A 72,089-nucleotide genomic window follows, 5' to 3' on the forward strand; every position below is an offset into this window, starting at 1 on the left:
TTATTATTATTATTTTTGTTACACCAAAATATATTGAACTCTAATCTAATCTAGCTAACTTTTCCTTGCTCCAAATTGGCAAATTCACAATTGGTTAGACTTTCATGGAAATATAAGAATATTAGCTATCTACAATGTACCACCATAACGGGGCTTAGGCAATGATAAAGAGTTAAGGCCCCGTTTGGGATTGCTTCGCTTTTAAAAAAAAATAAGTTTTTGTTCAAAATTTTAGATTTTATTGTGTTTGGTAAATAAATAAAAAAACATATTTAATTGAAAGTTATAGGTCACTGGCAGCAGATTTTAGAAGCAGCCTAGAGGTTGCTAGCTTTTAGAAGCTGTTGTGGATCAAAACACACTCTGCAGTTGTTTTATGTACTTACAGCACTTTTAAAAATATTATTTACCAAACACTAAATTGTTGCAATTCACAGCTGATTATTCTCACAACGTAGCAGCAGCATTGTTTTTTAAAAGTCACATCAATCTCAAACTAGCCCTAAAACCCCTTCCATCTGTTCATTAATATATTAGTAGTGAGCAACCACGTACTCCATTATCAATGGTACGGAAGTAGAGGACAATCTAGAACGATGATATATATTAGATGTAAGCTAACACTATATGGCGCTCCTTAAAAGTTACAACTACAAGAACTCGATCGATCTTATATTCATCGATCTTACCATAATATCTAGAACCTCATTAATCAAACGTCACTCCCTTAATTAACAGCAAACCAATAGCTACGAATGTGGGACACCATTATTCTAAGATCAGCACAGTATCAAAACCCTAATATATATCCAAGATTCCAAAAGAGCCGTTGAAATATTATTACAGTCGTGAGCTTGTAATTAGGGTTTCTGCCTAATTTGACCAGTTATAGTCTTCGATTATTTCACCAAATCGAAGACAGAATATTTTCCTGTCTCTATCAAAAGCGAGATAGAAGACTTTCTACGTACAGAGTGGAGTAGTAGTCTACTGCCATCGATCTACTGCATTCGTGCGCCCGCAGTGTAAAACCCCTCAAAGTTTCGAATAGTTTGACGTAAACTTTGATATTTCTAAAGATTTTCTTGGTCATAGTATTGAATCTAAATCTAAACGTTTACGCAGGATGATATTTGTTACATTATTATATATATCCTTCTGGAAATCCAAGGGTGTGGTGTGTTGGTCGAACGGCCTAGTCTGGAATCTTCAGGTCTAGCGTTCGAATCCCAGCTCCATCCCGTGGCCAGCAGATTTGAGGGACCTTTTGGGTTCGTGCATCTGCGGTGCAGTGGATTAGTCTGGCTTTGCCTGGCTTTCGCCGCAATGTCGGTGCAGGTGTCCTGGCGCTGGAATACTACTGCATGGGTGTGTGAGTTACTAACTGCTAACTACCCGATAAAAAAAAAAAAAAAAAAAAAAAAAGGCATGTAGGGAAGTAGTGTGACCCATATATATGTTGATGTTTTAGTTCATAATTGATAAGAAGGCCGACACATGAGGCCAGTCTAGAACTATTGATAAGCTGTGGGTGGGACAGTAGTCTGATTATTAAGATTACTGCAGCACGTTCAAAGATTTTATGAAAAATATTAGGGCTAAAAAACAACTCTTTGACCGGAAAATTAGTGTTAGGAGAAAATCTAGAAATGGAGAATATTAGAATATAGGAAGCTAAGGACATGTACGGTTAGACTTGAATATTGTTTCGGTTCCCTTTCAAGTTTCAAAGTCATGTCTCACCAATAATTAATTCAAACTTACAGGTCATATATAATCATGTTTTAAGAGAAAAGAAAATAACTGAATATAAGATACGAACAAATGAAAATTAGTTATTCTCAATCTATTATGCTTGTTCCACTTTAGTGTTATTTTTGGATAATATGTCAAGTTTTGAAGATTTGTAATTATTTGACATGGTATGATATACACACACACTTGTTAAAACTATTGATCTGGATTCGATCCGGATTCGTTGTTAATAGATGGGTTTGGATTTTATAATTCGATCCATTAATTCATTAACCATCCATGACGTTATTTGTTAGCTATTCAAATCCATTAATATGTTACCTAATGGATTGTGCTAAGAATCGTCCTTCAGAGTTTCAACTAGCTCATATATTTATGTGTTTCCTATAATGGAAAGAACTAAAAAAATAAATTTATTCACTGTCTCGTATTTATATGCTTGGTCCGCTTTGATGTTATGTTTGAATAATATGTCAAGTTTGAAGATTCATAATTTTCTGACATGAATTATATTAATATATATTGTGTTCGAACCACTATTTCACGTACAATTAATAATTTGAGATTGCATGCAACTATTTATATAATGAACATATATCAGTTCAAATCTCAGACAATTTACTTTTAGTAGTATTTTGTATATAATTGTGTACGTGGCTTTTGATAACCAATTACTTATATCATAAGTCATAACCTGTGATATTATAATGAAACCACAAGGGTGATGACTTAGTCTCCGTTAATTTTCGACCATACAAGAAGAAGAAGAAGAAGAAGAAGAAAAATCGAATTAATTAGTAATAGAACACAGAATTATCTGATCACTTGAAACCTCACAATTTTTCAGGTTGAATTTGGTAGGAAACAAACAAACATGAGAAGACTCGATGGGAGTGAGTCTGAGACCATTGAAGCCAAGGCACGTGGACAAGGCGAAGCTAGCTTCCCAAGTTGGTAATGAAGTTTCCAAGCTGATCAATGTGAACTAGCTTGTAGGGTACGTTATTGTTGGCGCCATAATGTCTTCTTCTTCTTGGCTCCTCTGATTTTTATGTTTGTCGGGTATGGTAGCAGGTGGCTGGGTCGTTCAGTGCGACTCACTACTGACTGTACGTACGGCACTACGGAAGCAGATGAAAGAAGAAGAAGAAGAAGGACTTGAGACTAATTAATTTCATATTGATCAATCAATCAAATAGACGACTACATATATAAGTAAAGTCATACTCTGCCAAATTGTCTCAGAGGTCGATCCCCACCATACCTACAATTGTTGATTTTCTTCTCTGTTTGGTTACTCCCGATTAATATTCTTCTCTGTTTGGTTACTCCCGATTAATATTCTTTGTTATCTACATATATGCCCAATTTAAAGAAATTGCTATTATAATATTCATTTAGTCATACATGTGTTTTGATCGAGTACTTTCTTTGTTTTTATTGTTGACTAGGGAGTTTGACTAACTGCAAAGTGAAGTTGAACAATTAAGTACTTTATTAAAAAAAAAAATGGAATTGAACAATAGTTAGAGAAATTATACAAAAATATTGGCATAGAACTTGCAATATATATTGTTCATCTGGTCGCAAGGAAATTGTGATTACTCATTTTTGAAATTATTTTCAAAGGTTAATATTACAATATGTACAATACATTTATTTAAATGTTGGTAAAGTAATTTGGGTTCACGTCCAAAATTAATTGGGAATTGATGGAATGACCCAAACCCTTATAAACCCACTAGCAAGGTCCCATTTTTCTCATGTGGGATATATATACTTTCAACACGCCCTCACACGTGTGGCGAATTTTCAAGTCATACACGTGGACAACTTTTGGTGACGTAGAGCCCGTGAGGCATGCATACGTGGGATAACCCGCTCTAATACCATGATAAAATAATATGGGGTTCACATCAAAACTAATTGGCAATGGATGGAGTGACCCAAACCCTTATAAACTCACTAGCAATGTCTCATTTTTCCCATGTAGGATGTATATATTCTCAACAAATGTAGCTCTTGAAACTAAATTTAAGGGGGTGAGTGTTCACGAATTTTTTGGTGTCCATGTGACTGCTATTGCAAGTTGTGTGTGTGTGTGTGTTCAACTATTCAAGCTTAGACTTCATATATTAGCAAAAAAAAAAAAAAAAAATACTCAGACTTCATGTAGGTTTCAGTTTGAAACTCTTAATATATAGGGGATTGTTCTCTATCATTGTGAATGTTGACATTGTAGTAGAAACTCATGTAGGAATGGCCGAATAGCTTACAATGTGGGATTTGGTGGTGCACTCTTTGATTGTAAATGTCGACATCGAAATATATCGTGGTGCTAATTCCTTCAATCTCGGCTTCACTTAAAAAAAAACAGAGACACTTCAAGCACTTATAAAAAGAGAATTTCATTAATTAGACGGTAAGCTAGCTAGTTGGTTTTTACCATTGTTTTATGTTGGCAGACATTAGCATTGCAACTAATTACATTAATTATAAACGTTTTTTTTTTATCCTTGGATGGCCTTTGTGAGCTGGGTGCATGAAAGGACTTATACCAATAACAATGAGAGTATGAGACAATGGCATGGCTCTACAATTCCAATTAGGTATTTAAATATTTTCTTGATAACTTCAATTCCCGTACTGTTTGGATTGTATCAAATCGTCTTAGTTTGATATTGATCGACTAAAGATGAAGATTAGATATATATCACATATGTGTCTGATTTTATTGGCTCCATCCATCCTAGAGATCATGAATCTGTCGCATTAATTTGTGTCCGGCCTTTGTTAATTTGTAGTATTTATTACAATATAGTTATAGAACTTTTCAAAAACTTCAAGATCATTTTAACATTACTGATCTAATAAAAACAAAAGAAGTTTGGATGCTCAAAGAAGGAAATCAACAAATTTCTCTGACTTTTATTTATTTAAGATGGTGCTCATATCTATCTCATCAAACAAGAATGATTAAAAATCGTGTAATATGTAAATGATTCAGTCTCTGCATTTATGTCAACGTATGAATCTTTACCTCTTTCTATTCGAAACCAACCACACACCCCCCCCCCCCCCCCACAAAAAAAAAAAAAAAAAAAAAAAAACACACACACACACAAATGAAGAACCCTTACAGTCTAACATAGATAAACATGAAGCTTCGAGAGGGTAGCTTGTTACCTTAGTCCAAGCACTTTCTTACTATGTATCTTGCAAGAAAGGAACTCTTGTAGCTTTCAACTACAACCTAACCAACTATGAAAAACGTCATTGTTAACTAAACATATACATGGTGCCATAGTGGAACTGTGGAAGAGCGGCATCTGGAATATAATTCAATCGGGACTTCAATTTCTCTAAAGTGGTTAATATTAGCCTTCCTCCACCCTTTATAGGATCCTCAACATTCAGCATCCTAGAAAGATTATTACTAGAATCGGTAATATTCCTAACACTGGCCTCTCATTATTCCATTAGAAACTAATCCTACACGAACAAACTGACCTTGTAGCACAAGTAAACTGGAGCATAAAAGACATGGTACTGTAGGTAGATGCTTTGAATTTCAAAAGGTAATTAATTCGATTCAAATTTAGGTAGCTACTTGTGAAAAGAAAGCCTTATTAACACTGACCCTGAAATCTAGAGGATCAATCAAGGACAGTCGGTCATTACGTGAGTCACAATCACCGGAAGAGAAAGCCCATGAAGCTTGTTGGGTCGTAAGGAACTTTCTCCCAAGTTTCGTCTTCATTAAATGTCGCCGGAAGCTTCATGCAGCTGTGTGCGTAGAATAGTATGTGTTCCTTCTGTTCATGCCAGCTAGGGTTTGCAGAAGTTTCTGCATTGATAAATAATGCAGACACGCTAGCTATTTCCACGCGGCGTGGGCGCGGTGACGATGATGATGATAGTGCTGAGCTGCCTGTGACCGATTAATATCAGAAGTTTTATTTTTCTTCTTCTTTAATTTGCTTTTTTTTTTTGCTTCGTTGAAAAATATTATTCACGACTTTATCAACCTGGCATAGCTGGTTCGTTTACAGTTCAACGTCCAACACATAAAAAAACAATCATTTGAGTTTTGGAGCTAGAAACTGGAAAAATGATATTTATGATTCTGCATGCGGTGCTAGACAACATGGGTTCCGGGATATCTCAATAATTTAATGGGTTTGTACAGTTGGTTAGTTGAATTAAAGAACATGGGTTAGTTAATAAATTAAAGGATTATATACTTTATCAAATAGGGGGAGGATTTAGTGCACCGACGTGTACATGCACCGATATAAATGGATGGTTAGATTATATTAAATACACTCTTAGGTTATTAATAAAAATATTAATTATAAATATAAATGGTTGAGATCATCTTATAAATGTTGGGTCATTTGCACCGTCGGTGCATAGAATAATTTTCATACCAAACAAGGCGCCGGGATTTGATTATTGGGTATGTTGAACTAAGGGGAGGATTCAGTGCACTGACGTGCACTTGTACCGACATAAATGGATTGGTAGATTAATTTCCGCATATACTACAATTTTATTAGAAAGCAAATTGTACCGACATAAATAACCATTCATTCTCCGCATATGCTCCAATTTTATTAGAAAGCAAATTTGTATATTTAATTAGAGTCGAACTTTCATTTGTACAAATCTCGTCTGTTAACTCTAATGCAATACTTTTTGTTTTTTTGTCAAAATAAGTTAGGTAATTATTTCAAGGTGGCGTACTAAACTTAATTAAGGAGTCTTGAGTTTCTCCCTCGTTTAAAATCCATCAAGTACCACGGCATCCATTATTTATTTTAGAGGCAAGGAGTCCGTAATGTTCAAAGTTCTTTATTGACCTTGTATTCTCAGCATAGTCTAAATATTCATGTGCTGAACTACACCTTATGAATATGCGGATATTTGGTAGAGGAAAAAAGGGTTTATGTTGAACGAACTTGGGTATATTACAACTACAACTCTATATAAATGATCCTTTATATCTGAAATACACTATTGCTAGCTAGCTAGCATATTAGTTGAACTTAGAAATGTGTACATGTTGCATGGATCAGAATCTCTAGCCGCCCTATGTACAATTCATATATGGTCCATACATAGACGTTGCACTTCTTGAAACCATGTGTTAAATTGGTACGAATAATAAGTAGGACATAGCTAGCTAGGTTGACCACAAAAAGGTACAAGCTTTATATGAATTAACACAAGCAAAATGTGCCATATCAGTGTGAACATTTTGATTAGCTTTTTTATCGATAGCTTTAGCTAAAAAGATAGTCCTTGATTAATTCTTATGTTGATAATGTTGTCACAGAGATTATGGCTACTGTTATTCCAATTCAATCTGTTCATACGTAGTGGGTTAGTCTATGTGATAGTTAGTGACAGTAAATTAATTAGTGTTTATCATAATTAAACGTTTATATAGACTTGATCATTATGTCTACGGTTAATATATAATTACAATTTAATTTTTGATACCAGTCTTTTGTTTTGTTTTGATATAAAAGTTTAAAGAATACAAAATAAGAATCAAACTCTAAAAATCATCAATTACGTGCATGCTTTACATTTGGGAATAAAACACACTTGATCGAAGTGCTCCTATAAAATGTTAATGTACGTGGCAGTGGCAATCCCACTAGCTAGGTTGTAAGTTTTAGAAGCTTTGGCTAAATTCACAAACTTCGAATGAAACATATTTCCCTAATTTTTGGGTTTTCTTGTCTATTGGTGTACATCCAACATTCTAACCTAACAAAGTGTCACGTATTACATAGAAATTGGCAAGGGATTACTCATCCACTTGGAGCTGGGAACTAGGCACACCTTAATTCTAGTGCAACTTTGTGCATGCACATGAACGTAACGTTATACGGTAAAGTTTCTATTACTTCAAAAATATTTGGTTTCTCTAATGTTGTGAAAGCAACATGTTTCCACTATAAAATCTCAATTCCAAAGCATTGTTATATCTATATCAAATATGGGATTGAAACTCAGCAGAAATTATATTAGTAACAATTTTGATTTCACTAGATCTTTTGATCAAACAGTTTCATATGAATATTAAAGTATCGGTTTTATCAAAATATTTAAATATTAGCTACTAGCTGTCAGTAATTGTACAAAGCAGTACCATGTTATCAAATAGGTTACGGAACATAATTATGTTATTAAATAGCAAGTAACACTCAATTTAAAGTATTTACCGTACATTCGAAGTGCCAAATTCCAATCAATACATAAAGTTACTTAGTTATATAATGATTCTATCTAACTAGCAATATGACAGTGCACCATGTCACGATGCACCAGAAAAAAGAAAAGCATATATTACCATCAAAAACTTCTGGGCAACATACCCAACATTCCATGATGTGGACAAAGCTTTTGAAACGAAAATGTGAGCTTTCTTTGTGGAGGATTCGTACCCATTTTTTATGCAACCAACTTGCGTTTTGATTCCTCCCCGAAAAAATCGTACCCCCTTTTTAAAAGTTAAAAAAGACGAACACCAAAATCGTCACTTTTTTTTTATCTCGTGTCTCAAAAGAGTAGAGCTGAGGCCCCCCACACGCCGTGCAGGGCTGTGTGGGGGATGTTAATTGATTGAGACACATGCAGTAGGCGCGTGGGGAAAAGTGGGAGGTGAGGGAGAGTGGAGTAAGGTGGAAAGTGCCACGTCAGGAAAAGAAGCAGAGGACAAAAACCTTAATAAAAGTTAAAAGGAGTCACGGCAGTGTACTGTAACGGACTACGGAAAAAAAGGTCATCCGTCCGGAAACCGTTAATTGCGCTGCACCTTTGTCCGTTTTCTTTTATCCTTTTCTTTTCTAAAGCCAATTTTACTTTCACTGTGTTACTAGTACTGTCTTTGACCTCAGATCTCAATTTTTTCTGTTTTTCTTCTAAAACATGTGAAATGACACAAAGCAAAGGTTTAAATTTCAAGTCTAACTCACATGCATTGTCGCATTGTCACATTGTCGCGTAATTAAAATATAACTGAAACATGAATAAATGAATAATGCTAATTTGAATACCACCCATATTATATTTTATGTGACATAACCACGTAAATTAATGAAATATCTCATATATATTGAGTTTTGTGCTATAGTAGCGATCATATAAAATATAATGCAGGTGATACCTAGAAAGAAGGTTCACCTAACATTACTCCTGAAACATATGGCCAAAAAGCAATCCCTATTACATTCTAAGTAGCAACTAGTATGTATCATCATCATCCTTTCAACTTTTGTTTTTTGCCTTATCATGGAATGTATATTTTATTATCAAAATATCATAGAAGGTATATCTTTGCAAGTTAACTCGACGAAATCAAATTAAGTTTCTTTATCTAGTTAATGATAGATAAAAACATTATTTTGATAATAATTAGATAATTATTATTATTTTTTTAACAACCTAGAGAATTGGATTTAGACTACGAGGTCAGAAAGACCTCCGAAATTGCAACCGTTCTCGTCCGGCGGCTCCCGGACATCGGGGCAAGCTTCCTGCCACACTGCCATCATGGGTTTGCTGCCGGACGGGAGATTTACTACCCTTGGGATTGTCGGCGGGATTTTGCTCGGGTTTCGTCAGAAAGTTCAGCTGGGATGGTGCGAAGGGCGATCGTGCTTCATCGGTCTGGTCGTCGGCTCATGTTGCTGGTTTCTTGGATCGTTGGTGGCCATGGATCTCGATCGAGGGCGTGGGCGGTTGAAGGGCTTGGACAGAGATGGGTCTTCTGTGCTGATGCAAGGTGCATACGCGTTGGCTCAGCACGACTTTGGATCGTCGGGACAAGAGGGCGTGGCAAGGGGGAGCGTGGCGACGCAGGTCATGCGACGTGGGTCGGGTGGAACTAGGCCGGACTGGTGCTGTACGACGGCGTGGTGGAAGGGACAAGGTGGACTGGCCCGAACCAATGATGGGCTTGGTGCAATCCTTGATGGACTCCCCTATTGGGGCGGAACTGTTTGGGCTAGGGTTCTGCCTTAGGCCAGTGCTATTTTGGGCTAGGGCTTAGGCTCTTGGCCCAAACCTATGTTTTTAGCTTTTTGTCTAATTACAATAAGTTCCCTTGTATTAGGAACCTAACGAGTGTTTTGTTTAGGTTTGTCTATTTGCTATGTTTTTTCCATAGCTTATAGGCTCGCTGTTATGCGAGCGATTAGTTCAAATATAGTTGGTCTATCCTATGTACCACTGTGGCTCCTCCACGAATCCTTGCTCTGACCATTGTTATGTGTCAGCAGGTGGGTATGTAATGACCTTCTTGACATGCGACATTATTATCAATGGAATCCCATTATTTCAAAAATTAGATAATTATTATTTATTTGATAACAGTGAAATGACTATACAGTTTTTTATTATTGCAATTGAAAACGAATCGGTTCGATCATTGAACTACAAGTTAATTGAAAATAAAATGAGAAAATTAATATTATTAGTATTCAAACAACTTTTTGGGTTTACTATTATTCTTTCACTTACCTTAGTTCGTGGGCAAATAGATAGAAGACTCTGTCTTAAGGTGGCTCTTGTAGAAACTTCCAATGACAGATCAACTTACATGTATATATATATATAGTTTAATCAATTTGAATGCATTACAACAAGTTTATTTGACCAAATTAAAATTTTGGAACATTGCTATACATGTTGAATATATTTCTATTATCGATTACAAAGTTCATACTTGTGAAGTCGCTACCATTTTTATGTTATTTTGATTGAAAAGTCACTACTAGATGTTGCTTCATGACATGGGCTGGTTCTATCTTCACTTGAATTCTTATATTGGAAATGTTGTTCTCCACTTACTCATCGATAATTTAAGATAATAACCCTCCCAATGAAGTGGAAGAAGTCATAGTTAAATTCATACTCATTGGAAGAAGTCATAGTTAAATTCATACTGATCAGATTGTAGCATAAGAAATTCTACTGGTTTTTTTTTTTCCTTTTTTCTTTTCGAAAGGGGTTTCGAACCCAACGTAGCTAGGAGGCTCACCTCCATACCCGGTTCCATTTTTTTATTAATAGTAGAATTTTGCATCGGAGGGGACATAAAACCTGAACCCCTAGCTACATGAAAACAGTGACAATAATCCTGATAGAGAATATCCTGAATAGCAGCAGGAGTCTCATCTAACCAAACATCATCAATAGCAAAAACACTAGCAAGGTGTGCAAGCATATCTGCAACACCATTTGCTTCACGGTAGGTATGTTGAATTCTAACTGATTGAAAAGCATACGAATATATACTCTTTACAATCATCTAAAATTCTACTTACCTCCGAAATATTTTTCTTCTCACTATTAAGTGCAGTAATCAGAAGGGTTGAATCGCTCTCAACATCTCCGGTCTTTTTTTTGTAACTAGTGTAGTGTTAGAGATATTTACCTTAGTATCTGAAATCTTATAGTCTTATTAGCTTGGAGTGAAAAATAAAACACATCATTGATCATGCAGAGATACATCGTGTTAACAACAACGATAACAAACTGTACCAACTATTTGTTAGTTTATAGGTAATTCTTGCACACTATGAAATAATTAAGGTCTCGAAATCGAAACTCCGACAACTTAAATATAAAGAGAGGAAAAAACACTAAACTTTTACCCTCCTCCTCCTCGAAGCGCTTAGAACTTCTTTGCACCAAAAACAATAAAACCCTAATTTTAGTCTACAACAAGAAGTTATATTAACTCTATTGTCAGGTTTTTGAATGATCAGTTTTTAGTGTTTTAGTGTTCATTTGATGTGCCCATCAATTAACAAAGTTTATAATGTTAAAACAAACTAAGGAATGCTCGGAATAAAAACATATCCTAATCCTTAAAGCATTAATACTAGTCACCAAAAAATACTTTTCTTTTTACTATGTGACCAAAAAATACTTTTCTTTTTACTATGTGAAACATTTGATTCGAATTTATACCTTATTCACTATTATGGAGAAAAATATTTACCTTTCAAAGTTATAAAGCTGATGGGAGTAAAAAAATCCTGATTAGCTTAGGAAGAAACAAAGAAGATCTTGACACAATTAAACAATATTTGAATTTCCTTAATGAGAGGATTGCTTCTCATAAATGGGAGTAAATGGTGCTAACGTTATCTTCCCATTAAAAATTTCAGCCATTTTCTCTCCTACTTTTGTTTCCCTTCTCATCTTCTCTCACAAATGTCGAACATGCCATAAAATCATCTCTCGTGATGTTTGAAATTTTGTTGTAATGTTGTGGCTTCAATTAAATAAACTAAAACGCATCGAGCTTTCGCTTTATTATTGCCGGAATCCAGGCAAGGTTTGAAAGGCTTGTTTCATAGCATGAATCTGAAGCAGGGAGCAGGCACACAGTTTCTACAAGTTACAACACTATTTTTCTACACAATTCCAAAACAGAAGGGAAACTGTCGTTACTCTTTGGCCTGCTCCATCGAAATTTAAAATTAGATACGTTCATGACTTTCTCGTTTCAACTATATTATTTTAAAAGAATTGCCATAATTCATGGCTTGGTAATAATTAATCAAGAACAAGAAGTCAAGAACGAAGTAAATTAAAATTTAACCAAACTTGCTTGGCACTAGGAATGTGGGAAATGGGTAGCATAGGTATTTACAACTCATCAATTTACTTCTATCCTCTCTCTTTCTCTTCCTCTTTATAAGGATTTGCAAGATTAATCATATTTAGCATACAAGTATGGTGTTAGGTTTAGTTTGAAGTGAAAACCTAAATGCGAAGTATGGCTTTTAAAAAATTTGTCTTCCAGAAATTACGATGATTCTTTCATCCTTTTATGTGTTATGTGAAAAGCGAATTTATGTGCTAACGATTTAGAGTTTTCATTATACGATAATGTCGTTATGTGTTTACTTTTGTAGTTGACCTGATTTTGAATAATTCACTTGTCATAATAATCATTTGGTCCGAGAAACAACCGTAAACTCCATATCTATTGTTATCTAACGCTTGGATTTGTGTTCCACTCACAAAAATCATGGATCGTCAACAAATTAAATATTGCCATGAAATCGATCTCATGTGCCGATATTTTACATAAATAATGTGAGATCGACAAATTATAGTGGGTTCCACATTCATTATTTAGTAAACGATCGGAATTAATTTGTACTGACTGTTAGAACCGTTATTTAGCTAACAGATCAAACTTTGTCATATCGTCGATTTGTGGCCACCTCTCACATGAATATTGAGAGATAGATAAGCAATAGTTGGCCCACATTTCGTATGTCGAAAGTGGCGCCTTGCACTAGATTTACGGAAACTCTTTTTGACCAACAAAAAGAATGTTGCTACATAAGCAACCGCATTGACAGTAATTTAAATTTTTTTCCTTTTCAGTACTAATTATTGAAAAATAACATATCGCTATAAAAATCATTATTTATCAATTGAAATCGCATTATAAAAAAACCTATAACATGATTTTAACCAAGGTGTTAAATTTCCACAATTCCCGACCCTTGACCACGCCCAAAACCTATATTTCCAAGCGGAGTAATTGCTCACAAAAGTAGGTAAAAATGTACGAAATGCAAAATAAAATGGAAAGAAAATCAATGCTACACAAGGTCACAAAAAAAAAAAAAAAAAAAAAAAATCAATACCAGACGTACCGTCTCACCTACCAACTACAGTAGCGTCCTCTTCGGTACGGAAATACACACCACCCGGAAAAGAAATGGAAACACAAATCATAATAATTAAAGTTTTTACCGTCAAAGATTAAAGAAAAGGGAAAACAATGAAAAAAAGATTTACACATTAGTTTAAAGAAAAAAATGAAAAGAAAATAAAGAAGGGTCAGTCTCAGTTATTGTACCTGCCAAGTACGCCCAATTGTACCTCTCAACTCTCTCTCTCATCATCACCTTTCCATGTCCTCTCCTCCTCCGGTCCTCCCCCTCCTTCCTTTTCTTTAATTCCCTCTCCTGCCCTTTATATATTCCCCTCTCCCTCCCACACACCCCTCACACCCACTACTCCATCATCACCTCTCACTTTCTCTCTCTAAAAACCAAAGCGCCTCTCTCTTCTCTCTCTGCAAACACCATGAAGCAATTGATCCGACGTCTCTCCCGCGTCGCCGACTCGTCGCAGTACTGCCTCCTCCGCAGCTCGGATTCCACCGCCGCGTCCGGTGCCTCCTCGAATTCCCGGCCTCGCCGGAGCGAGTCGTTCAGAGTCCTGAAGCTCCGGCGACGCAGGAGCAACCCGGAGACCGGAGTCCCCGAGGGACACGTGCCGGTGTACGTCGGCGACGAGATGGAGCGGTTCGTCGTCTCCGCCGAGCTCCTCAACCACCCGGTGTTCGTCGAGCTTCTGAACAAGTCGGCGCAGGAGTACGGCTACGAGCAGCGTGGCGTGCTCCGGATTCCCTGCCACGTGGTGGTGTTCGAGCGCGTCCTCGAGACGCTCCGGCTCGGACGCGCCGCGCCGTCGAGTGACATCAACGACCTCCTCGGCTCGCTCTCAGAGGATCGTCACTTTATCTACGCCAATTAGCGGCGGGTAGGATTACCACCTCTCTCTCTCTCTCTCTCTTCGCCGGTTTAGATCTCGGTGGGGGAGGGGGTTTTTGGTAATTCTAAGGAGATGTCTTGGCCTTTTCTGTAAATACAGGTCTCCCATAGAGGAGAGGGAGCCGTTTAGGACCAGAGTCTTTTAGCTTTTAATTTTGTTGTAAAGGGGTAAAAAAGGAAAATACAAAGCTAGAGTGGTAGTACCTACTAGTAGTGTTGTTGTTGCTCTCTGTGGAAAGAAACTGAAAGAGTCTATTGGCAAAAATCGGATAATATTTTGTTCTCTTTTTTGTCCCCATTTTGCGTTTGTTAATTTCCGGCTTGTTTCTAGAAAATGCAGGGGTGAAATCGGAAATGTAACCAATTCAGGATTCTGTCGATGCCAATTTCAATTTTCCGTTTTTTTTTTTATTCGGAATTTTCCATTTTCCGTTGGGTTATTGCATTTTCCGGGCGACGAAACCGGGCATGAAATTGGTCAGAATTACGGAAGAGGGACTGTATTTAATTTCGGAGGTTGTAACGTCCGAAACGGATCTGAAATGTGTCTCACACAATACGACCGGTTGGACTGTGTGTCAGTAGTGTAAATTTCGTGTTTCTGCGGTGGCGTTTTTGGTTGCAGAGTTTCTGGTGAGGGTAGTGTGGTCAAATCGCATAGGATGGTGGTGGTTTTAGGTGGCTGATGAGATTGGGATATGCCGTTGTGACGGTGACGGTGGCGGTAACTTGGCCATAACATGACCCCATGAAGGTTAATCAGTGTTTCCTTAATCAAGGGTGAAATTCAGTCCAAGTTGGGAGTTTGAAATTTTTACAATAGAAAAAGTAACTATTGATCTTAGTCACAATTCCGTACAACAAAATTCTTTACAGTACTATCTAGTTATGATTAAATAATGTAATACTCTTTTATTCAAATAAATAATAATTTAACTGAATAACTGTACGAGCCGTTTTGTTAGACTATAATGTTTATTTCCCTCAACTATCATATATTCATTTGCAAAACAAGGTTCTTCTGAATTACTAAGAGTCATTTGCGTCTAAACAATATTCAACCATCAAAAGAGAATTCAAACCTAGTTCCAACGCTAGAAATTTTCATTGCAGGAAAAGAGATATCACATACTTCTTGATAGGCTAGATGAGCTCTCTTGTGAGCAAACTCTTGTGCCTCTATTTTGAGAAAACAAAGCGACTTGATACTTGATAGTTCTCCTGTCACATTTTAGCTTAAACAAAGTCACATGAGGAGGAAGAGACCGGCACATATGACATATGAGGCTCACAAACCATTTAGACCACAAATTTTATAAGCCATATGACAGCATTGTTTTCGTAGGTAGAACACTAATTAATTAGTAATTCAGTGATATCTTTCTGTGTCTTATTTTTTAATAGGATTTGATATATTATTAGATATCAAAGCCATGAAAACAGACCAGACTTTCTATGTCTTATCTTTCTGTGCCTTATATAAAAGGAAAAACTAAATAAGTCTCCATTTTCTTTTCCATAAAATAAAATTGATAAAGTAGCAGGTGACTATGCACTGCACATGTAGTACAAGCATCAAACTTGCCTAGTATATGGGAGAAGATACACATAATTGGGCTGTTAATCCACCTAAACCAAATGAACAATGATTCAAATAAACTGTCAACACACAATCATATTATCAACCTACCAACCTAAAGATAAGCCTAAATTCTTGAATCATGGTGTGCATGCCTCACCCACCTAAAGTAATAACACAATGATTAATCCCATTAAACATAAATAGCCACCTAATATTGCATAGTAGCACTCGATCATGCTGTACGGTCTTACTATCATTTCTGCCTATAAAAGAGTATGATTCAAGCACTTCGTGACTCTGATTTCATAATACTGAAATTATCTATATATGAACTGGTCTTTAGTAGTATCGATTTTTTATTTTATTTTTTTGGGTCATATTCGTAGTATCGATTACACTAGAGAGAAAAGTAGCTATAGTCTTTGTCTCGGGTATTAGTTGAGACGTAGGTTGACCTTTTGTGAGGAAATTTCGAACTGGAAAAGCTTGCCATTCAAGAATACACCAACCAAAACTTGTCAAAGATTTGCTTTGGTACGCTTTCTAAACCCTTGTCGAGGGTTTCTTGGTAGGTGGCTTTCATCATTATTCATTATTCTCCGGAACAATTTCAAATTTTATCTTCAGGAAAACAACTCTTTATTATGTAGGCTTAATTTGTAAGTTTACATCTTTATTGCTATGAAATACAAAAGTGTCTTGGGGGGGGGGGGGCATTGCTAGGCTACAAAGATTGGTGACATTTATCGGAGCTTAAATTCCAACTGCGGTGTTTGATATAGTGAAATGCACCATTTCTCTTTGAGTGTGTTTGGATGTGAGAAAAAATGATGGAATCTAATTGAAATTGAGGATTTCATAATTCCTACAACCTAATTCCCTCGTTTGGCCTTATTAGATTGAAAATTTTAAATTTCTCTATAGAAAAAAACGAAGGAACTCATTATTTAAATTTCCTACTTCAATTTCCACCAAAATAGATGTCATTTACGAATTCATTTGTAGTATTCAATTTTTATTTCCAAAACAAGATTTTTTTCTATTTTATTTTTTTATTTGTTTTAAACTTTCATAATTTATTACACATTTCAAATCCTAAATAGATACAACCAAACAATAGAAATTGCAATTAATGAAATTTTAGATTGATGGAGTTAAAGATTCTATCATTTATAAATTCCTACAGATTTCATAATTTTCTCATCCAAACGCACCGAAACGTATTTAGGGAATTATGTATGAATGGGTTGGGGGATTCTTCTATAGGTGAATCAATGGCTTTTTTTTTTTGGTGTGGTTTGCGAGGACTTTTTGTCCGTTGAGTAATTATAATGTAGTTTAGAACCATAGTTTGATGGTGCATTTAGATGCAATACAAACAAGAATATTATACCTACTAATAGAGCACAAAAGAAAACAATGAATAAGAAAAATGTGGACTTTTCATATTCATTCAGACCACAATTACGTAATATATAGTCACTATCTAATAATTTCTACTTAGCACATAAATTGCGAAGTTAATTTATTACACAATATATTTTATTCAGTAGTCATAATAGGATTAGTTTATTTATACAATGTATTTAGGGAGTGATGTATGAATGGGTTGTGGGATTCCTCTATGGGTGAATCAAGGGCCTATCTTTGTGTTTGCAAAGGAATTTTTGTTCGTGCAGTAATTAGAATGTAGTATCGAACCATAATTACGTGATAGTACGTACATTTAGATGCAACACAAATAAGAATATTATATCTACTAATAAAGTATTAAAAAAAAAAAAAAACTGATGAATCTTTTATATTCATTCAGACCACAATTATGTAACAGTCAGAACCTATCTAATAATTTCTCGTGTGTGATTCTTTCAGCGTATAGTACGTGTGTTGAGCTCTCTTACTTAGCACACAAATTACGAAGTTAATTTGATACACATTTTATTTTATTTAGTAGTCATAATATGATTAGTTGAGTGAGTATGATCAAACTTTGGTCCCAAATTTTTTGAAGGGAAAGAATAACGTACATGTTCAATTTCAACCAGAAGTTCGCATATAGTTACAAAATGATAAAGAGGTTACTTTAAGAGGAGCTAAAAAAAGAAATGCATTAACAAGAAATGCAGGGGGCGCCGGTTACTAAATTAAGAGGAGGCAGATTATGTCCTAAGCACCAAATACAGCAAACGAATAGAATCGAGCCAAAGACTTTGGTCCACTTCTACTCCTTCCATTATGTTCTTCTTTTTGTATATATCTAGTGCTTCTCCTCTCTCTTAAGACATGTCAACAAACATGGATGATCTTGTTCGGTTTTATTAACATGTGTAAAGATAAAGAGAAATACTTTGTTATGTGTTCGGCACATACGTGCACTACTTTGTTAAAAGCTTTACTAGTTTCCTTTCTTGAAATGAATACAACTCAGCTGTGCCCTTGATTGATATGATTTTCCGTGCTTAGTAATTAATGTGGGTGAAAATTGAATTACTGAGAAAATGGAGAAGGCAAGAAAATATTAATTTTTACACATTTGAAGTAATTAATTTGGACTATCGCTCTTCTTAATATATAATAATTTGGTCCGGATTAATGGACACATTATTTGACATAATTTTTTACACTCATTTTGAGCCTTTAGATATAAAAGCATTTAATGGTTCTGATTAATTGTCTTTAATGACATGGCATTAAATTTCTTCTCAACAAAAATTAAAATAATATTAGATTAAATTTTCTTTTATAAGGAAAAAAAATCTGAGATTAGAAAAAGAAAAAATCGAGAAGAGAAGAACAAGACTCGTCTTCTAGCTAATCCAATTTAGTCTTCGTTGTTGGATTCATTGACATACCAGTTTAGTGTATTCAGAGTAAGTATGCACAGTACTAGTCAGTTGTTGTTTTACTCGATTGTAAGCCCGTGTTTGGGTGTTGTAATTGCGGCAATGTTGTAATTGCAGTTTTAATTAATGATATTTCACCTGATTAAAAAAAAAAAAAAAAAAAAAACTCGTCTTCTAGAAAAGCATGAATGGAAGATTGATGAAATTTTGATTAAAAAATTTTTGTTTGCATAAAAAAGGAGAACAGATGGAGACTCTTGGTATGTCACCGCTATGTCAAAGCAAATGGAGTAGCCAATCGTGCACTCTTTGCTAATTGGTGCATGTTAGAATACATAGATTTTGTGGAGACTCTTGGTATTATTTCGAGATGTTCTCTTGATGCTTATTGTAATATGGGGTTCAGGCTTTATGTCCCCCCCTTGTATTCTGCAGTTTCATTAATCAAGGCTTGAGGGCAGCCGCACCAGCCCCATTTCAAAAAAGAAAAGAAAAAAGGAGAACAGATAATCCAATCCTCCATGGAGGAAGTTTGACATTGGCCTTAAAGTCAATAACACCAAAACAACGTAGAGATGGGGAAATCAAGGTCACCAAAATTTCTATTCGTACTTACAGATCAAAGACCAATTATGAAACCATAATAGGGGTTGATATATCCATCCAATTAGAGTTGTAGATTATTATTTATTTTATGATTTAGGTTTTCAAATTGGGGTTAACAATTTTTTTTTTTTTTTAATACAACGAATGGAAGAGTTCATGATGAGTTTCTTGTTTTGATATTTGACAAAGCACTTGGTATTGGTGAGGGAGTCTTAGGGTTTGGGTTTTCTTCAGTTCGTAATGCGCACTTGAAAGGGTTATATAGCTGGTAAGAAAAGAAGATAATTTTCCAGAAGGGAGAATATCACAAATGGTTACTTAAGTTTTACCTATTCGACATTTTGGTCACTCATCTTTTAAATATATCACTTTGGTCACTCAACTTTAACTCTGTTATTCACTTTAGTCACTTCGTTAATTTTTTTCATTAAAAAAAAATTATTTGTCACAATATTAATGATATTTTCACCTATCCAATTGGAAAAATTGAGAAATTTGTATTAGAATGATTGAGAGAAGTGATTAAAGTGAGATAAAATGCCTCTTGGGTGACTAAAGTGATTGACAAAGTAATAGTTGAGTGACCAAAGTGATATATTTGAAAATTGAGTGACCAAAGTGTCGAATGAGTCATAGTTGAGTGATCATTTGTGAAATTCTCCATTTCCAGAAAAGAAGAAATGCATGCTAGGCTTTCTAATTACATGGACTCTTCATTGTTACCAGTTTCTTGTCTGCTTGGTTGCTAAGGGAAAAGGAGATAAAAGATTTGAATGTAGATATATGCAGATCGATACTATATATGGAGTTCTTATTCTTAGTTCTTGTTCAATTTTGATTGGGTAATATTTGTTCTAATCCCATCTCTTCTCTTTTAGTTCTTATTCATCAGAAAATTTAATTTAATTTAAATCATAATTTAATCTCATCAATCTTCCATTCATGCTTTACCAGGAGATGAGTTAACGTTCTTGTTCTTCTCTTCATCATCTTCTGCTTTTTTTTTTCTTCCTAATATAATCTTAGTTTTTCCCGATCTTCTGTTTTTTAATTATAGTTTTTATTTTATTTTTTCCTTACAAAAGAAAATTGAATGTAATATTATTTTAATTTTTGTTGGGAAGAAATTTAATCCCATGTCATTAAAGATAATTAATCAGAACCATCAAATGCTTCTATATCTAAGGGCTCAAAATGAGTGTAAAATATTGTGTCAAATAGTGTGTCAATTGATCCAAACCCGTAATGGTAATTTTATATGATATAAATTTATCGCACTTTAAAATGTAGTACCATTTGGTCTAGTGGCATAGTCTCCCTTTCGTAAGTGAGAGGTTGTAAGTTCGACTCACGAAAGACTGGTTGTAGCATTTGAGTTGTTTATAAAATAAAATAAAATAAAATAAAATAAAAAGAATTATAATATAAACGTCAATAAGGACAAACGTACAACTATAGTGTGATTGAAGTAGTTTGTAAAAGAATTATCATTCAAAAAAGTAATTCAAGTCAAGTGAGTAACAATAATACTATATGGAAGACCGATAAAGAGTATTTCAGGTTTTTAGTATCTTAATTTTGTCATTTTAGCGTATGAATTATAAAATAGAGAGTGTGAATTTCGCTCTCTAATCCAAATGTCAAACATAACATTGCTTTGAATGGTTCGTGATCGAGGTGATCATGTCGGGGAGCCCATTAGGGTTTTTTGCCACAAATATATGGTATGCGCAAATCAGATTCTAATGACTCGGTGATATTTAATGACATATGAGTAAGCTAAGGTGGTCTCGAACAAGAAATCATGGAAAATGAGTGGTGGCAGAATATATTGATTAAAGACCCCACAATTAGATTGAACATTACTTTCTCAAGTCTCATATACATACAAATTAAACTAGATGTAGCATGTGAACCGTGAAGAAGAAGGAATTAAGAAATTTTATGATTGATTAAATTAGGGAGTCAATCAAGTGAAATGTAGGGTTACGGGACCCCATGTATGATCCGGCTATTGACACAAAACAAGAAGAAATGGACAATAAGAAAGATAAGGTTCAAATGACATATGGTGCCAATTGTCCAGGTGAGAGATGAAGTGAAGCAGGAGCTTGCTGGCTCAAGAAGTAGTGCACTATATATGCAAGCGTCACAATTACGTAATTTTTACACCATTCCATGGAATTTTTGTTTTAGTTCTAAGGAAGTTTATGTTTTTTGAAATTAAGCTCAACCAGACTGATATTATATTAATTAATCTAATTCATAGCCGAATTCTGTGACCAGATCAGTCTATATATAGCAACTTTACTAAAGACGGCTACTACATATCATTGGAGAACATTCTTGTTCTCTTGCTGTATAGTCTAACAATCATGACCATATTGATATTGAATTATTGATAGTGAACAAGAATTTGTGATTTAGAAGTGCAATTAATGACAGTTCATAGAACTCAATTTGACCCTGTATATGCGACTATGCGTCCAAGTCTTGTTAGCATATGATTTACAATGTATTATTATCATTTTTTTTTTTGGCGTTGAAAGGATAATTATTTTATTCAACAAACACTAGATTACAAATAAAGGCTCAAAACATGTAAAAAAAAGTGCCGGTATCGCCAACCTGAAACTGATCGTGACACAGAGAACTTACGTAATCAGCCGCAAAAAGTTTGGAATCTGGCCAAATCAATCCAACGCAAGAACACCTAAACAGAACCCATCCAAACAAACACAAGATCTCTACTATCCCAATCCCATTGCCATATAAAACATCATCGATAAAAGCATTACAACAATAAATGAAACTTTACGCGCTAGTTCACGCGCCTAAGAGAAAAACTGGTTTCTTCCTTCTTGTCCGGCGGCGAGCCCTTCCACCGTTGTCGGCCTTGTGTGGGTTTGCAGTAAGCTGGAGTCCTCGATAGACGTCTGGATCGGATCGAGGAGATTACGATGGCGGTTCCTGTGGTGAGGAAGGAGGCGATCGCAGCAGTTGTCGGGCTTTGGTGTGTCCCTCGGTGGTCTGGTCGGCGGAATGGCTTGGTGGAGCAATGCCGACCCTTGCAGCTGGGTGGCGCCGTGGTCGTGATGGATTGGCTCAGGTTTGATCAGATCAGTTCAATCTGGATTAATTATTTTCGATCTGATCTGGGGATGGATTTATTTGGCAAAGGCTGGGCGTTGGTCATGGCGTCGCCGATCGGGTGTGATCAGATCAATCCGATCTGGTTAGACAGGGCCAGCGCGGTTCCATGGCGCAGTAGAGAGGGTAGAATGATGATGGCGGTGGTCCAGCAACTCCGGTGGCGCGGTGGGCCAGGCTCGGCTGGCAGCATGGATCTCCCTATTTTCCTTGGTAGAGGCTTGGGCTTGGGCCCTCCTTTTGTTCCCGTCCTGGGTTGGTTGTTTTATTTATGTTATTAGTTTTATTTATTTTAGTTAGTGAGTATTGTCTCGCCTTTGACGTGTAATAAGTCCCTACATGTATTTTGTAGGGTTAGTCGGGCTAAATGCCTGTGTATGCACTCTAAATGCCTTGTCTGGCCTAGCGAGGCGATGATCAATTGTTAAATGGTCTCAACCTCCTAGTGGAAGAATGAAACTAAGTGTCGTCAAAATTATTTTTCGGTGCCAACATATATAGTGGGAAAGCTGTGATTTTAGTAATTATGCTTCGTTGTACTCGAGTTATCTTTCTGTTATGTTACCGCTATGTCAAAGCAAATGGAGTAGCCAGTAGTGCACTCTTTGCTAATTGATGCTTGTTAGAATACATGTATTTTGTAGAGACTCTTGATATTATTTCGGGACATTCTCTAGATGCTTATTGTAATCAGGGATTTAGGCTCAATATCCCCCCTTGTATTTGACAGTTTCATTAATCAAGATTTAAGGTCAACCGCACCAACCCTTTATTAAAAAAAATAAAACATCATCGATCACCAACATTAGATAACCAGCTGAGTACTTGCCAGGCAACAAAATAACCAAAGAAAAAAGAAAGAAAGATCGAGACTAGCAGTAACGGATTCACCATCGTGCCGATATAAGACAAGCCATACAACATGGACTTTAAAGTATCGAAAGATCGGCGAACATTCATTTAATTTGACTCTGATTGGTGGGGAAGATGTACATCTCAAACATGAAGATTCTGGAATTTGACAAGACTTGATTGTTATCATTTAGTTTGAAAATATATCGGATTTGAGAGTCAAAGTTGGAATTTTCTTCAAAATTATATTAAGTAAACATCTCCTTGCAACTCCTCTGATGTGAGACATGATTTTACACAATTAATAGTTCTATCTAGATTCTAACAACATAGATTATAGGGTTATTATCACAAATGGTACCTGAACTATACCTCAATCTTATCGATGGTACCTGAACTTCAATTTTGATCACAACCAGTACCCGAACTTTTTGATTTCATTTTAAATGGTACCTAGAGCCACCTCCGGTCACTATTCCAACTAAAAAGGCATGGGAGGCAATCATAGTGATGATTTTTGATGATTTCAAGGGTTGCAATCATATATAGTGATGATTTTTTGATAATATACTTGCCTTGAACTTGTTTCTTTTTTCTTTTCTTTTTTTGATTTGGCTTTTTTGGCCGGAATAGTGACCGAAGGTGGCCTTAGGTACCATTTAAAATGAAATCGAAAAGTTCGGGTACTGGTTGTGATCAAAATTGAAGTTCAGGTACCATCGATAAAATAGAAGATAAATTCAGGTACCATTTGTGATAATAACCCTAGATTATAATAAACTAGTCAAAGAACATTTCTGTATATTTTGTTGAAAATATGACATTCATGAGCTTTATTTACTCGTAGCATTGGGAAAAAAAAAATGGATGTAATATATTGTAATAGTGAAAAGAACAATATCCTTTAGAATGCTTATCTCTTGTGATATGCAAATCCTTATCATTTTAGAAAGTGGGTATATCCGTATATATACTGAATTGAAGTAGTTGGAGATTAACCTACAATATTATATACATAAACTAATACATTTACGGATTTACCAACTGGGTACTGTTGATTCTGCCTCTGTTGATTGATTTTACCAAACAATCTAGTAATTAGGGAAAGTCATTCTTCCATGCTTATTCACTTCATTTGTATATATGAGAGAGAAGGCTCGGTACGTATATGATAAGAGTACTAGCAAAGTACCACTGCAATTTTGACACCATTTGAAAATTTTAGTTTTCTTAATTAAAGTTGTTAATTGGAATCAACTCGGATAGCCTCTCATTAAGGGCTTATTCTAATACATACGGAACGTACCGGGCTAATTAATCCAAAAATTAAGACAAAAACTGTACGGTACGTACCAGCTGCCATAAGAATCATTAACCCAGCTGGAGTTGGAGGTCGATCTCTTTACAGCTTAATGATATATTAATATTAATATCAGGAAGAACATTATATATTTATATACGCCAGCTTATGACTGATGCCAGCTACGTACGTTAGATTAGAGAATGTATATGTTATCGAGCTCGCATGAAAATATAGTTTTGTTAATGAATGATTTATAACATATCTATTGTTCGATCGGCGACGTGGACTTCATGATTGGCATGCAAAGGGAATTTTGTGACAGTTAAGGAGCTTATATATCTTTTTCTTCATCACCAATACAAACAATAGAAGAAAGAGTTGATTAATGATAAAGATCTTTCCAGAATTTCAAGAATCATGTTAGATCAAAGGACACTCCGCGTGCCAGTTTGAAAGCACTTTGTTTCTTGTATGTTATATAAAGCTGAGGGAAATTCCATGATTGTTCCAAGAATAATGTTTGGAGCTGAGGAGGTTTGGACCGACTTACTATGTGAGCTAGTGTGTACGAGTAGCATGAAAACTTCGAAATATTGGAATGCCATTGATTCCAGGTTCAGAGGGAAGCACATGGCTGAAATGTTTGGATCGAGTATTAGCAAGTAGCAATTACTGCTACTTGCACTCCACGTTCTTTTCTGCATTATCTGTAATCATTGAACATGTATGTGATTCTCTGTGGAAATTAATTATCTAGTATTGTTTTGAGGAAAGCCAAACTAGCTGCCAAGGTATTTCCGCGTTCTTCTTTATGAAAATGATGATCCGAGAAAATAGCACCCGTACGTACTAGAAAACAATAGAAATGTCACAGGTGAAAGTTATACATGCATTATTTATATGGTGAAAGTTTACAAGCTTGCAAGCTAACTTATTTTAGTTATTTTGTCTCATTTACTTTGAGGCATTTCGTGTAATGTATTGGCACAAATATTTAACAGTGTTAACTATGTCAACATAAAATGAAGAATAACAAAAGGAGCTTCCAGAGACTTTGAGCGAGAGTGGAATACCGATAATCTCTTAAGAGTTGATTATATGTGTGGGCCGAACGTCGGGTCGACGAAAAACCAAGGTCCTAACGACGTGGAGATATTGAGACCCTGGTAACAGCACAAGATATTTGCATGATCCGTAGGGAAACAAATGGTATGTACGCTCGGCTTGCGGTACCCAAAATGGGTTGGTTCAATGTGAGAAAGCTCATAGAAGACAAGGAACCCAGTCCTTTTAGTTTTACATTACGTAAACCTATGTGTTCTTCTTAATCTCCAAGAACTCCTAGTCGATACGATGTTTGTAAGATATCTGCCTTGTTTAGTCATGAGAAAATAAGTCTTTCATACCTATTTAAGTCTACTGCTCTCGTTGAATACATTCCTAACTTCATCATCAAAAGATCCTTGGCCGGCACTACACACCTAATCACCGGAGACTTTTATTTATTGTTGTAGGTTTCTCCATCATTCGCAAGGCTGAAGAAATCGTGCAACACATCAAATACCTCACAGTAAAACGTCAAATATACAAATTGTGTGTACGCCGCAACTTAGTATTATCGTTGTTTTACTCGGAAAATAACTTTTCGCTTCTTCTTGGCTTTATAATATGTCGAACTCCCCTTGCTTTGGTTTTCTTGCTTTCCCTTTCAAATAATATATAGGATATCTAGGTATCTTAACAAATTTATCTTGTCCATATATCTTTAAGAACCAAAAACATGAAACTATTGAGTTTTTTTAATGATTAAAAAGTAGGGTTTATGAAGATTTTGTCGATGATACGAGTCACATGCATACCTATATTGCCCAGGCTAACATCAACTCATAAATAGGAGCATATATGGGCTCTTCTGAATCCATTATATCCTACAAATCTACAATAATGTTTAGGAGAGAATATATTGATGAGATCTTGTAGACAACCCATAATAGCTATGGTTCTGAATCAGCAAATTTGTTGTTTACGTACGTCCTTTTGAAGGTTAGCTACGACTACCAACTGAATTAGCAACTGCTGCACGTTCCTACACGTGCTACTGGAGACCTGCTTTACTTGGTGGACCATTATATGATCGATATGCAACTGCGCTTGGCCATTTATTTCAAACTCCACATGCTTTCCTATAGATAAAGGAGCTAGCTAGCTAGGAAACCCTTATTCAGATAAAAACGTTATAAGCTAGGAAACCCTCTCTCTCTTTATCTCTGGCTCTCTGCGCGCATACCCAGCTTCCCTAGATCTAGATCCGTTTCTAGTCATTTGTCGAAAGCATTCAAAGATCGAAGCTTTTTTTACTATTCTTCTCATTCCAGAGTTCAAACCTACTTTATATATGTAGTGGTTCTCCAATAATGCATGGACCATCCTCTTGTTTAGTTTGATTCTTGGCTTACCTTCTTGTTTTGTTCCAAATTAAGAACAGTGTCTAGATCAAGCTAAAATAAGTAGATGAAGTCCTTAAGATAAATCATGAATTCGATAATCTCGTCATGCGTGCATTCCGGTAAATCTAGCGCAGTAGCGCATACTTATATACAATGGCATGCGAGTGGGTTAAAGTTGGTCATAGCTAGATAGATAGAGATTTGGATAATGGTTAATGAGGGGATCCTAATCACCTAAAAGACTTTGCAATCAGTATACATCATTGAACATTAATCCACTTAATAAAATAACTTTGACGGCTTATCCTTGTAAAACCCTCTGCCAAATAAGTGGGATTGGAACATTGCCTTTGCGGCTGCAAGATAAGGCGTAGCATACGTACAGCAATGGTGAAGGCAAACCACCATATGTACGTATAGTTAAAAGAAGAATGAATACTCATCTATTTGCGGTATATGCGAAGGCTTAAGCTCTTAGAGTTAACAAAATGGTGACAAATGAAGAGAAACTGAGTCATGGTCATTGTAGATAGTTTATTTGATCGATAGCTCTAGCTAGTTTAACCAAAAAATAGATACACGGGAAAATTAAGATTTGTTTTTTCTTTTCCTCTGTGTTGATATCGTGTCAAACATTAGAAATGTATTAGATTTTTCGTTATATAAAATGTCAGCGTATTTATAAAACAAAAGGTAGGTGATGATTCAATTTCGGAGGCTTTGCGTACATTTCTTGTTCAATGCAATTTTATTAACGAAGTCTAAATACTCTAAACATTTATGTACTTTCATTATTTAGGTCAGCCATGAAGATCGACTTTTGTCCCTTCCTTTCTTAGACCTCAAACCTTCTTAGTTTAAACATTTATCAGTCATATACATGCTTAGTTTATAATTAATCATAACTTCCAAGAAATTTGGCAAACCTACGTACCATGAAAGCATTGATCCAGTTGATCGTATATAGATATGGAGCTCGATCTATTTGACTCTCATATACTGATGCGCAGCCGATGCGTTCACATATTCCTTAGTCGTAGTCAACAATTCAATCAAATAATAAGGGTTTAAGACTTCAACAGAATACAGATACTGAGGGGCTGCTGGGATCGATGCTTTGAAAAATAAATGCCGCCTTACACCTTATGATGAGCCTGCTTCTGCAGCTAGACCTTATTATTGATTAATCAATAATAGCATATAAACTTAAACAAATATATGTATAATATATCATGCAATTAACTACCATTAGTTTGCCTAGAAACTGCACATGGCACAACTGGTTGATGACAATCATATGCATATATGGTTGAAGTTAATTGCTTGTGCGGATTTGGAAGAAAGTTTGATTCCTAACCTAATAGCTCGTAAATAACAAACAAACCTAATATTCAGGAGTCAATCGATCAAATAGTATAGAATATAAGGATAAGTAATTAAGTGATTAACCTTTGTGGCTGTAAATTTTTGGTGTTACTCTAGTTTAATTTTAAAATCACGTCGTTTTACTTATTAATAGTTAATCTTTTGTACAAATAATAAACAGGAGTCTTTAAACCCTAAAAGGCTAAAACGATGCTTTAATAAGATTGAGACTTGGCAAACCTACTATTGGAGAGCTCATGACTTGACTCATCATCATTTGATTCCATAGTCCTATGCGTTCGTATCTACTTTAATTCAAGCATACGTTCAAGTAGTGTTTAACAGTTCACTTCTTGAATTGTCCATTCATCAATTCAACGACTACTTCAATATTATATATATATACGGACGCGTTCCAAAGAGGACGTCCGCACTTTCGCTAAAGTGCGGACGACGGCGCTGCAACCCAACTCAGGCCACGACGGCGCGGCGCGGCTTGCTGGAGGGAGCCCAGGGGTCGTGCGGAGGGGTCTGCGGTCGAGTGGAGTCGCCGGCGACGGGTTTTCTGGTGCTGCACAGAACCTGCAGTTGCAGGTGAGGTGGCTGCCCAGAAACCGGCAACCCCGACCTCCTCCGACCTCGAACAGTGCCCAGAAGCCGTCTGGGATGCTTCCGGCCCGATTCGCGCCGCCGTCGACGCCTGAGCTGGGCTGCAGCGCCGGCGTCCGCACTTTAGCGACGTGCGGACGTCCGCTTCAGAACCCGCCTGTATATATATATATATGTATATAACTATATATATCCATCCAGTCCATTGTCAACCTCAACCAGCGATACGTACATATCTATTATGGTATATGCTATGGAGATAAATGCAGACCTTACAGCTTATGATGATCAAATTCGTGGGCATTCCTATGAAGAAACACTTATGATACTAGAACTCATGCCTTATCAAGCATGTTATGACATTTTAAAATTGGTTTATTCTGCAGCAGCAAATGCTAATCACAATAAAGGTTTGAGCCTGCACCTGCACTCCTATTATTAATCAGATACGTACAGATAATTAATAGAGGAAATAGAAAGGGGAGTAAAATTATAAACGAATTAAATGAGCACACTATATAGTTAGCATGAAAATGCATATATATTATATATGTATGGTCTTGTTTTGTAGAGTTCGTTTTTTCTTAGTAGCTGCACATGCAGAAGTTGGATTCAAGATGCACCGTTAGTGAGTAATGAAAGCACATGTATCCGTATATATGTTTGAGTTAAGTATGATCGAAGTTTCTACAAATTATAATAATAATCTGATTTTCGAGAAGCAAAGGTATATCTGCTGCAGCTTGCATTATAACTAAAAGGAATAAATGCATGACTGAACAAATTAAACACTTTTCGAAACCAAGTACACACTCGATCATCACATGCAAACTAACTAAAATGACATAATTCATAATAATATTTACGATTTTCATAGTACATAATTGATGATAACCTTTTATTTAATCCAATTAGTTTGCAGATAATTCTCTTGCAGTAGCATATGGTTTTGTCTCATGCCACTTAAAATATATACACTAAAACCGTGAACAGCTCATTATGGAGCACCTTAATCAACGTTCATATGTATAATGAAATATCCATCATAAAAATAGCAGATAATCATCTTTTAGACTTAAGACAATATTTTGATGAAGGATTTAATTATAACTATAGTGGTTAAAAACTTTTATTTTCACATGCGCATTCTAGTTATTTTCTTTTTTGAGGAAGGCGTACGTATCATCATGAAACCATATACACACGCCAACATGTGCAACACAAGGGGACATGATCGAAGAATTCACCTCATGCCACATCCAACTGCTGCAACAACGTACCTTCCGAAATAGATTGACCTGGTGTTGGAGAATGATAATCAAGGTTGCTGTCACCTCTTACTAGGGTTGGAACAGAAAGAACACCCTCACCTCACCCCCATTGTGCAAAGAGCTGGTCGTTAGAGCAAGTCCATCGGTATCACTTTGCCCGGGAAAAATGAGGGAATGATGATGTGTTGACCGGGCTAGCTCTTATTTTTTGCTTCCACCGGCCCATCTTTGACCAGGCAAGTCTTGCCTTTTCATGACCAAGGCAAAACAAAAGGGCAAGGCCCTGACAAAACTCCTGACCAGTCAAGCAAATGCTCCAGCTCGGCCCGCCCCCCACGTGGCTGACGTCAGCCACCGACTCCCCTTACCAGACGCGCTGGAGAAGAGAGTGGACTGCACGGAAGAAGCAGGAGCTGCCTTTCCGCGTGGGGGTCACGATTTTGTCCTGTAGTGCCAGACAGGGACGAATGGTACTGCGCCACGTGTCCAGCAGCCGCTGTATGAGGAGAAATTTGATTCCAACAGTCCTTTAAGCTATATGAACAGTTAAAATCGATGAACAGTTTTGACCGGTCAAGAAAAAAACGGGTGGAAACCCATGTCCAGTGGCAGTGAATAGTAACTTGACTGGTCGAATTCTTGACTTCTCGACTTTGCCTTTTCTTGACTACGGGTGAACTTGCTCTGGACTAGGGTTAAATTTAGGTTCCACTCTCACTTCTCCCCTTCCCTATAAATTTAGGTTCTTGGCCTCCTTAAACTACCCAAAAGAAAACAGTCAAACACCGTAGTTCTCCATCTCTTTCTATGCATGCAGGCGTTGCGTCTTTGTTCAATAGTTTTGATGCAAAGTTCTTCCAACTTTTTTCCTTTTCATTTTGTCATGGGAAAGGCTCAATTTATGGCGGCATTTTCATTTGATGTCATTATGATAGGAAGACAAGTTTAGTTGATTTGGGATTGCTGAAGATTTTGCTCTAGCCCAGTTGTAAATATCTGGCCCTATTGGGCTGGCAGAATAGGCAAGAGGCCCAAACAAAAATCTTGGAGTCAGAATGCACAAATTCAACATTCGTCTCTAATTTTCACTATAACTTTTGAGATATGTGACAGTTTCATTTCCTAAAAGAAAAAAGAACATGTAGAACAAATTAAGCTGATTGAAGTAAATGCATTAGCCAATACATTAAGCAAAAAAGCAAATGCTGTGACTATTGAATTAAGCAGCAGCTCCAACAGGCACTGCTTCCTTGAGCCTGGATGATCCGTATAGAGTTTCTTCAAATCGGATAATCTCGTTCTTGGATCCGTAAGCGACTTGGGTCCGGTCATCAAGACTGACGATGACCTTGTCCAGCACAGACTTGTGGCCATCACTACTGTAACCTCCGGCATTCTCAATCAACAATCCTAATGGAGCTACCTCAAATAACAGTCTCAGTTTTGCCTTGGTCGTTGGGGATATCACATTGGTGAAGACACCCTTCTCCTTTACAATAATCTGCAATTTAGAGCCAAAAAATATTTTTACATGCAGATCATTTTACAAGGAACATATTTTTCATGGACTATGGCTACATTGATCGAATTTGTTTACTAAATCAACGATGCGACAACATTTCTTTTGTTTATATCTAACAAATAACTTGCTATCAACAGGTACTTTTTGATAAACAGATGTTGCTGGTAACCTCATCAAGTTGAGCAAGTACCTGGTTAACGTCGGGAACCATTCCTCCGGTGTATCTCAATGTGTACTTCTCTTTCACGTAGTAGTCAATCAGCTGTTAGATTATTATAACAATTCAAGGAATATAAAGCCTCCATGAGTACCAATTTAGTAGCAATAATTTCCAAATGAGTCCGTCACACATAACCTTCGTCTAACAACATGCATGTGAAGCACATTATATCATAGCGAGTCTCATGTATATGTTGGGAGAAGTAGGATACATATGACAGAATCGTACGTTATGTTGCTCAGTAAGCTAAAGTTTAGGAGATTAATGAAAAATGACCTTGCTGTAGTCGGGGTTGTCAAATGTGGCTCTCAAATTTCCGGGAGAGAACATCTTTCCTTCACCAATTTCTGTTGTCTCCTTGACATGTTGCCACTTTCCTGATGACCAATTCGTGAGTTAAGACAAAATGAGGTGCTCATGCGCTAATGCGCGAGATTTTTTTTTATGTAAACTCGTCAAATATAACCTATTTCTCATGATATGCACATGTAATTCATTATAATTACATTATTGGTAGAATCCACATGCATGCTGTAAGAGGCCGGGTATATATGGTGGATTGGCTAATTAATACAGAAGTTCCTCCTTGCACATCATTTTCAGATTATAACCGATCAATCATGTGAAATTTATTTTAATGATTCGGATTGAAGCAAACCTTCATCAAGAAGAAGGAACTCATGTGTGCCAGGGAAGCCCTTAATTGCAAGAACATAAGTTGTTCGAGGCCCGTAAATCCCCATGGCTGCAGCAACTTGGTCAGCTCCGGTAACCCCAGTTAACTTATCTCCCGGCCACACCCCAAAGATAGTCCCCACTGTGAAGTTTGTGTCCACAATACTTGACCCATCAAGCGGATCAAAAGCAACACTGAATCCACCTGTTCAAATTAATTTTAGTACAAGATGATTAAGCTACACTGGAGAGTGTTATATGTGTTCAAATATTGAGTGCTCACATGAATGTATATATCATCATTTTCCATATAAGAGTAGCTATTTGCAAACCTTCAACTGGGCCGCCCATGTCCTGGAGCTCAGGAACTTCTTCGGAACAAGCATATTTGCAGACGTGTGAGTAAGTTAAGGCCTAGATTAGATGTTAAAAAGACATATATCAGTACTTATGTCATCAATGTTCAAAATTGAAAATCCCAAATCGAGATTTTAGGCCTTACATAGAAACGCATAAATATCATGATACATGAGTCTCTTCACCCACTGTCGACTGGTTTTGGATGATATGCTCAAACGTTTTCTTTTCTGGCTAGTCTCGGCACCTAAAGGCATTTGAATAAATGCTCCAACTTTAACATGCTACCGGAGCTAGGTTTAATGTTCTAACTACAACCTCTATATGAATTAAACTTCAATGAGCATACAAATATTAGGTTGAGTATCGTATTATGCAACATTATAGTGTACAAGTTTGAGTTTGATTAATGATCACCTCAAATAGAAGCTTATCAGCAAGCATATCAACAGCAAGCTGCTCATCTCCAAAGGTATTGACACATGCAGTTCCACCACAAGAAGCTGTCCTCACTTTGAATCCAATCGTCCTTATTGCTTCTCCCATTGCCAACAACAATGAAATCAGTGACTTATCCGGTGTGGCTTTTGTTAGAAACTCTTCCTACAAAAATTAATCACACTTTCATATTGGACAACTTTTACTCGAAAGATCTCACAACCAAAATTTAGGCCTTGCATGACAATAATTTCCCGAGTCCTGACCTCTTCTACAGTTCCACTTTACGGCCAATTAGTTTTGGGTGAATGCATAATATCTTACCAAGCTATCCCCGATTGCGCATTTTGGTGTCATGGAACTGTTCCTTGTCTTTAAAGCTCTTAGGGATGACTTCGGCACCAGACGTAATGATTCCCCAAATAGGGAGCTTGTTCTCAAAACCTGCAAGTCATTCATGCACAGTACCCTTTAAGAAAAACTAATAAAATCTCATTCTCGCACTATATTCACTGTGTTAATCATAGTACCTTAGCATTGAAAGATGAAGAGATAGAAGCAGGAGACATTAACGAGGTCGAATGCTGAGATGATGAAACATTACGCGGGAAAGCTCCTCTGGCATAGCATGCAACACTGGTCTCCATTTTTGAATTTGATTGAGCTTCAAATTAATTAGCAGTGGCCAATATTTGCAAGAGCTAACTAATGCTTTTCCCTTCAACTCTCGGAAATGAGTTGGGATGGTGTAGATAAGCAGCTAATGGTACTTCCCCACGAGGCAGATAATAAGTTTTTGTAAGCTGAAAAATTGGCATTGGCTAAAGTTAATTTGCATCACTCATAAATCTATGGCTATGCTCTGGTCTAAATGAAGAGATATGGTTGAGAGTTGAGACCCCCACTTGACTTGAGTCAGTTTTGTGCTCAAGATATTCAGAAATGTATGTATATAACAATATATCATCCACAGCCACACCAGTACTCATCTCAACATTTGCTTCAACTGTGAAATATAACTAGGAATGTTACTAAATGGTGTGCCTTATTTTTCAAATTATCCCAGATGGGCTTACATAACCTCTGGCTTATTTCAAAGAAGTATAAACAAAAATACATAATTGATGAACAAATTTGCTAAACCCATTTTCTCAAAAAAAAAAATATATATATATCAACTCAGTCTTCCCAACATATTCATTTACATGCTTAGAGAACCTCATGATCATTTGAAACTTTCTGACGCAGTCGGAAGTAACCTAGGTTTTCCTAAAAGACATAGTTTTGGAGTCCACCAGAGAAATTAATAGAGAAAAATCTCTAGATTTTATTAAATTTGATATGATAAACTGATCTTAATACATTGCATGATGGTGCTTATATAGACACCCAAGTCATAATCATAATCAAACAATAAATCCTAAAGAATCCAAATTAAAAAGGAAAATAAAAACCTAAATAAAAAGAATCCTAAAACAAATGTAAAACTAGCCTAAAAAATATTAAATCCCGAATTAGATAATTAAAACGATATATTTTGGCCTAAATCTGTTAGAGCTCACTAAAGTGAGTCTTGAAGATCTCGTCGTTCCCATTCTAGAAAGGTATCATGCGTCTCAAACGAACATTCTGGCCAAAATGTACTCCAATCTGGTTCACAATGCAGAACCTGAATTTTCGCACGAGAAACCTGAAAAGTCCAAAACCAAATTTTCTTGGATATCGCTGCAATTAACCTCATTATGCGTGAATTACCTATTTTCCAATCACTCTTCTTGATTCCACGCCGCTTCTTTATTTTTCTAGTTTTCCGGCTAAACCAGGGATATTCTCGTCCTACATCACTTTCCTAGCTAGCAATGTGCATCAACTAGACTAGTGCTCAATTAGAATTACACACACACACACACACACACACATACATGGCCCAGCTAATGAGGGATCCATTTTTTGGTTTTTTCTAGGAATATGACATTAGACTAACTTTTCGATCATATTTCGGCATCTCAACCGTTCAGTTTTTAGGTCATAATGTGTAGATCACTTATGCAAATTTTTAACCAAATTAATTATCGTTAAGGCATTCAAAATGGCGATTTAACATTATAAGTATGAACGGTTCAAGTTTGACAGATTTGGTTTGTCTATTAATTTAATCTAGTTTGATACCTTAACGATCACCGATTTGGCTGAAAATTTGCAGAAATGATCTACACATTAGAACTTAAAATCTGAACCATTGAGATGCCGAAATATGATCGAAAAGTTTGTCTAATGCCCTATCTCTAGAAAAGACCAAAAAAAGGAATCCCTCACTAGAAGGGAATACATATATATGTGTGTGTGTGTGTGTGTGTGTGTGTGTGTGTATTTATATATATATACTAGACTCCAAAGTCCAAACACACCCTATGAGTGTGGATAATTACGTGGGAAGTTGTTCCACATAATGTGAAAAAAATTGTTGCATATATTTTGTTTTTGATTTTTTTTGTTAAATTTCTTTTATTTGTGAATTGATCATTTTGTCTTTATCAAATATTTCAGTTAAAATGTTTTTTAATATTTGAGGGATATTTTGGTAAAATTTTTCTGTTTTGACTGACAAATTCTCTTCTCTTAATAATAGTATAGATAGATATATTCATATGTATGTATGTATGTATATCTTACAACACATTTAAAATGTGTGTTTAGCATTTATAATGTTCAATACTTTTCAACTAACTACGGGGCCGACTTTAAGAATTTGGGGCTCAAGGTGCAGTAATTAAATTCACCCAATGTTCAATACAATATACAAGCAATGTGTTGCTACTTGCTAGGAACAATTCTTAGGTTCACACCTAGGGTGAACTAGCATATTCACCCCCATTTTTGATTAACATACTTTTACTTAATAAATTTATAATCTAACGGTCCATATCTTAAATTAGCATTTAAAGATCATCTCTGTAAAAAATCAATCAAATTGGAAATTGTTTAATTATCTAATTGAACCAAACAAATGGATGGTTCTAACAACACTTACTACTATTATGATGAAATGTCCATGTATTTCATAGAAATGAATAACTAAAAGGTCTTCAATTTGATTGATTTTTTTACAGAGCTAATCTTTGTATTACGTTATACAACATGAATGGTTGGATTATAAATTTATTAAGTAAAAGTATGTTAATCGACAATGAGGGTGAATATGCTAGTTCACCCTAGGGGTGAACCTAAGAATTGTCCACTTGCTAGGCCAACCGACGGAGTGCTGAATCCTAGATGACGAGAGTCTATATTTCTTTTTTTACTTTTTATGAGAGCGCTTTAATGACCAATTATTTGTCGGCAATAATGTACCCATTTTTGTTCTTTATGGAAGGCTCATGGAGAATTCGTCGTCATCAACAAATTTTTATGGGTAGCCTCTACCAACTAAGTATTCAACGCAAAAGATGCACCCTTTTTACATTTTATGAGACGCATTTAATGACGAAATTTGGTCAGCAATGTGTGTCTGTTTTTATTTTTACGGGTGAAATTTTTCAATAAATAATTGTAAAGGTGCGTCTTTTTCTTTTATTTTTTATGGGGTACTATAATCATATTGCCCCAAAGTCACAAACAATACCAGAATATATATGAAACTTTATTATTATGTTTTTGAATGTAGAGTGACAAAAAATAATCACAATAAAATTCTATGCCTGATATTACTCATCACAAAAAACACATTACAGTATTACAGTACAAACTGGTGTAAACAAATTGAGAAAGCCGCTGCATGTAATATTCTTGCTTCAAGTTTTTCTATTGGTTAACAGTCATCTATGTGTGTGTGTGTTTGTGAATGAGTTAACGGTCATTTTGATAATATGTAATTGAAGATATCATTATGAGAAGTACTTTCTCATAAAGATGAGGTGATATAAATTTATTCATATACCGTGTGCCGATACATGAAGTCTACTGATAAGCTTTGATTGTATAAAGTTTCTCATAAGGGTTGTATGATTATAACGCATACATTTAAAGACTTGTAAATGTTCTCATTAGAGACTTTCTCATTCTATCTCTACATAAATTTGATATAACAACTTAAGAGTGAGGCTCTAAAGAGGATCACTCATCCGATCATTGATCTGAAAGTTCTCATTTTAAAGTTTTCACCGTAGACTCTCTCAACAATTAAATAATTATTTCCAAATGATATTTGAACTTACTGATCTTAGAAACATATCTTCAAAAGGGGAGTGCTACATACACACTCATTTGAGTGTGTGTAAGCCACACTCAGACAAGTGTCAACTTCTCATGACTTTCTGTTATTTAATTACACAATAACAATTAAAGTTATTTTGAATTAATTTTTTTTCCATCTCTACCCCTGTTTTGGAAACCCTCCTCCTTCTACTTTCCATTCCCACCACAAGCCAATTAAAGCTTCAATTTTCTCACGCCAAAAGGCTTAATTATCTCAAAGTAAACTTTTGAGATCCCTGATTTAGAAAGAAAAAAGAACAAGCTTCTGAGTTGCAATTTCCAGCTATCTTAGTTACTTTTGTGGGTTGCCTTTTACATTGAGGTAAGATTCTTAATCAATTTATGCGATTTTTGCCTTTTACACTGACATATACTCATGATGGTCCCTAATTATATAGTTACTCTATTGTGAGGTAATTCTTACTGTTATATGCCTGATTTCCTTTTTTATTTGACGTGATTGTAGGAAATCAGTAGCTGGATTGTAGGGAATCATCTATATATATGATCTGTTTTGTAGGGAATTAGTAGTTTGATTGTTTCCTTATTCATATATAAATCAAGTAATCAAAAATAGCTTGATCAAAGGGTCTGCATTATATTCTTTGCTGGAAAAAAAAAGGTCTGCATTATATATAGGATATGTGCACTCTAGTCTATTAAACACGTTGTTTGTTTCCTTATTCATATATAAATCAATAATCAACAATAGCTTGATCAAATGGTCTGCATTATAGGATCTGTGCACTCTATTCTATGTTGTTTGTTTCCTTATTCATATATAAATCAAATAATCAACAATAGCTTGATCAAAGGGTCTGCATTATATATAGGATCGGTGCACTCTACTCTATTAAACACAGTATTCTTTTGACGCACTCATTACAGGTAAATTGTATTACATTGAGCTATGTACGTCTTCGATAATTCTAATTGTATGTGTGCTTTTGGTGATTGATTTAGGGAACCATGAGCCTAAATATTGATTTAAACTTAAATGCTGAAGACTCTGATGTAATTTTGGATAAAGGTTCCATAGATGGCGAAGAGAATGAAACGGTAGAACCTTGCATTGTTATGGTATTTGTTTCACTTGAAGATGCAAGATCATATTATTTGAAGTATGCCAAATCTGTAGGATTTGGTGTTTCTGTTAAGTTAAGAATGGAGAGGCTAGTTTGTTTGATTATATTGGTTTTATAATGCTCGTAATAGGCTATTAAATGGTACCCATTTTTTGCTATAAGCATATTCACAATCACATAGGTTTTGATTATATGGGAATTCAGTCGTTTTATCTAGATATGGATAGTGGAGGGAAAGTAGAAAATGGAGGGAGAAAGATGGTTAGGGGTAGAGATGGAAAAAAATAAATTCAAAGTAGCTTTAATTGTTATTGTGTAATTAAATAGTAGAAAGTCATGAGAAGTTGACACTTGTCTGAGTGTGGCTCACACACATTCATAGTGCCTTCAACAACATCACTCTAACATTAAGTAATGTTCGTTTGCTACTCCGTTAATTTGTTAGATATGTCCTTCACTACACTATAATTTGTTGCAAGGACAGATCCATCAGTTTCTTGAGTAATATGCATTAGGGCAATTCCAATGCTGCTATAGCTGTAAGAACCCTACAACATATCTACCTTACTAAATCTTGTTAAAAAATTCTACGTTACTGAATTTTTTCAGGAGCAACTCAAACGCTTCATAATTAAAACTGGAAAGCATGAGTGATAGGCTTCTCTTCATAATCTGAATGAGTAAATGAGTTTTAGGGTTCCATCCTCTTCTCCAACACTTTCTTGAACATTGATGAAACTGGAGTCGACAATTCTAATTATATTATTTCGGCAATATCTTCTCACGACTAAACCATATGATGCAAATAACAAGTGGAACGCTGAAAAATCATATAATTGCATAAATATTCAGTATTCAAGACAAAAAAATGTCACTTAACAATCAAAATTTTACTTTTCTTGGTTTGGGGCTTTTTAACCTTTTTCTTCTGCTTCTTATACTCTTCATATAGCTGAATGGATGACGTAGTACTTTGCAGCTCAGCCCTCAATCTTTGATTCTCCTTGATGTCACGAAGAACCATGAAATGAGCAGAAAGTTTCTTTTTCACTTCATCTTCATCGATTGAAGTTGTATCTTCGGATGGCTCCATCCCAGTGGATATAGAAGAGCCTGTTCCTCTTTTCCTCTTGTTATTTGACTTTCTAATGTCACCCTGGAACTTGAATGACTCTGGTTTCTCCAAGGAGAAGTCCATGAAGGCTTGCTGAGGAGTGATGGTAGAGAGATAAACTTGGTTTTGATGAGCAGTGTTCATACTAGATATACTTGAAACCATACTTGAAACACCTGGATGATAATGCTTGGAGAGAAGATTAAGCTCCCAAAGTACTGAAGCAAGAGCACCACTTAAATTGGGGTCTGAAGCTTCAGGATGATATTTCTGAGCATTAGGAGGATAATAAAGAGAGAATTAGAATCAAGTTCCTTTAATCATGCCATATGCACTAAACAGAAATCATATAAGCACTAAAAAATCATGTCTTATCATATGATGTAAAATCAGTTCAATGAAGAGTACGTTTTGAAGATAAAATTGTCATTCAAACTGATTGTTTGTTTTGCCTATGTGCAGGTGTTGGGCCTTTGTTTTATTTTCATCCATTAGCCATAGACAACACTCATGCATTCAACTAGAGAAACCCTTTTCACTACATGTACAGATAACCCTAACAAATTCAAAAGAGCACTATATAAACATGTGCATGCCGACTGGAAAGCAAACAACAGAAAACATTTTCATCCAAACTCCCACGTGGAGCTTAAAGGCCCAGCTGACAAGCGAGCACCATTTAGCAGGATATTATGGACATCCCTGGAGAAATTGGCAAGGACAAACTAAAAGCCCGGCATCAAAATGACCCTACCATGAAATTTATTAATTATTTTTTCTTTATTCGAAACCAGAAAGCATGACATGCTGATAATAGAGATCTGTTAAATCATTAACCAAGTTCGGAGAACCCAGAAAAGTATTGAGCAGATCAACCAATCCAGGAAAAAAAAAAAAACGTTTAGAACTTATCATGAATTACTATAATAGAGGATGGAGCATATCTTCATTAACCCAACAAATTATTTGTGTGCACACAAGAGTAGCAAGAGAGCTTTACCGCAATTAAACCGGACACTGAGCCACCTCCAGCATCATTTTCTAACAGGTTTCGGCACTTAACATTCTTCAGAAGAAGATGCTTTAAGGTAACCAAGGCTGCAAAAGATTTGAATGGAAAAGGCATGAGAATCCTTAACAAGGTATTAGCTTATTTACTGCAAACATAATGCATACAAATACCCTACCAGCCATGGACTCTGCAGACCCAAAACATAATGAAAATGTGGCTAGACGCTTTACAAATGCAGCAGCCTTCTGCATGTCATGTTGTCTATCTTCACACAGCATTATTTTGAGAGCTTCAGCTAATACTTCACCCTGATCTCTGCTCCATAGCACATGAAAATAAATAAATAAATAGTAAGAATTTAGTAGTAACCTACCACTCCATCACATCCACCAGAAACAGGACAACTTCAAGCAATATATCATTCAAGAATATATATATATATATATATATATATATATATATATATATATATATATATTCTGTCGAGTTGCAAACTTATCACAGAATATATATTCATATTAGAATGGTGCATATCATCTAAAATCACAAAGATATTGATTAGATGCTGTAGAATATGTAAAATGTAAACCCCCATAACATCTTCCTATACTAAACCAGGCATTTATGAAAGGAATTGCTTCATAGCATTTTCTTCACAGAAGTTAAACAGATCATGTTACCAAAGCAAACTTTGAGATTAATAAGTTTAGAACAAACCTTCCAGGCCTATATTCAAGTATAATATTGTAAAGCTGGATGAAGAAGTCCTGTAGATCAACATTCAAGGCATCAAGATTGCTCTTCATCACTTTAAATGCGACAATGCAGCATCGGAGACGCTCAGATACAGTCAAACATTTTGAACATCTCTCAGAAGTCTTATCAGTATCACCACCACCAGAAGCAAGCTTTCTCAGAGAGTTTATCAGATCACTCATGAAATCTAGGTCAATTAGGTGTGAGAACTTTCCTAATCCTTGCAGACAGGGAGCAAGTAAAGGGTAGGGCTCAGATGCACCGGTCGATAAACTAATATTTGCTTCAGATCTGAGTAACATAATACAGGAAATTAGTCAATGTATTTGAATCTGAAGTATACAAGATTTACAAATGTAGACTACCAGAATGAAACCAATATAAATTACTCCAGATAGACTCCAATTACAAAACTTTTATATCAACCGAACTTTGAATGCCTAGTTGCTCCAAACAACACATACATTTGAGGTATTCGTAAAGAAGCCTGTTTGAGCATAGACAACCATTCAAGTGTATGCATTTACAAATATTAAACTGTCACAAGACTGAAAAGGTTTAATACATAGGAAGGAAGTATAGAAATCTCTGAATAGTAAGCGAAATATATGAACATGAATTTCTTCAACAAGAAAGAATGTCCGATGACAAGGTAAATGAAGATTATATTTGGGCAGAATTAAATACCTAGCTTCTTTATAAGCCTGCTTACGAGTTTTAGGGATATTCCCTCCAGCTTGATTCAACATGATTGGGTGGGAATTTTGGGCTGAATCTAGTTGCCGGCCATGCTAAATTGGATCTGTTGTCCATTATCTTTATTATACTCTGCTCTTTTTTAGTCAGTAAAATTTTACAAGAAAAGGTAGAAGCACATGATAATTTTTTAGAAACCATTCTGAGACTTGAGGGCACCCCAATATACGAATCCTCCAATTCTCAACAATCTACTCTTTCTTTCTCTAATTGATATTTTCTAAGCTAAACCAGACTCATACGATAAGATAGTTTAGAAGTTCATGAAATATGATGCACTACAAACCTGGCAGCTGATGACTGCATTGTGTGCTTCAATATGCGAAAATATGTTTCAAATACAGCTGAAAGTGTCTCTGTCTGCATTCTTCTCCGCTCCAGAACATCTGGGGTATAAGCAACCGCCTTGTAATCAGCAGCAACCTGTATATAGCAAGATCAAGGAACCAATGACTGTTTTGAAAACTTTATCATATTTGGGAGAAAAGACTGAAATAAGAAGATAGAGAGAAACGATCTTTTCAAACAAAGAAAGCACCTCCTCCCTTGTCTTGATCAGTTGTTCTTGCCTACTCCTTTTTTTGTCATTTTCTTTCATTTGGCGTGGATCCTCATGATCCTTTCTTTTTTTACCTCTTTTGTTTTTGGCTTTATTTTTATCATCTTCTTTTGCAGCCCTCCCAAGATCCTCATAGAATGACAAAGACAAGAAAACCTGCAGCAGATGTCAAACGATAAGCATGGGATATAAAGCATGAAAACAAAACACATGGATACTTCTGTTAGAAAGCTATTTGTGGATTACTGGGCAGAAAGCAAAATATCTCCTATCAGTCCTTCATTCGTGGACCAGTGTGTTTTTTAAGAGAATAGTTGCGCTCTTCAGTTATTTGACTCAACTAGATACGATGTAAAAACCACCATTTTTCAATTTCAACTGACAACCATAATGTGCATTACATATTTGAGATTGCAGCAAAATTATCTGATAAACGCTACATGGTTTCTATAACTGTGAAAGTAAAATCATCATATTCTTTCTAATTTTAACTGAAGAAATCCATGATCTTTTTGGCAGTCATGGAGTCCTACAGTAGATAACAGCCAAGGGTAGGGAAATCACATCTATACCATAAACAAAATCGTCAACAAGTTTGAATACCTAAAATATCACAATATTTGATCATAATTTTCTTTTTGGGGGGATAGTCTTATTTCTAGTACATGCAGGCCAAAAAAAAGGAAAGGATTGGGTAGAGCAGAAACATAATTAAAGAGCAAAAGTAATCTCATGCCTCAATGGAATCAGGGTGCAGTTGACAATTACGAGCTTTCACATAATTTGCGATTAATCGAACAGCCTCCACAGTAGCTTCACCACCGTGTTTTCCCTCATTCATGAAAAGTGACTTTACAGTAGAACAACATAGTTTCCTGTTGAGAAGTAATTCATACTTTAGTTACATAAATGAAATAAGACAAAAGACGAAACTGACAATGATTGAGGATTAGTGTCATGTCAGTACACTGACAAAAGTGAGATCACCGACATGGACATGAGTGATGTGTAGATATGAACATGAATTACATCTTTCGTCAACTTCATCCAATACATCATGTCTTTATATATGTAATTCTGTCTACTTTTGAACAGAATATATCCATGTATACTTTTTCCTTTTTCGTGACAAATGCTTAAGACCTAGATAACCCTTTTTCAAAGCAAATGAAGATGTTTCTGAGTTTCCAAAGAGTGCAATAGTGATGGACATAAGTCTAGTGTTTTCAGGTGTTTACACAGTAATTTTTCTAAACATAGAAGTGTCCCACAAATAATAGTTATTGGACCAGTTTCAAAATTTATTTACTTAAGATTATATCTAATAGCCAATTATAAGCCACAAGATGCCGTGAAAAACAATATACCCAAGCGTGTACATGTTTCTCCTATTCTAACATAAGAGTTTAAATTAAGAATAATAAAACTATACTTCCACTTGAATCCTGCTATTGATCCTATAAAGTCTATTTATTATACGCTGGATAATTTCTCATTTAAAGGAGTTCAAGTGTTTCACTGTGGATTCCAACATGAAAATATTCTTGTTCTCCGGACTATGGTGTCAATCCTAAACTTCCAAAGGCACCTTGTGAGATTCTTTACCAAATACGAAGAGAATTTAAAGATAAGTACAGATATAGCACAACCTTACAACATCATCTGAGGAGCTTATGTTTTTGATAACAATCCCTAACAAGCTCTCCCGGAAGTTGAAATAGGGTACTGCATCGAGTAAAGTACATATACAGCGAAATGCCACATGCTGAAATGAGGGCTGTTTTTCTAAGGCTGCCAACCTCTGCAAGTATGCCTGAGAATGTATGTTGAAGTACATCAGAATAAGCATAAGAATAAATGTTTCTTAATACAGTAAGAATAATTATCTTGATAACAGAGAGAGAGAGAGATCCACGACCACATGCAGAACAGTTAAACCAACCTTTTCTTAAAAAAAAAAAAAAATTATATAATACGGGTTGGGGCTCTAATTTCAAATCAACGGTTGGATGACTTGTGTTGAAAAAATAATATTTCAACTAAAATTTGGATCACTCATCCAACCAGTGATTTGAAAGTCCTCATGGAGTCCTCATTTTAAAGTCCTCACTAGAGATTCTCCCGATATAATATACCAAAACAGATGTTCACATTTAGGCAAGATGCAACAAAACCCAGATGTTACAATTTTAAATCTAAGGAATTATCTCACCAAAATAACCAAACAAGAAAAATAAAGGAACCTCGTCCACACTAAAATGAAAGGAGCCAGATTTGAGCTAGAAAAAGTTACCCTGATTCACTAAAGTATTAAACCAGTACACTTACCATTTACAATAATTATCGTAAGAAATAAATCAATTACACAATATAGTGATTTAAGAGTGTTAACTTTTAAGTGTAGCAGACTCCATCTTAATCAACAACTAGGCACAAAAAAGAATGCCAACCTTGTATGTGTTCAGAAGTGTTGATTCATAAAGCCGCATTTTCTTAACATCCTTTGAAACCTTCATCTCCAGCTCCTTCTCTGTGGGAAGCCTAATGCGGTATCTGAAATACACATCCAAAAGAATTAAATATAAAACTGAACTGCAGACAGAAGATAAATGTTCTTCATGAGATAAATCACAGATAACGGTTTTTAGACAAGGAAAGAGTTCTCACTATGAACAGAGCCGCCGGTGTCCAATACACCAACACCCAAATATCTATTCAAATAGTAATATGTGCTTTTGATTTATATGAAGTGCATATCCATGTACTTTCAGTATATTTTACTTCATGAGAAAAGAAAAATGTGAACGAACATGATGGTTGAAAAAATTAGACATGTAGAAGTTACTCAACAGAAACTGTTAGAAATCACCATAATTCTGCTTTCATCCACAATATAATGAGAATGATTATTTGTTTTTACCTTCTATGGATCCAAACAAGTGTCACACATGGGTGGGCAGAACTTTCATGTCCTAAGGTTTCTATCATAGAAGATTTCATATTAAATACAATCACAGAATCATGGAACTAGAACTAGGATAGTATTGTACCCAGGAATAAGGTCTTTAAAGACAGCCAACAAAGATAGGAGTCCAAGCTTGACGATTGCATGATCCCTATCTTTACAGATTTGTAACATGTCCTTCAGGGATTTAATATTGGCCTCGGGATCAGCAAGTAGAGCAATTCCCAACTCTGCAAGTTTGTGCTTCTTACTTTCAAAGCCTTCTTCAGCAGTAAGATCTTCTTTAACCTCAGCCTATACAAAGAACAAAGAAGAATCTATGAGATATACAGAAAATAAATTAGAGGAAAGTATAAAATCTGATCTAGTTCTATATATATATAAACAGTGGACAAAATGTCCACACAGCAGGAAAGCAGCAGAAGCTCAAAACCTAACCAACAGGATATGAAAAATTACACTAAAAAGTAAGTCAAATAAGTTGAGCCATTACTGCCAACTCTAGTCTTTGAGGCTGACATTTGCATAAATATTTCCATGATATTACAAGTGTAAGGGCTTATGTACGAGGTTCCTATGATGAGAAGGGGGATTATATAAATGGTTACGCGGAAATACATAGCTTGCCAAATAATAATTTGATTATCATGTTAAAACCAGTATAGAAATTTTTAATTGCATAGCCCAACAATCCACTGAGGTGCTTTGGGAATGGAAGTTATACAAAACAAGACGATACGTAAAGTGACTACAGTCAAAACCCTTGCCATCAAATGCATGTGTTAGATCAACTATCCACCATTACGGATGACAATATGTAGTAGATCAATAAACTTCCAGTAGCCTGCCTGTTTATACATTCAAAATGTATTCAACTATCATGGTAAATGCAGATCAATGCATTAAGGTGATGCATAGCTTATAATCATAAGTGCTCGGCTCACATGATTCGTCTTGGCAATTGTAACTTGTTTATCACATATATTTTCAATGCTTCACAATGTTTTGAAATGTATTCCTTTTTTTTTTTTCCCTTTTTGAAAGATAAAGGGAACTCTTTCAGATTACTCGTACAAGTGTAGATACTGATAGTATATCATTTTATCAAATAAGAAGCAGCATAGAAGAATAGCTAGTTCAATCAGACAATACCAGCACTGCTGCTTGTGGGGTTGGTTTGACTTCAACTTGAACTTCCACTTCGGGTGTAGCAGAATCTTTTCCTTGTTTTTTTGCCTCTTTCTTGAGTTTCTTAAGCTTTGCCCTCCTTTCAGCCTTTGTCAACTTAACTATGCCTTTATCTGCAGCATCATCCTCATCATCCTGACCAGTTTCCTCCAGATCATTTTCAGATGCTTTCAATTTCTTTGGTACTGTGCCATGGCAAAAATTTAAACCATCCACACTCAGTGTAACATTCAAACACATTCTAAAGACAACTTTCCCCACCGCCATCCTTCAAACTATAAATAAAATAATCATAAGGTACCTTTTAGATAGTGGAGATTTCCAGAGAAGTCTTTTATGGGAAGAGCATCAACGGGATCAACTTCAATCCCGATATCCTCTTTTTCTTTCTGCGAGGTCTTCCTTCTTCGCTGTTCGTATAAAGCTTCCAAAGTATCCTCCTTTACATCAGCAACACGAGTAACATGCCTATGTATAAACATAAATGCATATCAGGTACAATACAAAAAATTATGAAACTTTATCTAAATGTCACAAGACCCCATTTCAGAGAAGAATTAGAAGGACCCAAGTAACTTGTCCAGGACTATGCTTACCCAAAAATCTCAAAGAGTTGAGCTAACTATTCCATAAACTTCAGAAACAAAAGAGAAACCAAAGCACTGACCCAACTAATCAATCAACAAAAGCACCCTACTTTGTTGCTACAAACAAATATTTCAATTCAAAAAGTTGAGAATGTAGACCCAATCTCACAGAAATGACAACAATGAAAACAGAGTTCATGGAACAATCCCAAACACCAAACCAATGGATGCCCTAAAAACCCAAGAGTGAATTAAAGCTTATGAGCACTAAACAGAGGGAAAGGAACGAACTTGGTGATGGAGTTGGTGTCCAATGCGGAGAGGAAGCCGGCGTAGTCCTTGTTCTCGTTGACGAAGGCCTTGTCCTCGTCGGAGACTTCGATTTCATCTTCGGCGATGTCCGGCGGGAGCTGAGGAGGTAGGATTATCTTCTTCTTTCCCCTCATGTTTGGTGTGTGCCTAAAACCCTTTGCTGCTTCTGCTTCTGATTGTGCTTGTGATGATAGGTGAACTAGTTAGGGTTTTGTGTTTGTTGACTGGCTTACTCAAAAGGGTTTAAGGCAGAGAGGACACAGATGAGCCAGTTCGATTCTTGGGCCCAGATTTTTTGTACTTCTTTCTTGGCCCACTTTCTTAGCCCACTTTGAGTTCTATGTTTCTTGAGCCAAAATTATTAAAATTTTAAAAAAAATTAATAATAAGAACAAAATCAAAGAAGACTTGAAAGTCTTTGATGGAAAGTTTTTCTAAGAACAGACAGTGCAAGTAATGCAGTACTTATTAAGCGATTTCAGCCTTTAATAATTAATACTTATAGTTAATTTTTTTTCTAAACTAAAAAGTACACTTAATATTATTCATCCGTTCATTTCTTTTAGTGCAAGTGCACGTTGGTGCTCTTAATTATTTCTCAGTTTTTTTATACATAATGCCATCTCTCTCTCTCTCTCTCTCTACAAGATACAGAGAATAACAATTAGAGGTCTAGCCTTGCCACTTAACCTTTTTTCATATTATTAATCACTTATAATACTTTATATATCCTTCTAGTCTTGTGTTTTTGAGAGAGAAAAAATGTCATATATTTGTTGTGCAATAAAAATGAATAAAAATTAAAGATTAAATATTTGTCTAGTCCCCTCCTCACCATCCAATTATTGCCTAGTGTTTTTTAGAACATCGAGAAATGCCGAAAGCCTAGTAACGCTCGTTAGTACATTGCTACTTAACTCACTTATTCAAAATGAGCCTGCAGAAATGAAAAGCCTAGTCCTCTAAACAAATATTGAACCTTCTGCAAACAATGCACTTTGTAATGACTTTTGAAAAAAAAAAATGATCAAGTAATTGTACGAAATTTTCTTGTTATTTACAGGCTACAGGACTGAGCATCAAATAATCAATGAGAATAGCAAGTCACCCTCCCTAAAAACTCATTCTAGCCAAACCATAATCCCAGTCGAACAATTCTTAGGTTCACTCCTTGGATGAATGAGCATATTACCCCCATTGTCGATTAACATACTTTTACTTAATAAATTTATAATTCAACGGTCTATATCTTAAATTAGCCTTTAAATATCATCTCTGTGAAAAATCAATCAAATCGGAAATCGTTTAATTATCTAACTGAATCAAACAAATGATGGTTCTAACAACACTTACTACTATTATGATGAACCGTCCATGTATTTCATAGAAATGAATAACTAAAAAGTCTTCAATTTGATTGATTTTTTACAGAGCTAATCTTTGTATTATGTTATACAACATGAATGGTTGGATTAGAAAAGTATAAAGTTATTATGCGTTAATCGCAAGATAATCGGTGAACCTAAGAATTGTCCATCTCAGCCCATGAGAAACCCATATCCGACGAATCACCGCGGACAAGAGATTTAATAGGACTACGAGCAATAACCCAAAGCAGTCACAGGGATGATCTTCACCAACAGAAGCACATTGTTGGAGGGTAGATGTTAAAGCTTATGTAGATCCAAGCCTTTAGAAAACCTCTAATGAATCTCCTTTTTTTCTTTTTTTTTTTCTTTTTTTTTTTCCGGACAAAGATTGCTCAACCTTACCCTAAACGTACATGTTGTTGTCATATATAAATAGAGTCGTCAATCTAATCCTAGCCGTCGGCGGCTAGGTTTGGGTGTGAGAGAGAGAGAGTATTCTTTCTATGAATGTGTCATCTGCACGATAAAGAATTAGATTAACTAATATTATTAATCGAGTGGTATTTCTCTCTCTATCATATTTTCGGATAAAGATTGTTCTATTCCTCCATCTCTGAACCTAACAAAGATATAAAGTAGGTATTGAAGTTAACCTATGAGTCTATGACTACTGTGACACACGTGCACTTGCTCAAACACAAATGGTAATCACCACACAATTTACATGAGAGTTGAGACTATCAGTAAGCCAGTCGGGTGGTCCATTTGCATTACTTATTCCTGCTATTGAGTATTGACCTTTCAACTCCTGCTTGTTTGGGGATTAGGACCCGGAAAATATGTCATAAATGGGGGAGGTTTGTTTAGTTCAATCGAACCAATCCTATAGCGGTGTGATTGTGACAGACAAACCAAGGGTATTATAATTTGATGATGAAAACTTGCAGCAATTCGTTTTGAGGCTTACGCAAAAATCACTACAACAAACCCTAATTGCTAACATCTTATTAGAGCAAGTGCAGCAGTTGCACTTTGTCCGGGCAAATTGGGAGAATGATGATGTGTTGACCAGCCAAAGTCATTTTGTTGCTTCCACCGGTCCATCTTTGACCAGGCAAGCCTTGCCTTTTCATGACCAAGGCCAAAGAAACGGGCAAGCAAATGACTAAATTCTTGACTGGGGGTGAGGGCTGCCAGCTCGGCTGAGAAGAGAGAAGAGAGAGTTTCAGGGGTGAAAGTGAAGAAAAGCAGAAAAATCTGTCCTTATGAAAAAGGACCAGAAATTTTTGCTATTTATAGAAAATTTTCAAATTTTCAAAAATTTATAACTAATTCATACGAACTCCGATTTTTGCATTCCACATATGCACGAACTCGTATCGACGATCTCTATAACTTTCATGAAGGAAGTTTTCCCAAATTATGTATGTGTAAAAAGTCGATTTTCGAGACCCCCCCCCCTAAAATTATATAATAATGAACAGTGTTGACCGGGCAAGAAAAACAACGGGTGTAAACCCATGTCCAGTGGTAGTGAATAGTAACTTGACTGGTCGAATTCTCGACTTCTCGACTTTGCCTTTTCTTAACTACGGGTGCACTTACTCTTAGGAGAGAAGATCTTGCGTAGGGCAGTTTGTGCCACTCGGATGCATGGTGCAGCTGCCCTAGCAAAACACATGACCTCACGTGCTAATACTATCCTTACTATTGCATAAGAAAAAGTCGCTAAGAGCAAGTTCACCCGTTGGGTCACCGGGTCACCTACTATTCACTGCTTTTTAGTGTATATTTTCATTCTCTGGGTCACGAAATACACTGTGCTCGTGACCCAGGGCACGAAATACACTGTGCAGGTCACCATGGTGACCCAGAACACTGTACTGGGTGACCCAGGGCACGAAATACACTGTGCTCGTGATCCAGGCACGAAATTAACACTAAAAAGTAGTGAATAGTGGGTGACCTGGTGACCCAACGGGTGAACTTGCCCTAACCTTCTCCCCAATTCCACCCATACTGACAGCTCCCTTAGCCGGTTGGCCGTTTCATCCGCATGACACGACGGCTCTATCCAAGAACGAAAACAAAGTCGCCACTCGCTCTCATGCAGACGTTGGCTAGATCGATCTCCTTTCAAACATAATAAATGCAGGCCATTATTTATTATGTTCACCAAGCCAAACCCTAGCTATAAATCCCAATGCATATGAATAATATGACATGATGTGAGAGAAGCTGGGTTACGTAAGAGACCGGTGGTGTTCGACCCTGCACTATTTATTGTCGACCAAGCTGATTACTTGGACCTCTCAATTTCTGCATTAATGCGTATCATAATGTTTATATGGTTTTTTGGTTATTTAGTTGAAATGCTTTTAATAATATGATACTGATGTTCCACATATGCTTTGCAATTAATGGCCGCTGTAGTCTACAAATTACAAGTATATGTTTCAACTTGCTAATTAAGAACTTATTATTATTATTCTTTTCTCGTGTATTCTTTTGGCCGGCAGATTATTTATTTAATTTTTTTTTTGTTAATAAAAAATAATAAGCAAGATCAATACGTCAAAGAGGATTTGATTGTTAGGACTTAGGAGCACCACTGAGCACTAAGAGCATGCCATATAGTTCAAGTCAGATTATGAATAGTTTAGAATGGATGAAATCAGCTGTCCCCAATACATTATCCTTATTCTGTCTCCATGCATTCATTGGTCCACAAAGATTAAGAAAATATTTTCTTAATCTTTTGTTTCATTTTTTTTTCTTTGTAGACCAATGAATGCATACATGGGGACAGAATGAGAATAATGTAATGGGATAATGACCATTTACACAATTGTGGCCTAAAAATTGTCCACTTGAGTCACTAAGAGTTTTTTACTCCCATTTACCCAATCTAACATCTATTGACAGTATTGCCCTCATTTTAATTAATAAATTACACTCATCTCTCTCTCTCTCTCCCCCCTCCCCTCTTTGATCTATTCTCTCTCTCCTCCCCCCTCACTGATTTCTCTCTCTCTTTCTCTCAACTCGTCTCAGACTCTCTCTCTCTCTCTCTCTCTCGGCCTCTCTGTCACTAGACTCCGCCTCGCTCGACGACCCCGTCGACCCAGACAGTGACGACCTCCCTCTCACTGTCACTGACGCTCGACGTCCAGATCGGTGTTCGGTGTTGGAAAATTGTTAGGTTGGGGGTTCTTCTCCCCGATCCGGTGTCTCTTGTTCGGATCGGGCATGTCTGGGTGCTCTACCGTTGGGTCGGAGTTTCTTGGTGATCTGATGTCAGATCGATATCCGGCCGGGTTTCGGTGGGGTGTTCTAAGGGTTGTGCTAACGGGTGGAATGGTGAGGCCGCGATTCTAGTGGTTGTGACCTCAAAGGCAGTGATTGTGAAGACAAGTGGGTTAGTCTCGATCTGCAACCAATGGTAGGACGGCGGAGGTGCTAGGGAAAAGTGGTCACGGCGCGGTCGATGGGCAACGGAAGCTGATTTGGGTCTTGGGCTGGTGGGCAGGCTTGGTTTGAGGTGGGCTACGAAGATGTGGGTGCCCAAATCAATATTTTTTTTTTTTTTTGGTAAAATTGGGGCAGAATGCCCAAAAGGAAAGAAAAAAGAAAACAAAAAAAAAATTTAGGGGGCAATAATATGATTGCTAGGGAACAGTGGTCACAGCGCGGTCAATGGGCAACGGAAGCTGGTTTGGGTCCTGGGCTGGTGGGCAGGCTTGGTTTGAGGTGGGCTACGAAGATGGGAGGAGAAGAAGATGTGGGTGCCCAGAGCATTTTCTGGGTGCCCAAATCAAAATTTTATTTTTTTGGTAAAATTGGGGCAGAATGCCCAGAAGGAAAGAAAAAAGAAAACAGAAACAAAATTTAGGGGGCAATAATACGATTACTGGGGAGCAATAATACGATTATTGGGGGTCAATAATATGATTACTGGGGGGCAATAATATGATTACTGGGTATTATTAGGGGCAATAAAATCGAACGCCGGAATCCGGTTAACGGTTGCCGGATTCCGGTCACCGGTTGTCGGATTCCGGTCACCAGTTGCCGGATTTCGGTCACCGGAGTCCGGCGAGGCCTCTGATGACTTCTCTCTCTAAGTGACAAAGAAGGAGAGGGCAAAATTGTCCTAAAAATAAATAAAAAACAATAAAAAAATTCTTAATTGAGTATTAGGGCAAAATATATATAAGATATTGTGTAAGTGGGCAATCTCTTAGAGTGTTTGGGTAATTGGGGTTAATTAACCCCAAAATTGTGTAAATGGTCATTATCCCTAAAAATTATACAGTGCACATGATGTATTTTGATGTTCTAAGTTAAATAACATCACCTTAGCCATTAGTGTCATTCTAAGACTAATGCATTATCGTGTCACTAAAGCTCTAATTAGTAATTTATAGATTATTTTAAAAGAACAATCGTTTATTTGACATTTGGTTACTAATCATTGGATTTAGGAGAGCCCAGTTCTTGGAAACTAATCCCACTAGACCATGTAATACTAGGTTTCCAGTCATTTAAACAAAACACAAATAAATTAAGAGCGTTTTTTACATATTCAATTAATTGTCTACACAGTTGCATTGTGCTCAGTTGTCGTTAGGTCTACGTTAAATGGTGGAGAATATTGAGGTAAATAAAACCATTCTTGAATGAATCCGGCCTATACATATTTTGTTTTATTCATGATCAACTTAGGGTATCGTTTCTTTTGCTAATTTTAAGGTGTATGGTTGCCGAGAAATGTAGAATCAGTCGGAAAAACACGAATTTGTCACGATTAAACTAGGATCACCACAACACAAACATATTGTTAATTGAGGAATGCTAGCTACCTTCCCCTTCTACCTTTCCCTTTGAACCTTCCCCACACAACAAATGACATGTGGATTCCACTTACCACTTTAAACTCAATATTTATTACATTGAATAACTAATTCTATTTTTTCCATGTCTGCCCTTCTAATAAATGTCTCACATTTTTTTCTTTCTATATTTTACTTTGACTTTGTAGGATGTTTAATTTATTTTGCATTTCTTTTTTCTTAAATAATTTTGCATTTTTTAATTGTTATTTTGACAATCTGGGTTGTGGTTTTTTTTCTTTCTGGGTTCATCTAGGTCAAACTTCCCCATACCTATCTTCCCTTTCTCTCAAATCTTTCTTTATCTCTTTCTATTTCTCTAGCATCCATTATGAAATCCATTCCCATTTTTTAAATCTTCGTTCAATCAAATCTTTTTTTTATCTCTTTCTTTTTCTCTAGCATCCACTCTGAAATCCATTCCCATTTTTTAATCTTCGTTCAATTTCATTTCTTTGGCGGGGGAAATGAAATTGAACAAAGATTTTAAAAATTGTTGTTTTTTTTTAAGAAATTGAGCTAACTGAACCCTTTCACTGGGCATACCATTACTCTTCCACCACTCATAGAAACCACAGATGGAAGAGCTTCTATTTATTCGGTTGAATTGTCGGCTGACCCATGTTTGTGTCCTAATGATTATGAAGTACTAGTACGATACAATAGTGAGTTTCTTTCTGTAACCAGTCTTGCATATTTTAGATCAGGGGATGATACTTGGACTCAAATAGGTGATGAAAGTTTCGGCAGCAAAGTTAGATGGCGATTAAGAGTATTGGAAGTGATGTTTTACTGGATAATAATAATGCAAGCTAAAAAAAAAAAACCACAACCCATATTGTCAAAATAACAATTAAAAGATGCAAAATTATTTAAGAAAAAAGAAATGCAAAATAAATTAAACATCTTACAATGTCAAACTAAAATATAGAAAGAAAAAAAATGTGAGACATTTATTAGAAGGGCAGACATGGAAAAAATAGAATTAGTTATTCAATATAATAAATATTGAGTTTAAAGTGGTAGTGGAATCCACATGTCATTTGTTAAGTGGGAAAGGTTCAAAGGGAAAGGTAGAAGGGGAAGGTAGCTAGCATTCCTCGTTTGAAGGCATTCTATCATACTCACTTTTACGATATATACCCATACATAACATTTTTCAATCATTAAATTGATACGCGTTTTCACATTATTTAACATAAAGGGAAAGTTTCAGAAATAGTACCTGAAGTTTGGTCCACTATTAATTTTTGTACATGAAGTTCTAAAATATAAATTTTGGTACATCAAATTGCAAACCCGACCCAGTATATGTACACAACGTCAATGACGTCGTTAGTTTGTGTGACACGTGTCATATTTTGAGGGGTAAAACGGTCTCTCTCTCTCTCTCTCTCTTCACTTCGTTGGCTTTGCGTCTTAAATCCCAAGCCCTTCTGTTCATAACCACCACCATTGTCGTCGACGCCTCCACCCCCAACCTCACCACCTGTCCCTAGCTACCACGCCTCCTCCTCAACACACCCCTATTTGGTCTCAAACTTTCCCCCAAAACCCTCATCTCCAATCTTCTCCAATCCAAGTTAGGTATTGTTTCCCATCTGGGTTTTTCTCCCAAAACCAAGAAAAGTCTCCTTCTTGCTTCTGGGTCCTATACTCCAATCCCAAACAGATCTTGCCACCCTCAACTTTACAAAAAAAAAAACCCATCTTTCTACTCCCCCAAAAGCTTCAATCCACCCTTCAAAATCGAATCTTGGCATCGAATTCCATCAGGGTTCTGTATATGGATCCTGGACCAACATCAAGATCGGTTCTTTTCGGATTTCTTCTACTTGTCTCTTTGATTCTACATGTTTCCGGCAACTTGGTCTTCCCGGTGAGTCACAAGTTCCAGGGCCGCCACGGGCAGTGGTCACTTTGTGAGTTAAAAGCCCACGACTCTCGGCGCCACAGCCGGAACCTCCTCTCTGTTTCTTCATCAGCTGTGGATCTGGAGTTGGGTGGCAACGGCCACCCTTCCGAGACCGGTGTCTACTTTGCCAAGCTCGGAATCAGATCCCCGTTCAGGATTACTACGTGCAAGTCGACACTGGCAGCGAAGTTGGATCCCCGGTCTCTACTTCGCAGTCGCAGTCGAAGGACCCGAGGAGGGACAGCAAAATTGGTGGCAGATTTTGGGTCGTGGACCAACGGTGATTGGTGGTGAGGATGGGGTGTGGATTTGGAAGGTGGAGGAGATGTGGTGGTCGTGGCCATGGAAGAGAGAAAGGGGATGAGTTTGGAAGGTGGATGAGATATGGTGGTCGTGGACATGGAGGAGAGAAAAGGGATGGGTCTCTGTACATAGAGAGAGAGAGAGAGAGAGAGAGGAGAGAGGAGAGAGTCAGATAGTGTGTGAGAGTGAGAGATTGAGGAAACTGAAAGTACTAAATTACCCTTTGACAAATGAATAATGACATAAGGGTTAACACCATTATTGACGTCGTGTACATATATTGGGTCGGGCTTGCAATTTGATGTACTAAAGTTTATATTTTAGAACTTCATGTACAGAAATTAATAGTGGGCCAAACTTCAGGTACTATTTCTGAAATTTTCCCTAACATAAAATATAAATTTCATAATTTTTTTTTTTGAAATAAAGAGTTTATATTAAATAGGGAAAAAATCACAAATAATACCTAAATTATACCTCTCTCTTATCGATGGTACCTGAACTTTAATTTTTATCACAACCAGTACCTGAACTCTTCGAGTTCTTTTGAAGTACGTGATACCTAAAGCCACATTCGCTCACCACTCCAGCCAAAAATGGCATGTAAGGCACGTGTGTCTCATTTATTAGGCACAAGTTTGGTCTTTGGGTTAATTAATTGTTTGATTTGAGATAAGAATTTTGAGTTTTTGCTTTATAGATAAAAGATTGAGAAGAAGAAGATAGTGGCTTGGGTCATGATACAGTTAATGACTAGTACAATTTGTCATCTTTGACCTTGATAAATAAGACACATGCTCCTCACTTGTCATTTTTGACTAGATTTATGACCAAATGTGGCCTTAGGTACCACTTCAAAAGAACTCGAGGAGTTTAGGTATTGGTTATGACAAAAAATAAAGTTCAAGTATCATTGACAAGATAGAGGTATAGTTCAGGTACTATTTCTAATTTTTACCCTATTAAATATGACCCTGAATCATGGACAAAGAATATTACAAAGAAGACTACTCTATTTAGACAATGGTAGCTCAGAGTAGTCTATGATAACAAAATACTTCGCCCCGTAGGCAATCTATTCTACCTAACTTTATACACTAAGCATGCCATTTGAACAAGCATAGACCAAAACTAAATTAGCAAATTAAAAAACTACAGGCCCTAACAGCCCAAACCTGAGACCAAGCCCAAAGGCCCAGTCCCAAGCCCCGACCCAGGCAGAGGCAATGCTAGCAGGAGGATGATGGCTCTGCACCTCCTGCCAACTCGTCACCACCACAATCTCCGGCTGCCAGTACTTCCACGGGCTCAGCTAATGCCCACCAACAAGGGCACCAAGACTGATATGCTGCTCAAAGGTCACCCGAAACCTCAAAGTCGACAAAATTTGCCGATCTACGTACTCACTAAAAAACGCACCAAGAACAGTCACCAAAGGCTCCTTCTAATCTGATGCAAGATTTACTCCGACAACAAAGCAAAAAAGAACACGATCCCGATCCGATCGAAACAATCAGGTTGAAGTTCATCACAGGTGAAGACCCCAACCACATAAGCAGGAAAAACGCGTAAGGAGTGTGCAAGGCTCAAGGTGATTCACGCCGACGGACGACGGCGTTCGGGTGCATTGATCGAACGCGTGCAGCTAGACTCGAGCCGCAATCGCTCATGCAGCTAGGGTTTGGTAACTAAGATCAAGTCAAATAGATATCTTTGCATATCTATTTGACTTTATCTTAGTTATTTATGCAAAGAAGAATAAATAAAAAAAGTCAAATAGATATTAGTATATAAATTTCATAATGCGCGACCAAATATTTAAATTATACATGTAGGGGGTATATTGTATATGGAATTAGTGGAACTTTTAAAGAAATCTATGAAATTTAAAAGTCTGGGTGTATTCAATATAGACTTTTAACAGTCCATGAAAGTATTGAAGTATTCAATTAGGATTTTTAAAGACTTCATGAATTCCACCAAAATCTAGGGGTATTCAATTAGGACTTTTAAAAATGAATAAAAGTACAGAGGTATTCAAAATATCATTCATACTTATGGAATTAAAAAATCATGGATAATCATGGACTTTGTAGTGTTAACTATACATACCAAACTCCAATAATTTTCCAGCCTCCAGACCAAAGATTTCAAAAAGTCTATCGAAGTTTCCTCTTCCAAAAAAAAAAAAAAAGGTCTATCAAAGTTCTTCTCTCTACGCACGAAGAAGTTTGTCCTTCATCATCTCTCTTTCTTAATTTTTTGTCTTTTCTCTAATCTTTTATGATATCAACTTTTTTTGATACCCAACATGTTCATTGTAGTTGTTGAATGTGATTTTTTTTTTTTTTTTCAATTGTGATACTTCGAACCCTAATAGCAATAAAAATGATTTATGAAACCCTAAAACTCAAATATTGTGGACCTTGAACCATACTAAATTTTATTTTATGAATTAATTATTCTCATTAATTTGAATTTATATTATGGTTCAAAAAAAGGTTGAACAATTGAATTTCAATTGATTGATTATAGATCAAGACATTGACCAATATTGCTACAATATATGTTAATCGGCGAAAATAAAATTGATGAGAATAATTAACCATAAACATCAAGTGATCTATATTGTATATTTATGTTGTTGGGAGATTAGGAATGAGAACAAACTCGCTAGACAGACTAACAATTATTTATTTGAGTCAATTTCTATTAGAAGATACTGGAGCATTGAAGAGACAACAAGTTATTATTTTGTTTTGTGTTTGGGCTGCATTTGTTTTATTTTTTGTTTTTGTTTTTGTTTTTGTTTTTGTTTTTGTTTTTGTTTTTGTTTTTTTTGTTTTTTTTATATTTTGTACATCCTAGAAAATCTGTAAAAGTCATTCATAATAAAGTATATAGATTTTCATGAATCAATAAAAGTTTGTTGCTAAAATCAATGGTTTTAAGAAATCCATAACAGTCTATCAACTTTTTAAAGAGTCTGTGGACTTTTCACAAAGTCTGTTATTTAAAAAAAGTCTGCACAAATCCAAATACAATACACCCCCCGTAATGTTATAGCGTAATATTATAACTAAGCGGGGATACTAATAACTTGCAATTTGTAAGTGACATAACAACATCAAGGGTCCAAGGTTAGGGGCTCAGATGTAGGCCTTTCTTATTGCCACCTACAAACAAGAGAGGCTAAGACTCTAACCCTACAAAGAACTAGTCAACTAGATGTGAAGTACATGTCTGAAATGCACATATAGATCCAAGACAGTTTGTGTTTGCATTTAGATGTAATGCCAATATAGTGTAATGGGATTGGGTTTCAACATTAATTGTCAGCTTTCTGGAATTATTGAGGGGAGGGGGAAGAATGAGGTAGGCTGAGATCACAGTAGAAAATAAAATCTCCAATAAATAAATAAATTGTAAGAACAAAAAAAACAGAAGAAAATTAATAAGAAGGTAGGTAGGCAAAAACTTTTAGGAGGATGATGAAATTAAATTCACCATTTAATGTATGTTAGGTATATTAATGAATTGGTCTACTAAATGCCCATAATTAGCTTCATGCAGGAACCATTAAACTCATGATCAGTTTGACAAATTCTAGTTGAATGCTATTTTCAAACATTTATAGGGTACAACTACATTTCTTTTTTTCTTTTTTTCTTTTTCTTTTATAAATATATTTCTTTCACGTCACCATCCTCCTCATTATAATCACAACCCACCAATGTCTTATTCATGGGAGTTAATGAATAGGTTGGCTACTACATTGAAAAAATGAAACCCCCACATAAAGTTCAAGATGCATGGATACAAGTCACAATCTGTGGTTAATGGGTTTCCTTAATTAGGCAGAACTCTTTATTGTAAATTAATTCATATCCAAAAATTTTAAAAATTCATCAGAATATATATTTATAAGGTAGTCAGGAAGAGGATGCATATATTTAATGAGGCATCAATGCCTACCATGAGCATTTATAGGCCTAATCTGAATTTTGTACCTCTCCTACGTACCCCTTAATCAATTTTGGAGCAAAGTTTGCTCCAGTGTGTGTTATTTTTTCTGGATAAATGATGCTCAGTACTAGCTTACTGAGGGACGCAACAGTAGGTGAGGAACTAATGGGGACTTAATTTTGCTTTGGGAAGGGACTCAAAATTAAAAGAAAATGAATGAGTAGATATGTTGGCCAAAATGAAGGGTCAAAACATGTGTGCATTATGGGTGGTAATCTTGACTTCAAACCCTTGAAGATGTCGAAATTACTCGATAAGAGTTGGTATTTTTATAGTTGCCGTGGTGAATACTCTTAGTTCACCCCACCCTTACATATGTCAGTGAGAATCGAACCCATGACTTTTATAGTGTTGGAATTATAATTTACCAACAGACCACAGCTCATTGGCAGGAGAGCGAAAACTCTTCTATGCACAGACAATGTAAGTGATCGTGATCTCAGCCCTTGATATTTGTAGCAAACATTTTTTTTTAATAACCAAAAAAGACACTTGATGTTATCTAGCCGTTCATTTTTGTTGATGCAAATGCACGTTGGAGCTATGGATCTTTTTCCAGTCGATTTCTTGAACTTGAAGAAACAAGATCAACCAAGAATCTAAAAGGTACAAAAAAAAAATGCAAATATATAGGTGCAGGAATGGGAAAATTGGAAATGGGGTAGGTGAAAGTGCACGATATTTTTCTTCCGGAAGTGACAGCTGCAACCTGGGTTGTTCATTAAAAGAGACTTAAGTTTTTCAGGAATTGAAGTGCATTTACATCACCTCAGCATATGACATTATGTGCCATTATAGCCTATACCTTCTTCCTATAGCTTCAAGATCAAGTTCTGCAGTGTAAGATTGAAACTTCAATAGCAATCCATCTCTCAGAAGATTAATGTCATTTGAATGCAAAGCATTCAACACAGTTGAGCTATCTTTAAGAAATTTGAAATCGAATTTTGATTAGACAAATTATAGTGCCAAGCCAAGTTCTGTTGAAATTCGAGCATGTACTTTGCCAATTTCTTGTCACCTAAGCAACGTTAGATTTGTTTCCCAATTTTGTGTCAACCCATTTGTAACATGCAAATCTTTCAAAATTTGAGACTTCAAGGAAAGCTAGTAGATTGGCATCCATTTAGTTACAAAGGCATAAGCTACTAGAAGTTCCATAAATCTTACTAGAAAAAACAACCAACCCTTTCTGAATGTACATGAACTCTTCTTCTATAACAAACTACCAGCTGATCTATTCTTCAAGGAAAAGACTAATATATTGTAGATATCATATACAAAAATGATGTGAAGCATAAACAATCGCCTTCCTCTCAGTTTGTTCTGTTGAGATCAATCCGAGCTTTCTTTGTCATTGGCAATGGAATCAGCGAATTGCACCTAGGGCATTTCGGGTTATTTCTCATTATGAGTACATATGACAAGCAGCCAGGACACCCTGCTGCAAATGGAGATGAAAATTCACTGTCCTCCTCCTGAGTTTCCTTGATGGAAGACGATGACGATGAGTAAGACGGTGAGGATGACAATGAAGACTTCCACAAAGAAGTAGCACGCTTCTTGATAGGTTCTCTCTCGGCCCTTTCGAGTGCAGACTTTACTTTGTCCAAAGTGCACAGACTCTGGAAATTGCAAGAAGAGGGCTGCGGAGGTGGCGGCGACGAGGATGAGGATACTAGCTTCAATTCAAGGCTAGCACTCGTATCATCAAAGAGATTCAACGGGGTTTTCGAGGATGGTGATGGCGGAAAGTTCAAGTCTTGCATCTTTGAAACTGTGGGATTGGTGTGGCTTTGATGATCTGGGACTGAAACAGCACTGGACCTTTGAAGATACACTTTCCCTGACTGCAACAATTTAGTAATGCAATCCAATTAAATACAGAAATAAATACATCAAAACAGAAATGGATTGTTTTACAATTAATTCATTGATGATATGAAGAGGAGCTTTCAAAGAATGTGCTATGGGATTAGAACTAGCAGAGCATTGAAGAACTTGAGTCTAAATGAATTGCTTTTTATATGCAGATATATCCTCCAACTATTAATTACACCCTTTAAAATATTAAGTCTCTAAAACAATCTCCAATAAATGATTAGAAACAGATTGCTCATTTCAAGGATATTCATAAACATCAAAAAAGTAAAAATAAAAATACTTTTTTATTGAATAAAAGCTATAGTGCCCAGTAAAAGATATGATTGATTGAGCAAGAACATGTATTTTTCCAAGTTCATGAGAATCAAAGCAATGGACCAAAAGAAAGTTGCAAACTCTGTTACCCTCTTTGTCAGCAAACAAGCACAAAGCAACATAGAACACAAAATTCCAAAACAAGTAATTAAGTAAAAGAAAACAGAAACCAGACACAGCCAAAAAGAAATAAAACCATCAAGAACAGAAACAGACCCAATTCAAAGCAAGAGCAGAACAACACAACAATAACGGAAAATTATTTTCTGGGTTTGATTAATTCCCATAAAAAGAAAGAAACCCAGATGAGAAAATTCACCAACCTTCAAGTCTAGGCGCTTTTCGTAGCCATTAGGGACCTGTAAATCGAGGTCGAGTTCCTGGGACTCGTTTGAAAGCTTGGAAGAAGAAGAAGACCCACCACCAAGCAAGTCTCTTGTAATCAGAGCCGTTGATTTCTCACCACTGGATTCACTACCCATGCCCAGATGTTGTTGATCATCGTTGTACCCACTGAGGACACGAAACAGAGAGCTAACCTCAGCAGCCATTACTGGGTTTTCACAAAGCTCAAGTTTTTAAGAGGGAGGGAGGGATGGAAGAGGGAGAGAAAGGAGGAGTCGTTTTGAGGTTATATAGAGGTGAGCTATATATGGTATTTTGTCCCCCTATATATATAGCCCGTTATATAATATTTACAAGAATCAGAATTGGATTTTTGGATTTGTTATTATTATCTATTTATTAAAATTAAGTTTGAAATTTGAATTAGGTTGATAATAAATCTAATTAAATTTATGATTAATTGCTTCATTGAATGTCTTGGGCTATTAATTGATGGGGTTGTGGGAGAGGGGTTGGGAGGAGAATTCAAGGAGAGGAGGCACCTAAAGTTATGGTAGCATTTAATGCTTTAGAGGAAAACTATTAGGCTCCTCATTAGGCCTTTTAATTAATATGTTTGAAAAAAAAAAAAAAAAAATTCTTGTTTTAATTCATTTGTACCCTGTCAAAGTTACTTATGCATGCGATGGGGTTCCGACTCCTCTCAAACTCTAGCCATCATGACTTTGCAAGTCTGGAATTAAGGAAGAGGTCTACGATATGGGCTGGACGTCGACCGTGTCGACTGTCGAGGGCGTCTCAAGCTTATTCAGCAGCTTGGTTTTCTAAAACAAGGATAATCTACATCAGTGAGCTTAATTGTTTTTTTTTTTCCCCAAGAAGTGAGCTTAATTGTTGTCATTTGAACAACCATTTCCACAATTTATGGTTTATTCTTCCTTAGGATTTCATATTAACCATATTCGGTAAACTTTAGCTCCGGTAGATGATCAGGATGTCCATCTTAACGGTTGTAACTGTCGTTTATAATTTAATAAAAATTATATTATTGCATAGAAAAACAAATAGTTTCTAATTCTTATCTTATTATCCAACTGATTGGTATTTTTGATGACTTTGACTTTTTCATCTATCTGTCTGTCTGTCTATCTATCTATCTATACTATAAAGTCAAGTTCAGGCTTCACAAAAATATAAATTTTCCAAAATACCCTTTAGTCTACAAAAATAAACACTTATAATGAAATCATCTAAATAGTTATCTAAAAAGTAAAAAGTGAGTCGATTAGTGCATGAGATTGCGTAATTTTCTTTCTAACTCATTTACTAATCTAAAATGGATGAGAGAATGAAGAAATAATTTCATCGAATGTAATTTGAGATGCAAGTGAACACAACATCAAATGTAATAAAAAATTCTTATTTGACTCAATCACATCATGGTGGTAGGTATTCCGTATTTGAATTCTGAGTTTATGCCTATTCAACTCCATCTCCTATAATCACTCTCCAAAACAAAAAAATAAAAAGTCATTTACTGCATCAAACAACACAGTTTGACATTGAGCATTATACTGTATTACTGTTATCGGAAGTATCCACCTATTCATTAAACTATAGCAACTAAATTTGAAAAGTATAAAGTCATTAAACTATAACAAACAGGTGGATACTTCCGATAACAGTAATACAGTATAATGCTCAATGTCAAACTGTGTTGTTTGATGCAGTAAATGACTTTTTATTTTTTATGTTTTGGAGAGTGATTATAGGAGATGGAGTTGAATATGCTAAAGAAAGGGGGTAAAGATGGAAATTTGATGTCAAAATTTTTGAGAGAAGGTCCAAATAGCAAGAGATTTTTTTTATCTCTCTCTCTCTCTCTCTCTCTCTCTCTCTCTCTCTCTCTATATATATATATATATATATATATATATATATATACAGATCCTATCCAGAGCGGAGCTCCGCTTTGAAATTAACGTGTGAAGTTCGAGTTTTGGGTCGCTTTTCGGTTACATATCCACATCTCGACCGTTCAGTTTTTAGGTACTAGTGTATAGATTATCTCTGCAAATTTTCAGCCAAAATGATGATCGTTAAGGTATCTAACTCTTGTAAACCAATGGACGAACTGAATCTGTCAACCTGAACCGTACTAGCTTTAAGGCAGTTATCAATGCCTTAACGATCATCATTTTGGCTGAAAATTTGCAGAGACGATCTATACACTAGTACCTAAAAACTGAACAGTCGAGATGTAGATATGCGACCGAAAAGTGACCCAAAACTCGAACTTCACACGTAAATTTTCAAAGCGGAGCTCCGCTCTGGATAGGATCTGTATATATATATATTCGTTTCTTAGCATTTTCCTTATACTAGGGGAGTGTATTCCATGCACCGTCAGTGCATGGGTACTTGCAATATGAATGGATGTAATTTTTTTTATATTAAAATATATAAAGGAGTGGATTAGATGAGTGACTGTTATTTTTTTAGAGATTAAAATAATTGATAGTGCACTTGCACTGTCGGTGCATACAATCCTCTCCAGGCCACTAATAGTCTCTTCAATGAAATGGTACTGGACGAAGAAGCAGAAGCATGTGTTTACATTTAGTTACAAGGTGCTTTTGGCATTGTGAAGAGGAGTGAGCATAAAGCCTTGACACGTCGATAGCAAAGCTAAATTTGAATGGGGGTACCTTCCCTCGCAACATATACTAATTATATTTCTATATTTGGAAGGTTTTTCACAAATTCAAAGGACAAGACAAGCAAGAATAAACCCTAGATTGCTTTTTTTATTTTATTTTATTTATTTGGTATTTGGAAGGTTTTTCACAAATCCAGCTACCACTAAAATTCAGAAGGCTCTGCTACTATTTTGGAAAATTTGAGATAAGGTTAAAACTCTTAATTGGATGCGAGAGGGGTTTAGAAGAGCGTATTGCCATATTCCACAGTCATAGCAAAATAGAGATAGCAAGCCCAATTTTAATGCGAAGCTTTAGGTATATTTGATCTGAGTAACTCAACTCAGCTCTCTGATATGGAGTTAGTACTTAGGATAGGCATTTAAAAATGGAGTAATTGGGAACTACGTACCTACATTAACTCAAAACTGATTGTCACTGTTGATATCGGTTAGTTTGGACGTCAATCATGACCTTCCGACACTGTTGGAGATAATTAATTAAGTTAATGGAGTTATAAAATATAGAATTGTACAAGCATGAAAATTACATAGAAGAACCTAGTTGAATATTGAAACTTATACATACATACTCTTTTTTGGTCTGAAAACTTATATACTTATTAATGCATAGCATTACCATATGGTGTTGATATGATTACTATTCATTTTGGGCAAAGAAGTCGCACGAGTATTAAAGATGAACCATGCAATTTTCGATGCCAACATTTAATATGAGGAAGCTCCTTTGCCTTGAGATGACCAAACCATGTCCATGAGATCGAGAGTATGAGATGACTATAGATGGAGATGATAACTACTACATGCTTCCTTTGCCATACCAAAAGAGAAAAAAAAAACGAAAAAGAGAATGGTATGTAGAAATTAAATTCATAGTCAAACTTTTTTGGTTGGATATACATCCACCTTTTTGTTACAAAGATATACATCCAACTTAATGCCTCTTATAATTGCTCTGTGGGGGTATTCAATAGTCAAATACTGAAATTAATTGCATTTTGAAAAATAAAGAATGTTGTTGACCGATTTTTTTTGTTTGTTATATGGTTGTGATCATTGCTAGCGCCTTCTTTTGAATCCAGATTGAAAACTAATATACTATGGTCTTGAGTATGTAAAAGCACCAAACTCTCAAGAAAGAAAGTATAGTTACAAATGATCAACACAAGTTGCAAACTTGCAAATCATCATGGTAGGGAAAATGTTAAAAATACCATTTATGTACATTTCATTGTATATATAATTTGTACCGAGAATGAACTTTACTGGTTGAAGTGTTAATATGACATATTTGTGACATCGATCGTTGAATAACACTATATTCTAAATCATATTTTTAACATATACATGTATGCGTTTAGAGATTCTGGTAGTCATACTAGAAATATAACAAGATGTTGTCCCAACATGGTATTTAGAGAAGTTGCGATTTCCAGCTACTTGTACAATATTCCGTTTCAAGACTATAAATTAAAATCTATTTGTAGAAAAAATTAAATAAGAAAATTTTGATAAATCAACACTAAAAGGATAACAATCGGTCTAGTATCATTTAATATAATGACATAAACCTCTTATTTGTAAGTTAATATAATGATAATAATAAATAAATAAAAAAACAGAACCATTGATATCAACCATATCAACTATTAATCTTTACTTGTTTCCGTTGACCACATCAATATGTCTAATATATAAGATGGACAATCCCGATGCTTCAATTCTGAGTTCTGAGTTCTGAGTTCTGAGTTATGACATGACCGGCCCCCTTTCGAGCTTCACGGTGCTCATGGTACTTACACATTGATAATCTCAATTAGTCAATGCTTATTAGTTTAAGTTTGATTAGTTCGTTAGCTTAATTAGATTGATTGCTTCAATTAATATTTGGCGCTATTTAATATGTTAGGGGAGGAATTCAAAGAATGGAAGGCATGCAAGTAATGATACCATTAAATGCAATGAAATGCTGGTAGACATACATTGCACTCTTTAAGTGGCCATAACTCTGCTTGCTTGTCCCTCTTACTTGAGAAGTTGAAAGACTTTAAAACATGTACATTGTTAGATATGGTGGAGCGTACCTCGGGTTTTCGACACGGGGACGATCACAATGTAATACGGAACTATTTGATTGATGATCCGGTTAATATATGTAATCGTATAATCTGAATGGACTGTTTTCTAAAATTTTGTTGTATCCATAATTAAACGAATGTGAAATTGTTTCATCTCAGCAAGTTACTTCTAACGAAATGAACAAATTTAGTGTCTCGAGTCTAAAACGTTGAAGTGAAAGTGATTGGTGTGTCTGTCGTGCTTTGATGTACATGCCTCGTATTAATAAAAATAACCAAGTAGCAATGAGACTTGTGTGGACGGTGCATGAAGATTACATACGCTATTGAAAAGAATCAAATACATAATGTACGTTCTCAACAATAGTGATCCCAACGTAATAACTCGAAACTAATAAGTTTATCACACAAAATCATTGTACAATATGAATCGTCTATTTTACAAGTTCGCAATCAAGCTAATATTATATTAATCGAAACGCATAGATTGAAACGATGTGGATTTGTTTGATCGTCTACTTGTGGAGCTTTTGGGATGTACTTGCCTCGTATTAATGAGCCTTGCGTGGAGAAGGATAGAAAGGTGCAGTGTGAAATTGAATACTGTATTTAAGGGAAAAATATTTATTTCCCTCAGCCTAAATAAAGGAGTGCATTTATCTCTTTCTCCATGGAATTAGGCTCAGGAAGGTAGACCTATTAAATATGAAATTAAATGTTGCACTTAAAACTGTGAAGATTTTGGATGACGAAACCATGACGTGTGGGGAACTGAAACAAAAAGAAAAAGCATTTCATAGTTATTTGTAGTAGTAAAGGTAGGGATGACAAAAATCCCCAGCGGGGCGGAGCTTCATTGGATACCCGCCCCTAATGGGGGGAGAATTCGGGGACAAATGGGGAATGGGGATGGGGATCCCCAATTCCCACTATCTAAGATTGGGGATGGGGCGGGGATGGTATTGTGATCCCCATCCCCAAACCCGCCCCAATAATATATATATATATATATATATATAAAAATTTATTTTTTATTATATAAATCACAAATATATACATTTATTACTTTACTTTAATGGCTACACATTTACTTTAATAGTTTTTTTTTTTACTTTTGCACTCACTGAATTATGATTTATGAATTTAATCATGTTTTAATTTTATTTGTTGTAGATTTTGATTTTAAAAAAGACAATATGAGAAAAAAATTATTTTATTTATTAAATTCTTATTGGGGATTTGGAGCGGGTTTGGAGGCTTAGTCCCCAGTGGGGATGGGGACGGGGAATCCCCAGTATATTTTTATTGGGGATTGGGGCGGGGATGAGGGTGGAAAATGACCCCGGGGATGGGGATGGTATTGTGATCCCCATCCCCAACCCGCCCCATTGCCATCCCTAAGTAAAGGAGGTGTCATATTTCCAAAGTTAATTTTGTTGGCCTGAATCTTATTGCAACAGCTTTCATTTTGGTCATAAATTTCATTGGAATAGGCGAATAGCTTCGTCGTCGCTAGTGTTTAATGCCATGATGTTGAGCTTCCTTATGGATTTAGTTGGATTGGACTCACTTTGGGTCCTAACAAGGTGCCTCACCAAGGCTGAAGTAGACGTGTCAAATGGGTTGGCCCGTTTGCAGTAGGTTTCGGGTTTCTAACCGTGCTAGGGGCGTCGAGCATACCCTTTAATAATTGGGCTGGATCGGGCACCCAATTAAGTAAACATTAGGCCCTCCCAACTCTCATATTCGCCTCGGAGCTCAAATCGACCGTACTTGGGTTCGTTACCATGCCACACTTGTAAAACACTAAAATGGCATACCAGTACAAGTAGGTTTTGTATCGACACTGGCAAGAAATTGGCTGGAATCGTACAAAGTTAGGGCAGTTACCCATACTATGAGCACCACGAGAGTCTGGAGAAACTGGCTCATCCATGATGAGGACTTGCAAACAGTGGCGGATCTAGGATACAAAAATGGGGTGGGCTAATCTAAGATTGCTTATGAGAATTTTTTTTGATCAATAATGTTTCTAAAATTTTTGAGACATAAGAATCAAACAAGATTTTTTTTTTTTTTTTTTCATCTAAAGAAACACTTAGAGAAAATTTACAAAACAATGGAAGAAAATTGTAACCAAGAAGAAGGAAGGGATAAAAAAATAGGGGAAAGAGCAAAAGAAACAAGAGAAGAAAATATTGTAAGCAAAGAAGAATGGAGAAGAAAATGGGTGAGAAAAAAGAAAAACAGGAAAGAGGCAGAAAACACAAAAACAATGTGCAAGTGGGGGTTTGAACCCGTTAGAGAAACGTTAAAGATATACCAACTTAGCCAACTGAACAACAGTTGATTTCGTGAAAAGGTAGTCACATATGCTATATAATATCTGCATAATTTTGGGTTGGGCTACAGCCTAGATAGTCTACAATGTGGATCCACCACTGCTTGCAAATACAAATATCATTTGACCAAGGGCTGGGCATTTTAACCCGAAAACTTAAAAACCAAAAAAACCGGACCATATTGATCTGGATTGACCGGTTCGGACTAGGTTTTTTTTACAAAAATGAGAGGAGAACCATACCGATTTAGAAAAAAGGTAGGCCAGTCCTGATTCACGAAATTGGCTAATCAAAAAACCTAACAAACTCGAAAATATAATATTCCACTATGATAGGTTGCCTATAAGCCTATAGTTCTACCTTGGGTGATCACCGAGATTTTCTAACCCTTTTTCAGCCCAAAAACGAGTCGTTTAGAATCAAACCTTAAAAAAAAAATCCCTGATTTTTAACCTCACTCTTTATGTTATTCAAAGAAATTAAGAACCCTAAAATCTAAACCCAGTTCATCAAATCCCAGCAACCCCAATCCCAATCCCAGCCTTCACCAATTCGTGTAGAAGTTCGAAACCCCAATCTCTTTGAATCTCTTCTATCTGAAATTTCCAATCCCATTCCAGCCTCTATTCCAATTCCCAAGGTCGTGATTGGGAGAGGTGCATGACTTGAATCGTAGAAGCTCGGTGCAGGCGTTGAAGTCCCAGTAAGCAGTGTCTACTTCGAAGGAAGAGGAGGTCACCATTTAGGGTTTTGCCGATGCGTTTGCGATGGAATTCTGTTGAGGGAACCTTTATGGGTAATCTGATTCCCATAAGATCAACAAGGCTAGACGCTAATGTTCCTCCTCTTCTGCTTATTCTTCCCCATTAGATCAACCGTGCAGCCTTAATCGCCCCAAAAGATCAACCATGCAACCTTAACCAGGTAGCCGAGAAGATAATGGAATCAATGGATCTGCATGGATAAAAACCCGAGAAACCGACCCAAAAATTTTTAGTTCGGGTTCTCTCCTGTCCCGACAACGAAGTAAGCTGATTTGGGCTCAGCCCGAAAACTTCGGGTTCAATTCCGGACTCAGCAGATTGAGGGTCGGGCCCGACCCTTATGTAGCCCTACTTTAGCACTTCCCAAACGCAAACTAGACATAAATAAATTTATGTATTTAGAGTAATTCCAACAACTTCTCTATAATTTCTGTATTGTAGAGAAGCAAAGATCAAAATCTCCATAATTTTTCTGCTCCAACTTCAATAGATTCCCTATTTTATAGATTTCTCATTCTTTCCTAAAATTTTAAAGATTGCTGTAAATTTAGGAAATTTTGTTTTCTCTTTCATTACTATCCTGAAATAGGAATAGGTATAGGAAATCTATCAATGCTTATTTAAAAAAAAAAAAATAGAGAAAAATTAAAATATGGAGAATTGCTCTTACTTAGAACGTGTGTAAAAATAAATAAACTATTATGAATTCACATAATTTTATCAACACAAAGAGAATTTTAACACCCAATACATTCTCATAATCATTTAGGAATCAGATTATGTTTATGTTCGTGTTCTTGGGCTTTGGCCCGTTAAGGTTTTGTTTCTCCCAACGGAGAATAATATAAAAGGGTCCCAGCAAAATTCTCTCTACTATTTGCTCTCTCTCTCTCTCTCTCTCTCTCTCTGAGACCGAACGCAACGAAAAAAAAAAAAGATGCAGATTTT

General features: G+C 36.1%; 5 protein-coding genes across 5 annotated transcripts in view; 2 read left to right on the plus strand and 3 right to left on the minus strand.

Moving 5' to 3' along the window:
* Positions 1-13,786: 13,786 nt before the first annotated feature.
* On the plus strand, positions 13,787-14,644 carry LOC133732370 (auxin-responsive protein SAUR72-like). Its single transcript, XM_062159906.1, has one exon. The coding sequence runs from the start codon at positions 13,891-13,893 to the stop codon at positions 14,341-14,343; it is 453 nt and encodes a 150-aa protein (XP_062015890.1). The 5' UTR covers positions 13,787-13,890; the 3' UTR covers positions 14,344-14,644.
* Positions 14,645-31,444: 16,800 nt separating this feature from the next.
* Positions 31,445-34,455, minus strand: LOC133732373 (sedoheptulose-1,7-bisphosphatase, chloroplastic-like). Its single transcript, XM_062159908.1, has 8 exons — positions 34,131-34,455; positions 33,925-34,044; positions 33,580-33,765; positions 33,138-33,219; positions 32,789-33,010; positions 32,407-32,507; positions 32,101-32,172; positions 31,445-31,889 (listed from the first exon to the last, which is right to left on the minus strand). The coding sequence occupies exons 1-8, from the start codon at positions 34,245-34,247 to the stop codon at positions 31,608-31,610; spliced, it is 1,182 nt and encodes a 393-aa protein (XP_062015892.1). The 5' UTR covers positions 34,248-34,455; the 3' UTR covers positions 31,445-31,607.
* Positions 34,456-39,752: 5,297 nt separating this feature from the next.
* Positions 39,753-48,369, minus strand: LOC133728608 (nucleolar complex-associated protein 3). Its single transcript, XM_062156028.1, has 13 exons — positions 48,168-48,369; positions 47,591-47,757; positions 47,254-47,474; positions 46,187-46,395; positions 45,587-45,689; positions 44,786-44,949; positions 43,873-44,011; positions 43,116-43,292; positions 42,864-43,000; positions 41,783-42,112; positions 41,241-41,380; positions 41,054-41,151; positions 39,753-40,323 (listed from the first exon to the last, which is right to left on the minus strand). The coding sequence occupies exons 1-13, from the start codon at positions 48,320-48,322 to the stop codon at positions 39,811-39,813; spliced, it is 2,553 nt and encodes an 850-aa protein (XP_062012012.1). The 5' UTR covers positions 48,323-48,369; the 3' UTR covers positions 39,753-39,810.
* A 13,413-nt stretch (positions 48,370-61,782) lies between these two features.
* Positions 61,783-63,544, minus strand: LOC133732375 (uncharacterized). The gene is made up of 2 exons (XM_062159913.1): positions 63,217-63,544; positions 61,783-62,544 (listed from the first exon to the last, which is right to left on the minus strand). Exons 1-2 carry the CDS (start codon positions 63,442-63,444, stop codon positions 62,011-62,013), a joined length of 762 nt encoding a protein of 253 aa, XP_062015897.1. The 5' UTR covers positions 63,445-63,544; the 3' UTR covers positions 61,783-62,010.
* An 8,480-nt stretch (positions 63,545-72,024) lies between these two features.
* Positions 72,025-72,089, plus strand: part of LOC133728619 (ubiquitin-NEDD8-like protein RUB2) — a 2,291-nt gene continuing 2,226 nt past the window's right edge. Inside the window, exon 1 of the mRNA XM_062156044.1 lies at positions 72,025-72,089. This exon is cut by the window's right edge and continues 82 nt beyond it. Within this exon, the coding sequence (XP_062012028.1) occupies positions 72,079-72,089 (11 nt within the window). The 5' untranslated portion in view covers positions 72,025-72,078.

Source organism: Rosa rugosa, chromosome 2, assembly GCF_958449725.1.
Source record: "Rosa rugosa chromosome 2, drRosRugo1.1, whole genome shotgun sequence".
In the NCBI taxonomy this organism is placed as follows: domain Eukaryota; kingdom Viridiplantae; phylum Streptophyta; class Magnoliopsida; order Rosales; family Rosaceae; genus Rosa; species Rosa rugosa.

What these genes read in the sequence shown, in the direction of transcription:
- LOC133732370 (XM_062159906.1), top strand. Translation starts at nt 13,891, where the DNA reads ATGAAGCAATTGATCCGACGTCTCTCCCGCGTCGCCGACTCGTCGCAG.
- LOC133728608 (XM_062156028.1), bottom strand. Translation starts at nt 48,322, where the DNA reads ATGAGGGGAAAGAAGAAGATAATCCTACCTCCTCAGCTCCCGCCGGAC. An exon ending in GACACCAACTCCATCACCAA is followed by an intron (nt 47,758 to 48,167) that starts GTTCGTTCCTTT and finishes GTTTATACATAG; the next exon opens with GCATGTTACTCGTGTTGCTG. An exon ending in TGATCAAGACAAGGGAGGAG is followed by an intron (nt 43,001 to 43,115) that starts GTGCTTTCTTTG and finishes TGCTATATACAG; the next exon opens with GTTGCTGCTGATTACAAGGC.
- LOC133732373 (XM_062159908.1), bottom strand. Translation starts at nt 34,247, where the DNA reads ATGGAGACCAGTGTTGCATGCTATGCCAGAGGAGCTTTCCCGCGTAAT. An exon ending in CTTCATCTTTCAATGCTAAG is followed by an intron (nt 34,045 to 34,130) that starts GTACTATGATTA and finishes AATGACTTGCAG; the next exon opens with GTTTTGAGAACAAGCTCCCT. An exon ending in GTTCCTTCTTCTTGATGAAG is followed by an intron (nt 32,508 to 32,788) that starts GTTTGCTTCAAT and finishes ATTGGTCATCAG; the next exon opens with GAAAGTGGCAACATGTCAAG.
- LOC133732375 (XM_062159913.1), bottom strand. Translation starts at nt 63,444, where the DNA reads ATGGCTGCTGAGGTTAGCTCTCTGTTTCGTGTCCTCAGTGGGTACAAC. An exon ending in AAAAGCGCCTAGACTTGAAG is followed by an intron (nt 62,545 to 63,216) that starts GTTGGTGAATTT and finishes AAATTGTTGCAG; the next exon opens with TCAGGGAAAGTGTATCTTCA.